Source organism: Lissotriton helveticus, chromosome 6 (assembly GCF_964261635.1).
Source record: "Lissotriton helveticus chromosome 6, aLisHel1.1, whole genome shotgun sequence".
Classification (NCBI taxonomy): domain Eukaryota; kingdom Metazoa; phylum Chordata; class Amphibia; order Caudata; family Salamandridae; genus Lissotriton; species Lissotriton helveticus.
The window spans coordinates 1,488,170,969-1,488,243,057 of record NC_136067.1 but is presented as its reverse complement, the minus strand read 5'-3'; positions in this window follow the sequence as shown (position 1 = coordinate 1,488,243,057).

The following is a 72,089-nucleotide window of genomic DNA, read 5'->3' as shown; positions in this document are numbered from 1 at the left end:
CTGCATATCTCAATTAAGGTGCACTATTTGCTTCTTCCCAGATTGTTGCTACACCCCTCGTAGATTTTCCCTCATTACAACCTAGGATTTATGGATGCATAACAGTATAAGGCAGTGTTTCCCAAACTGTAGTTCATGACCCGCTGGTGAGTTGTGCGCCATTTTTGGCGTGTTGCAAAAGTCCAAGCAATAAATAAAGATGCACTTAAATTCTGCACTTATCTTTACACATTTGCTGCGTTTCAAAGACAGAGGTCACATATCTGACTATGCCTTCAACTGCTTATGTTTTTTAACATGGGGACTCGTGTGACAAAACCCTCTCATTTTAAAGTCAGACTAATACAAATAAAGTGAATTATTAGACAGTCTTGCTGTGGTGCATGAAGTATGACGTATAAGGTTTTAGGCATCAGGATGTCATTTAGGGAAGGTAAAATATAGTAATTTTTTTGTAATTCGGGAGTGTCAAGAAAACAAAGATTTTAATAGCATCAGCACAAATAATAAATAATCACTGAAACCCGTTTTCAACACACTATCATTTGTGTGCAATATAGTTTTATCAGTAATAATGTATGCGTGTGCAAATTTAGTCACCATTTCAGTGGAAACTGTGATGTCCCTTAACCCAGTGCTTTAGTTACATAAAAAAAATCGCCTGCCTTCATGTCGATTAAAGAAAGGTGGTTCGCAAACGTTTGTCTTATTAAAGAGTAGGCCCTGGTCCTAAGAAGTTTAGAAAGCACTGAAAGGCTTTGAAATCATATTTCAGACCCGTCTACTGAGAGTCACCTTAGATGTTTTTACCTTTGTATGCTGGACCAGAAGAAACAAAATAGGGCATTTGATTTTCTTAAATCTTTCCCCCGTTAAAGTAAATGAGGAGCGCATTTTTTTTACATCCAATGACAATGGAACCCCATCATCAACTCCAGACTTAAACCCTGGGAGTTCTAGTTCATGTCCTGTATGGAATTGTGGAAGATCTTTGGATCTAAACCTACGGTCAATTTGAGAAGCACTCTATCAGGAAAAAACAAAAGTAAGGAAAAGAACCTGACAGGGCACCTTATTCTCCAAGTCTTTGGTCAATGTGATTTCCACAACGCAAACCACTTTCGCTGCCAACCACTGCAAATTTTCTGAGTCCAGCAGCTTCGAAGGTGGCTTCTTCAAACCTTTAATTTCTGTAGGTAAATGTCAAGGAGAGCCATAGATGGCTGGACAAGTCTTTTGAGCTTAAAACATTTAAATAATCTCTTTACAAGTGGGGAAACTTTAGAACAATATCTTAGTGAAACCTCTATTAGTTGCCCATTGCAGTGATAGGGTTGAGCGAGACAAACCTTTACCAAACCTACTTCCAAAAACTCTATCATGATGCAGCTACTAGATTTTTCAATAAACACACATTTTTCTCAATTATTCCGCTGCTTTGAGAAAGTCGCCAAAGTATGTGTCTTTCTGGACTCCTGAAGTGAGATACCCTCCTCTTTAGAGTGCCCTAAGATCTGCAACCACCCCTCAGCTTCCATTTCAATAGAGTTAACGCTTGTAACACCCTGTGATATAACAGGGGAAACCCGATTGGAGGAGGAGATTGAGGAAAATGAATAAACTGCAGATCTGTTAATTAGGCCAGAACTAAGCTGACAGAATCATCATCACCCTCTTCGCCCGATCCTTCCCCAGCACCCTGTGGAAAAAGAGGTTGTGAGGAAAGCCATACAGCAGACCCTGTCCCCATTTGAAGGACATGAAATGCATTGTCCATGCCTGACTCTCCTTCGACTCCTTGCAATAATGCTGGAGAAGAGAATTTGACAGGGACACAAAAAAGTCCATCCATAGGAGACCAAATGTCATCACAAATTTCTTGTATGCTATCTTTCCCGGTTGTAAATTCACCTATGACCAAATATTTCTGCTCAGACCATTCCCTGATAGTTGTCCTGACCTGGCACATACATTGCTGAGAGACATGGTGACTCTCTGCCCATAAGCATTGCTTGCTCAAGCTCTACCAATGTCTTTATTCTAGTTCCAACCCCTCGATTTATATGACTTGGGGGGCCTGATTGTCAGTTCTGACTACCACAACCTTTTCCCTGTATTAGAAGAGCTGCAAAATGCAGTACTTTACTTATTGCTGTCAATTCCACCCCACAGGAGGAGTTATCGACTTCTGAGGGTGACCACCTGCCTTTCACTTCCCTTCCTTCCAAAGTCACATTCCACCCCCAATGACTTGCATTGGTTGTTACCACCAGTGGGACACCTTCCTGCACGTAAAATCTTTCCCTCAATGCAGGCACCCTGCAAGAGTGCCTGCGTTGGTGCTAGGCAGCTGTATTTAGGGCCAGCACAGGGAGAAACACAGGGGTTCGCCGTAGTATTGTAAATACGGCTCATCCCTGCATTTCCAAAGTGACGGGGCGTGGTGTTAGCAAATTTGTAGCTAACTCATGCTCCTCCCCTTTTTAATACATATGTCCCTTAAAGTCCAAAACTATAAATAAGACCAGAAGATCTCTATGCCTTCACAGCAGCCCCCCCCACCCAGCACTTGAGTGGCTCCTTCGAAGGCATTGGAAGTTTATAAGTAATCGCCATGTGTCAGGTAGCCTCTCAACAAACCTTTTTGTTTTTCCAAAACAAGTTCCCAAAGCAGAGTTTGTTTTTGAAAAAACTAAAATTAATGACACTGCTACCCTTAAAGTTTCGTCCCAGACTGTGCGGTAATATATATATTTTTTCGTCCAGGACTGCCATGTTTTCCCTGGTTTTGCTGAGAAAAAAATAAAGTACATTAGACCATCAGCCCTAAATACAGTGGATGGTCTGGTATGCTTACAGAGATGTCCTCAAGTTCATCAGTCATTGATTTTCCACCAGTCAAGGCAGCAGGGGCAATACCAGCAGAAACATGATAATCCATCCCACTCTAAATAGAGTAGGCAGATTTTTAGTTTGTCAGACAGGATACTTTGCCACATTTGTGGCAGAGTGGTTAAGTATTCTGCCCTTCAAACTGGATTCAAGCTAGCATGGCTGATGAGGGGTAGAAAAGGGGGTGGTAATGGACGGAGCATCTGAACCAATCAAACACTCACACCCAGTCAACAGATCTGGGTTTAATCCATCACCGTTCTTTAGCCCACTCTGCCACCCCAGTTCAGACATGGCCATATGCAAAACAGTCTGACCCTGTGCCTCAATGGAACAGTCCAGCCCGAACTGCCACGCCATGCCTTCCCTGGACCGGAAACAAACTTCCTAGGACCGGTTTCTGGCATTTCAGCCGTCTTCAACCAGGCTTGCTTGAATCCAGTGGCAAAGTGAGCAAGGGACTCACGTCTGAGCATTGCCAAAATCACTTTGGGGAACAGCAGTCAAACAAGTGGAGCTTGGAGGCTTCTACTTTCGCAGAGATTTATGACATCTTTCTACAGCAGCTACTTAGATTTAATTTTTTTAAACAAAATGTATTGACATTTTTTAACAAAAAATAGCATATACAATGCATTTATGGCCACACAGTTCGTTCCAAGCCAACAAAATTGTACAAAATGTAGTATATACATCCTTTAAGAACAGTCGAGTAATATATAACAATATGAATATAATCAAATAGGATATGAGCTCCATGTAGGCAATCAGGAGAAACAATATGACAATTAAAACAAAGGCAAACTTAACATAGAACTTCCACCCCCTCCCTAACCTCAGCCTACCATCAGCTGTGAACATCCCTTGAAGACAATAATGGAAAAAGGGGGATTGGCGTGGACTACAGTAGGAGTTAGAAAATAAATGACTTGATACAATGTGTAATAACATCTGTGTTGAAAGTCAGATGACATAGGAAATATAGTGGAAGATATATTATACCCCTAGTGCTTATTGGTCAACATCCTCTTGGGACTTAACGGTTTCCAGTAGGTCATCCCACACTAAGGTAATAGGCTGTTTCCAGGGACCATGATATTCTTCTCGGCGTAGGGCATAACCTTCTGCTGTACCCCAATGTATAACCTCATCTCACCATCTGGAAGTGAGATGGGTAAGAGCAGACTTCCAGGGTCTGGCAATCTAACACTTGGCTAAAAGACGTTCCAAGTCCGCAAATCGCACCATGGTCTTAGAATTTTGGGGACGTGAATACAAACCCAGGAGATAGTGTTCTACAGCATTCTATTGGGTAAACCCCAGAAAGTGCAGAAGGAGCATTATATACATCTGCCCAATAAGACATTAAAGAACGGCATGTCCATAACATATGTAACAAATCTGCAGAGTCTGTTTGACACCTTGGTCAATTTGGAGAAGCTGCAAGAAAAAGTTTGAAAAGTTTTGTTGGCATAAAATAAACCCTGTGCAAAATTAAAAATGTAATACATTTCAACCGCAAATTGCAGGGAATCATGCTGGGGTATTCTAGGAGAAAGCACCATTTCTCATCGTGTAGTGCATGACAAAAGCCTTTTCCCAACAGGCTTGTAAAGGTGCCAAGGAGGCATGTAAGTGTGTATGTAAGCCTTTGTATGAACACTTAAGCAGATATCTGCCAATGCCCATCTCATATACAGCCTGAACAAAGGAGTGTATCTCTGGTTCTGACCCCGTCTGTGTCCAATGTGTACAGACATAGAGGGAAATATTGGCATGTGTCAAGAAAACAGAGTTTGGCGAACAATGAGTCTGAGTAAAATCTTGATTCAACATTAAGACGCTCTCTGCGAACATGTCCCCCATCAATGTGATCCCTGCAGCGTCCCAGGGCTCCAATCTGAGTGACATTAGACCTACAGGTGTGGGTAGACCCCTTAATGGTATATGTTGGTGATGTAATGGGGGACATGGGTGTATTTAAGAGCGTATTTCCAGCATGTGAGTGCATTACTGAGCAATAACGGTAGGTAAGGAGGACGTGCAACTCCCGGCAACAGTAGGTTATGCAGTGTACCAAGTCGCAGAATTTGTGGTGTATAGCCAATTTCAGTTAAGTGAAGGCCCACCAACCAACAGGATAGGAATTGCAATTTCCCTACAAAACAGTAAGCTTTGAAGTCTAGGTCACTCAGCCTTAAATATCCAGGTGACAACTGCAGTTTCAAAACATCCACTCTATGCAGTCCTGTGCCCCATATTAGATCTATCAGTAACGAATTGAGCATTCTAAAGAAAGCAGAGGGAACCATGTTGGAAGCTGGCTCTGTGTGTACTACACCAACGTAAGGTATAGTCTGCACAGAGTCCAGTGGAACCCCAAAGGTATGCAGAGGTAAAAGTAGATAGTACCTTCCTCTCTATTTGCGGTTGTGTGGACGAGCAGTAAGGCCTTATCAGAGGGTAGTGCTAAGCATTTATTGTATCACATAGGCAAGAAATGATTTCACACATTTACAGACTGAACTCTGACCAATTAGTCTGTATAAAAAGTATTGTTTAGTTATATATATATATTTTAGAACGAAGCCAGGCCTGGGACAGGTAAGTATAGAAATACTTTGCAAGCAAATGCAATTTAAATACAGTTTGAATGTAGTGAATTAATTACAGTAAAATTGCTTTGTATTTACATATAGTCAGAATTACTATGCAATTGCTGTTCTTAAGGGTGCAGGGACCAAACATTAGCCAACGGGCTAAGCATAGTCATGGGTTCAGGGACTGCGGGCAAACAGGCATCAGGTTAGGAAATAAAAGGCTTAAGAGGTTACACTGTGCACTGCCCTCTGCGTCCTCCGCTTGATCATGCAAGATGAGTAGTTGGTCATGAAGATCATCCAGAACAGCTGAGTGGGTCATTTGTTGTGGAACCAGGGTAGATATAGCCATTTTGGTGGACTTAACCCTGTTGGACAGCTTATGGTTATCATCTCTAAGAAGACCCAAGTCCACCGCCAGTGTACCAATGCAGTCTACTGACTAATTGATCCGGTGCGGGGCCCAGAGCTGTTGCCAAAATGTAATCTTCTCCTGTTCGAGTTGACGAACCATAAGACTGTCCATGTTGAGAGTGAGAGTCCCTCTGTCCTGATGATGGCATCAGTCTTGTAGTCTTGGTGCGGTCCATAGTGAAAAGGAAGTACCATGGCAAGTAATGCAAGAGTGCTGGATTGGACTAGCAGTCTAGGAGGGACGCGGAGTAGCAGGTAACACCGTTCCGTAGATATTTAGGATCTGGGTCTTCTTCCAACAACCAGCCAAGACTTAGGCCGGGTGACCTGAGTACAAACGGTTTGCGATGAGTGTAAATGATTAGTACAGATGGGCAGACAATGGAGACAGTTCAGAGCAGGAGAAGGAGGCCTCCACAAAGCATGAACCATCCCAGGAGTCTAAAACAATGAAATCTCATGAGAATGCCCAAGTGCCGGATATCTAGCAGACGGAACATCGAAAGCCAAGTGAAGTGGAAAACATACACAGGGGTGGCTCAGCTGGAGCATAAACAGCTTAAATACTGTACTGAGGTGAAGAGGGGCCCAATGTCAAGTCTTGTATCCCCCTAGGGGCTTGTTCCGCAAAGCTTACCCACGACAGCCAGCTGCACATGACAGGAAGACATACAATCCTTGCAGTCACATGAGACAGCTGGAAAGTGGTAGTTGGCTGGTAATAAACTCCCTGTGCTGTGTTGGTGTCACAGCAGGTGCACTCACAGTCGCGACATAGGTTATAACAAAACCCTCAGGGCCAGCTCTCACCCAGTTGGCTTGTTGCAATAAAGGAAAGGGAGCACTGTTGGACAATGCTGCTGTGAAATGTTAGAGATAGCACTCTAATGGTAATGTGAGATCATGATCAGACTAAGAAGCCCAGGTGGGGGGATGGAGGATGTAGAGACAGAGCAGGTCCTTTGTCATGCAGTAATGGATCATGGCAGTCTGTGCGGCCTGTAGATGCCGGAGAGGACCAGTGGCAAGCCCAACTCTCTAACTGAAGCTGACGGCCACCAGTAATGCTGAGTCCAAAAGGCTGGCAGTTGAATTCAGGTGGTCACACAGCACCAGGCGCTCAACGCCGTTCAGAGGAATCTAAAACATGAAGTGGGGTTGAAGGAGGTCTTCTCCGGCATCGTAACATCAGTAATCACTCTGCAAATGGGCAACATGGTGGCTAGAGAGATAAGTAAAGGGAAGGCCATCCAGGTCTCCCTGGACAAGGCTGGGGCTTTCACCATGCAGCCCTCCATGTCTAAGAGGAGTTTTCAGTGTCAACAGCAGCTTAATGTGGACAGAAATGTTGTTGGGAGGTGCGGGAAGGTATTGCCCTCACCAGCGTAGCAGTATGACTTTGTGTAGGGTGCGGATGGTGTCGGATAATTGATGTGTTCAGAGTGCCCTGTGAGAGCACTAGAAAGGTGAATCCGCCATTTACAGTGGTTACCCACGGCACCCCCGCCCCCCCCCCAATGAAGGTACTTAGTTGATGAAATCTCAAGACATAGAACGGCAGTACTATACAGTCACTTTTAAAGGATATTATTCCATAGATGGGAAAAGTCTCCAAACAGTTTGAAGCTGGTTATATCAGCACCCAGGATACATTAATAGGTGCTGATAAACTGAGTTCCTTCCACTGCCAAAATCAAATGTAAGTATATCATTACTGAGTCAGTCACCAAAAACCTTGAAAAGAAAACAGCAAGCAGAAATAATTGAAGGCTACATATCACTAGCAAGCACTTACTTATGTAAAAGATGTGGATCCTCCTCTTCTCACAAGAAGAAAAAATTTAAGGTACAGCAAGCTGGGTTCATGCACTGGTGTATTCTAAATTCTAGCAACCAGGATCTTGTCCAGGAAACTCCTGCTTCCCACACTGATAGTCCAAAGTGGCAGTTGTAAGTGATGCTATTTTACACGGAATGTTGGGAATTGTAAGGCAGGTGTTTCCTATTTGTCAGCTGGCATTCAACCATATGCTGATGAACAACAGTCTTCTCTCTTATACAGATATTAAGAACACAGAATGCACAAAGCCCCTCCCAGTTCCAGTGTTCAGCGTGGTTAAACCTGCTAGTGTTGCCACTACTGATAAAACTTGATAGACCCTGAATCATTGTACATTTGAAGTGCTCAAGAAATATGAGCTAGAGCCCCTACAGATCACAATAATACATAAAGAAAATACAACACCACAGCAACACTACAGCACATCACACTACCAACACAATGAAAATACAAACACTATAATAACACAAAACAACACACCACAAATACACAAATCAACATGGTGCAAAACAAATACACAATATAATTGCTTGTGTGTTTCTGTTGTTATTACTGTTGGTTTGTTACGAGGTTATTATGATGTATTCTGTGTAGCCATGTTTTAGTGTGTTGTGTGGATATTGTGGTTGTGTGTGTGTTTTGCCTTATACTCTGTTTTATTAAATTTTGTGTTATTGTTTTTGATTTTTGGTTGTTACTATTTGTGCTGTTTTGTTCTTTTCTGTTTCTGCTATTGCGATGTGCTGTTGTTGATGTGTCACTGTATTGAAACAAAGTTTTGTTGTTTTTGTGTGAAGTGTTGCACCATCATAGTGTTTGTTATGGAGTGTTGTGTGGGGGCTTCTACAGTGTTGAGGATTGTAATACACTATTGTTGTGTTTATGTTGCTGCAGTCTGTCTACAGTGTGGGGTTGTTGTAAAGCATATGAGTTATATGTAGAAATAGTAATGGTAGAACAGTGGTAGAGGTAAGCTGTGTAATGCATGATAATGCTGTGGTAATAGGATGTGGTTCAGTGGTTGTGGGGTTAGTTGTTAGAGGGTGTGTATTATGTGGTCATGTTATGTGATAGTGCCCTAGGTTTAGTAACAAAGTGACAGAATGTGTTAGCATGGTGGTGGGGTTTGGGTTCGTAGTTATGGCTGTTTTCTCTATGGGTGTGGTGGTATTGCAGTGGTGATGTCACAGTGCAGTAGTAGTTCAGTGGTATGAGATGGTATTACAGCGCTGTGACGGTAGAATGGTGTTTAGTGGTGTGAAAAGGATGGAGAAGACTGGTCCAGGAGCAGTAGTGTTGAGACAGTAATATGATGTGATTGGTTGGTAGTGGTTTGTGAAGGATGTATAGCGGTGGCATTAGATGGTCGTGCAATTCTAGGTTATGTGCCATGGTGGGGGTTCTATTCCTTGTGATATTCCATGATAGTACTGTGAATTGAATGTGCAAAAATTGTGATGGTTCATTTATGCGATATAAACTAGTCTATGACTTTGTCTCCAATATTGTAGTGGAAGCACTCAAGGCAAGTTGACACACCAAATAGCCACTGGTTTGTTGTGAGCAAGAACTACTTCCCCGGAAATGCTTTTTAGAAAAAGAAACAGTTGCTGGAGAAGCCTAAAACTAAAAGTGGTTCATCTACTCTTAGAGCTCAAATACCTCCAAAACCTTATTGAGAATAGGTACATCTTGGTTTCAGTGGCACAGTGAGCACTGGATCCACATCTGGGGATACCAGTCACACCTAGGGTGTTGCACTGAAGTATACAAAAAATGCAATGGGTAAAATGCTTGAATCAATCTCAACCATGCGTAATTACTTAGGTCACATCACAATCCATTGTTATTTTGCACTTCATGTCACCTCAGCCTGGACCCAGCCATATACAAATCAGTCTTGACCCTGCTCCAATAGAAAAGAGTGCATCCCAACTTGTCAGGCCAGGTCTTCCCTGAACCGTAACACAAGTAATCCAAGACTGGTTTCAACCTGATTGGGACTCTTCAGTCGAGTATAGCTTGGATCCAGTGCCACGGTGAGCATGGGTCCATGCCTGGGCATGCCAGTCTAACTTAAGGCATCACACTGAAATGTACAAAAAAGTAATGAGTGGACAGCTTGAATCTATCTTATCCATTGGTAATTACTTGGGCCGCATCCCAGCCACCTCAGAATGCAACCAGCCATATAAAAACCAGTCTTGACTCTACTCCAATAGGGACAGCCAAGTCCAAACTATTGGCAGACAGGTCCCCCGCAAAAAGAACACAAACTATCCAAGATCAGCTTCGCCCCAATTGGGTTCTTTAATCGGGTGAAACTTGTTTCCAGATGCACAGTGAACAGGGGGCCTATATCCGGGTATACCCCGTTGCTCTGAAGTATACAGAAAAATAATGGGTGCAATGCTTGAGTTAAGCTCAGTCACTGGTAAATACTTAGGACAGACTTTCTGTTCACAGTTCCAGGTGGGAACCAACGAATCACAGCAAGTCGGTTCCCCTGTGATAAGGATTGTAAGCATGACTCACCTGCGCTGCTGTGAATAAAGTAACTGTGACCACAGTTGATTCTGTGCTGCTGTGACCCAAACATCTATTGTGGCTGTCCATCTAATATGAAGATTAAGGAATGCCCATGAGTCACTGGGCCCAAAGAGACTCAGGGCTGGCACAAGCCACTTTAGCAGAAGAGTCTAGTACCCCCAGGCAGGGCTTGCATGAAGCCTAGCTCGCTGAAGCTAGTTGAATTGTGGCCATGATGAGATCCCTCTACCTTAGACCACTGTAACTTCAAGTTATCTGTTTTGCCAGTACTCCAACTTCTACTCCCATGGCCCCTCTTCACCCGTTATTGTGCTTCAAACTGAGGAGGCCAGATTGAAACCGTGGCATACACACCCACCCAGAAGTGGAAAATGCTCAACCAAACTACTTCAGGATTTACTGTGGTGAGATAAAGACTACATTAATTGTGAAAGATTGAGCACAATTACCAATTCACCTGACCCTACATTCAGGCAATTACTACTATTCCTGAAAGAAAGCGAACCTCCTCGACTCATTATCTCATTTGGTTGCTCTTCAGCCAGGATTGAGCTCCAAACCGAGGAAACTGGATTGGAACCCTGGCATGTGCGTACTCCCAGAAGTGGAAAGAGCCCAAACTAAACACCTTCAGGTCTGTGGTAAAAGAAAGATTGAATGAACTGTGAAATACTGAGCACACTAACCAAATCACCTGAAACTGAATTCAGGCAATTGCTCCTCTTTCTGCATAGAGGGGAACCTACTAAACCAGATGGGAGTGGAATAGGATAGCTGATTGAGGTTCAGCTGGCCTCAGCACCTATTCACTGAATTGTACCTGACCATTATTGCATGTGTAATATTTAGTTTTAGTGTGTATAAACGTACTTTGATTTAAAAAAGTAAAACACTGGGCTGGACAGACAAGTATTGTGCTGCTGTGTGACTATTTGGTGCTGAGCATGACCACTCCCATACTACCTCCCTGAAAAGCCTGTGACTGGTTGCCATCACTCCCACTGAGATTCATGTGCTGAAGGGATTGTACTTGGACAAATGGAAGCTCAATCTCCAAAAGGCTAAGCCCGAGCAAGAGCAGATGGCCAGGATGTTTAGGAGGGTGGATCTATGATTAGGAAAGGAGGGAGGAGAGACAGGAAGAATGTGTCAGAAAAAAGGCAAGATTGAGAAAAGAAGAGAGAAATGAAGAGTCACCTGTCCATTAACATCATTGAAAAGTTGCCTGTGATTGAATTGTGAGCAAAGGAAGGAAGCTCTGAACAAACGGGTTGGCAGGTAGCCAACTTAGTACTTTTAAAGATAGCAAGAGAGGATATGGTGTTCCATTTGCGTCCTGGATTCAATGGCCATATTTATCAACAGTTTGTGCTGGTGGAAAAAAAGCTCACAAACATTAGCGTAAAGTGTTATTAACTTTCCAGGGCAAACCCTGTTCTATGCTTGAATATTGCCTAAAAATAACATAAAGTAGCGATGTGCACGGCTTTCCGTTAATTTGAATCAAGAGGGCATCCCTTTTAAAAAATGTTTGGGGATTGAGCAGAGACAGATTTACACGGTGGTGTATTACACAAAATCAATTTTACGAATGAACACCATGCCTTAAACATTTAAAGTGACTTCAACAGAAATTATGATAGTCTCAATAGATTCCTTTTCTAAAGTGCAACGTGCAAATTACCATCTTCTATTTACAATAGTAAACATTAATCGAGCAACTTCAAGTAGACTTTAGTAAAGTGCTGTGCATCCAAGTCCCGAAAAGTATGTTTTTTTTTGGTTTTTCTCCCTACCTAAACCTTAAATAAAGTGCATCAACTTGTATTCCACCCTGGGGTAAGGACAATTCCTACAACAAAAGTGCAAATATACTAAAATAGGTTAAAATTTCTGTTTTTTTTATTTATTTTGTTTCCCGACACAGTGATAAAAGACCATCAGATACAATTTGATAAAGTGCAGCGCATTCAAGTCCCCTAAGGTGCATTTTTTTTTTACCTAAAACCAAATGCAATTAAGTTTGAGATAAGCCCTACACTTGCCCCCTACACTTTCCAGCTTTCCACCTGTTCCATATATCTCCATACAATGGTGTATCTATTAGTAGCAACAACCCTTTTAGCATAGGCCTCTTCGAATTTCCTTGTTCAACATTTTATTGTGCCATTCTACATAGTCTGGTACCATGGTAGTCCTCCAGTTCTGGAGAATCAGAGAGCATGCCACTAAATAGGCAATCTGAAAGAAACACGTTAGTGTTTGATTCCTTACCTTAGAATATCTCCAGACTGGATCCGGAAAGTTTTCGTCAGCAGTACCCCTGCACATCGCTAGTCGTCGTCTGTGGCTCCGCGTCCGTCGGCGGCGTCGTGATCGCCGGGATGACGTCATCAGAATACTTAGACGCCGCCCTCGTGCGCTGACGTCAGTTCTTTTTTTTCCGCGCCAGCAAACGCAGATCCGGGAAGAGCAGTACTCTTAGTCATTTTTTGACTACCTTTTTTGATCATTTTTGATCACTTCTCTAGTCAACCTTCGACTCGTGGTGCTGGTAGGGATGCCTGGGTTTAAACCTTGCGATGACTGTCACCGCTTGATGTCAGTGACCGACCCCCACCGTTGGTGCCTTTACTGTCTCGGGGCCGACCACGATGTCAAGTTGTGCCCCAACTGCCGGGCCTTGACCTCGAAGGCTAGATGGGAGCCATCCCGTAAGTAATGGTGGGCGTAGTTCCCGAAGTAGTGCTACGCGAAGCTACGCGAAGTGCACTTCGCACTACGCGAACTTCACGTAGCACTACGCGAGCTGCGTAGTAGCATGTTCGCACTGTGCAAGATGCGTTTTCAATGATTGTACAGTGCGAACAAGCATCCGGCACTGTGCAATCATTGAAAACGGCATCTTGCACAGTGCGAGTTGTAGTTTTCTGCTGCTCGAGTAGATTTTTACTCGAGCGGCAGGTTTCTCAACGCGAACTGGTAGTTTCTCATTGCGAGCAGTCGCGAGCATGTGCAACCACTCGCAATGAGAAACCTGACCTCCCTGCGTTGAGAATCTCGCCGGGATGTCATTTTGCTTGCTCGCGGTCGCGAACATGACGTTGAGGACCGCGAACAAGCAAAAAATGACTGCTGCACTATGCTACGCTGCACTACGCGTGTTCGCACTGTGCTACGTGCAGCTCGCGTAGTGCGAAGTTGCGCAAACTTCGCAAACTACGCAAGCGTAGCATAGTGCTTCACCCAGGGTTACTCGTAAGCGAGTTGAGCTCCGGCAGTCAGCTTCATGCCGCTCGAGGTCCCGGCCTAGGAGTAAGTCAAGAGACCGGTCGTGGAGCCACAGTCATTGCCCCTCGACGAGTCACCACCAATAGTCGGGCTCCAAGTCCTCAGGCACTCAAAAAAGAAGTTGAAGAGGTGTCATCGCTCTTCCGACTCCCCCTGACGCTCGCATGACGTGGCCGGGGGTTCAGACGACACCGCCCATGCGGCTCTGCCGGAGCCGCAATCGCCGCGTCCAGCTCCACACCCGCCGGTCCCTGGGCTGCACACGACGTTGGAGGAGATACGTGACTTCCTCATGGCCATGAGGATTCACATCCCTCCGTCGGACCCTGTCGAGGCGCCTTCAGGTCCCGCGGGTCCGTCTGGGAGCCCGAGCGGGCCGGCGGCTCCGGCGCCATCGGGTGCTTTGGCCCCGGTGCCGTCGTCGACTCCTGTCCTGACGCCGCAGGGCCCTGTAGAATCCAGGTCTGGATCCGGGTCGTCGCCAGTCGACCTTACGACTCCTCCACTCTCGCCGACCCGGACGATATCGCCCACAACGCTGACCCCGGACAACGTCGTCCCCAATCCCAGCCCAGTCCGGGTCCGGCGTCGGACCGGCGCCGCCCGGCGCCGTCTCTGGCGCCTTTGGTTGAACACTTCACCTACGACCCGGCTCCATAATTTTTCCCTGAATACCAGGAGATGGATATCGAGGAGGACTGGGAGGGGTCTGAGGACCCTCTGGCACTGCAGTGCCAGTTAAGCCAGGACTGGGCAGACGAGCTAGGGGAGGCCAGTGGTCTGGACACTTCGCCCGACACTGGATTTGTCTCTCCTTCCTCCGTGGCTACAGAGGAGGGGGCTGCTTACAGCATAGTGTTGAACAGGACCGCCAAGGCCTTGGCTCTTGAGCTCCCTGTTGCGGCCTTGAGGACTAATATCCTCACTGAGGTGCTCAAACAGCAGGCAAGCTCCTCGGAGCCTCTACTGCCGTTCAACGAAGCCCTCACCGATGTTCTGTTGGGCACCTGGTCTGAGCCCTCCACTGGCCTCCCTGTGGAACGGAATATGGCCCGACGCCACTGCTCGGCTCCGGGCGACCCTAGCTTCCTGTCCGTTCACCCCACCCCCGAGAGCCTGGTGATCCAGGCCTCTACATCCAAGACAGCATTCCAGACCGCTCCTCCGGATCGGGAATCCAAAAGGTAAGATCAGTTTGGGAAGAAACTGTTCTCCTCCTTGAGTTTGGGGCTGCGGTCTGTCAACACCGCCTGCCTTTTGGGCCATTACACCCACTCTCTATGGGATACGGTTGCGGAGGGGCTGCCACACTGCCCGGAGGAGGCCCGGGCAAAGCTCGCCCAAGCCCTGGTGGAAGGGCGGGATGCAGCACGCTACTCAAAACAGTGTGGACTCGACACAACGGACTCACTGGGTAGGGTGATTGCAACAATGGTGACGGTTTGCCGCCACGCGTGGCTGAAGTCCGCCAACTTTTTGGGGGATGTCCAGGCCACCCTCATGGACATGCTCTTTGATGGCCTTTGCCACTTTGGCGACAAGGCGGATAGTGCGCTGGAGTGTTTCAAGGACTCCAGGGCTACGGCCAAGTCCTTGGGCCTAGGCCAACACAGCAAACTTCTGCTTTTCGCTCCTATCGTGGCCAAGGAAGGAGAACCCACACTTCCAGCCAGCCACAGACCGCAGACCCACGCTCGACTTGGTCACGGACGTGGTTACCGCTGTGGCGGTACCAGGGGACACCGGCAGGGTCAGTCCACACCGCCCCTGCAGCATCTGCCTCTAAGCCTTCCTAGCCCGGCATTTCAGGCCCATTCGTCGCCAGTGGGGGGCAGGGTCTGCCATCACCTCCCCCACTGGCGTACCATCACGGCGGACAGGTGGGTGCTGCAAAACGTCCGAAGGGGCTACTCCCTCCACTTCGAGGCGACCCCTCCAGCCATGCCACCGCAGTACCACTGCATGTCGGGGATCACTTGCAACTTCTGCAGGAGAAAGTTATGGCCCTCTTGGCCAAGGGGGCCATCGAATGCGTTCCTGGGCCAAAAGTAGGACGTGGTTGCTATTCCCACTACTTTATGGTACCCAAGAAGGGCAAAGGAGGCCTATGCCCTATCTTGGACCTACTGAGCGTCAACGGCTTCCTCCGGAAGGAGAAGTTCAAGATGCTGACTTTGGCTCAGGTCCTAGCTGCCCTGGACCCAGAAGACTGGATGGTAGCGTTGGATTTGCAGGATGCGTATTTCCACATCCCCGTCCTGCTGGCCCACCGGCATTACCTGCGGTTCATGGTAGGCCACAAGCACAGTTTACCGTGCTCCCCTTCGGCCTTACCAGCGCCCCACGGGTGTTCACGAAAGTGATGGCGGTGGTCATAGCTCATCTGCGCAGATTATGGGTTTCTGTATTCCCCTGTCTCGACTATTGGTTGTTGAAGCCGGGCCCCCACCAGACAGTCGTCTCCCACCTCTAGACTACGGCCGACCTCCTGCACTCACTGGGGTTCTCCATCAACGTGCCAAAGTCACACCTGTGCCCCTCTCAGAAGCTCCTTTTCATCGGAGCGATTCTGGACTCAGCGCAGTTTCGTGTTTATCCCCCTGAACAGCGGGTTTGGGATATTCATGCTCTGATTCCGATCTTTCAGCCTTTTTCCCGAGACTCGGTCAGGTTGACGCTGCGGCTCCTGGGGCTGATGGCCTCTTGCATCCTTCTGGTGCATCACGCCAGGTGGCGGGTGCGGGCTCTGCAATGGGACCTGACGTTTCAGTGGGCACAGCTTCAGGGCAACCTGTCCGACCACGTCCTGATCTCGGAGGGCACTGCGAGCCAGTTGCAGTGATTCCTCATGAACCGTGATTGGGTCAGCGGCAGATCTCTCTCCCTTCCCCAACCGGAGCACGTAGTGGTGACAGATGCGTCCCTCCTGGGATGGGGGGCCAGATGGGAGAGGGGGAGATCAGAGGCCTCTGGTCTCCGGCGGAGTCCCGGCTCAATATCAACCTTCTGGAGCTGCGGGCGATCCGTCTTGCACTGAAGGCATTCCTTCCCTCTGTCCGGGGAAGTGTAGTGCAGGTGTTCACGGACAACACCACCACCATGTGGTACTGCAACAAACAGGGCGGGGTGGGGTTGTGGACCCTCTTTCTGATGGATACATCTGCCAGTGGATTCCTCACCTTGTGAATATCCCCCTGCGTCAGCAACATTCGGAAATTATTTTGTAGCTCTTCACGCTGACGTGGACGATGTCACAGAATGCACGGCTTTGCGCGCGCGGCTCCGCTGACGTCACTGACTCCATAATAGGACTCCGTCGGCGTGATGACTTCAGTTCACTTTTTTACGCGTGGTTGGCGCTAGCGATTTTCGAGGGATCCTCTGTAGCTTTTGAGTAACTCTGTTACTGTCTGTTGCTTTCAGTGTTTTCTTGTTTCTTTGTCTCCTGTCGAGATGTCCTCGAAGCAGACCGTATTCAAGCCATGCGGAGAATGCGGGAAAATTATGTCAATCACGGACCCGCATGAAGATTGCGTATGGTGCCTGTCCTCAGACCATGACGTCCAAGGGTGTCCATGCTGCAAGAAGATGAATCCTAAGGCCCTTCGTGAAAGAGAGGCGAAGCTCCTGGTTGCCAAGATGAAGGGTAAAAAGGACAGGAAGAGCTCGAAGTCGCGATCAAGGCCGTCGAGGTCCCGTTCAAGGTCGCCTTCGAGGTCGTCATCGGGGCATGCTTCCAGGTCGACAAAAAAGAAGCATACGAAGAGGAAGCACGGATCTTGACACCATTCTGGGAAGGATTCGGATTCAAGGCATCGTAAGGATGATGTATCTCCTTCTCCAAATGCTCTGGATCCGGAAGGTGAGGCTTCGCCCATGGATTCGCCGGAGCATTCACCGGCTCCAGTGTTGAATCCCTCTTCGGCGCGTTCTCGAACTCCATCTCCAGAGGAGGAAGAGGCTCCCTTGCCTGAGGGTTCAACGACTCTGGCTCACCAACCCGAGGAACAAGTCGACACAAATCCGGTGCCTCCTCGAGAGTAGCCTGTGGGTTCATACCCTCCATTTCCTGGCCCAGGACAAGACCCTCCACAGTATTTAAATGCTATGTATGGTGTCTTCATGAGAGCCATGTACCCCTCTGGAGCAACGGATGGTCCCATGGGTCCAATGGCCTTTAATCTGGGAGTCCCCCAGAGGTATGCTCCGGTGCCGTTCATGCCATTTATGCCGGCTCCGACACTGCCTTGGCATCTCTCGGCACCGCCGAGGTCTTCAACGCCAATTCCTTCATCACCGGCGCCGGTTCCAGTTCGACCTCAAGTACAGCTGCCTGTTCCTTCGGCTCCGAGCTCGACCCCGGCTCCGGCTCCATCGGAGTCGATTGTGGATCTGCCGTTCCTGAAGGAAAGGTCGAGACATGAGGCTCAGCGACTTCTAGAGGAACAGAGGTACAGAGAAGTGGAGATGGAAGGTGAGCTGCAGGAATCTGAAGATGTCTTTGATGACCTAAGGGAGGCTAGTGGATTGGAACTGTCTCCGGATTGGGAGTTATCCTCTGTCCCAGATGCCCCTTCAAAAGATGTGGCACCATATCATGTGGTCATCAAGAAGGCAGCAGAACTGTTGAATTTAAATCTGCCTACTGCAGGGTACAAGTCAAATATATTAACAGAAGTCCCCCACTCTCCATATTTAGTGGTAGAGCCTATGCTTCCTTTTAATGAAGCTTTGACAGAGCCAATCTTGGAGGTTTGGAGTAGGCCTCTTATGGCTCCAGCAGTTTCGAAAGCTGTCGCAAGAAGATATAGGGTAGCTCCTGTAGACCCAGACTTTTTATCTTCTCATCCTCTGCCAGAGAGCTTGGTGGTACAGGTAGCCTGCTCCAAAAAATCTGGAGGTGCGTTTCCTCAGGTACCTGGAGACAAAGAATCTAAAAAATAAGACCAATCAGCAAAGAAAGTTTTTTCTTCAGTGAGCATGGCTCTTAAATCAACGAACGCCACATGCCTCATGGGGCGTTACATCCATGCTCTGATGGATTCTGTGAAACAGTTGGCCCCTAAAATTCCAGAGGAGGACAGGCAGAATTTTAATGAGGTGCTTGTTGATACTCAAGCTGCTGCTCGGCAAGTCATCCAAAGTGGCGAGAGTCATGGGGTCTTCTATTGCCACCAGAAGAGCAGCTTGGCTGAAGTCTGCCGAATTCTCGGCTGATGTCCAGGCTGCCTTAATGGATCTGCCTTTTGATGGCTCGGGCCTTTTTGGGAAAAAGGCTGATGCTGCATTGGAGAGATTCAAAGATAGCAGAGCAACAGCCAGGTCTTTGGGTCTACAGTCCAGAGGAACTGTGGGTAAAAGGTATAGGGGATTTGGAAGTTCCTCCTTTCGAACCTACAAGCAGCTGCAACAGCAGCAGCAACAGCAAAATCCGCTGTACAAATCGTACAGGGGCAGACAAAGAGCTCGTCCTCGAGGTCGTTAAGCTTCCTCTTCCTCCTCCTCCTCTTCCTCACCCCCTCCAATCTCAGCAAAGCAGCTTTAGATCTGCCATTCCGGATCATGCCGGTGTTGTGGGGGGTCGGCTTACCTATTTTCTACGAGATTGGGAATCGGTCACATCAGACCTTTGGGTTCTCAATCTCGTGGACAATGGGTATGCTCTTCCCTTTCGGGAATTCCCTCTGAATTACCCTCCTTGCCAAGGGTTTTGCTCAGAAGACCACCTGCTACTTCTGTAGGAGGAAGTCCTGGCGTTATTAAGAAAAGGTGCGATAGAGGTGGTTCCGGAGCAGGAAAGGGGTCAGGGATGGTATTTCCTGATCCCCAAGAAGGATGGCAGACTTCGTCCAATCCTGGATCTCGGGATCTTGAACCTCTTTCTGAATCAGGAGAAGTTCAAGATGCTCACCCGTGCGCAGGTTCTTCAAGCGCTGATGGAAGAAGACTGGATGGTGTCGATCGACTTGCAGGATGCTTATTTTCATATACCCATTCTGGAGTCGCACAGGAAGTATCTCCGCTTCACGGTGGGATCGCAGCACTACCAATTTGCGGTTCAACCATTTGGTCTTACTACTGCGCCTCGAGTCTTCACCAAGGTGATGGCTGCACATCTCAGAAGGTCAGGGATTCCAGTATTCCCTTATCTGGACGATTGGCTGATCAAAGCACAATCTCCGGAGGTAGTATTCCATCATTTGCAAGAGACAACTCAGTTGTTGCACAGGTTGGGTTTTTCGATAAATGTACCCAAATCTCACCTTGTGCCCTCCCAGCGCAACCTGTTCATAGGTGCAGTACTGGACACAACTGTGTGTCGTGCATTCACTCCACCTCAAAGGATTCACGACATACAGGAAATGATTCCTTTATTTTACAATGGAGCGGTTGTTCCAGTCCTGAAGGTCCTTCGCGTGCTCGTTCTGATGGCTTCCTGCATTCTGTTGGTCAACAATGCACTCTGGCATATGAGGGCACTGCCTCCGCAGGCAGTGGTATCAACACAACTGGGATCTCAGGGAGTCTGTGAGGATCTCCAGAGAAACTGCAGTGGATCTGACTTGGTGGGGAGTGGAAGGCAACCTGTCTCAAGGGAAGCCCTTTTAACTGCCTCTAGCTGTGGCCACAGTGATATAGGATGCATCCACTCTAGGGTGGGGTGCTCATCTGGGGGATCTGGAGGTCAAGGGTCTTTGGTCTCCAGAGGAAAGGTTGCTTCATATCAACCTTCTGGAAATGTGGGCGATACGTCTGGCGCTCAAGGCCTTCCTCCCTTCCCTTCGCGGGTGGTTGGTTCAGGTCCTGACGGACAACACCACTGCAAAGTGGTATGTCAACAAACAGGGAGGAGTAGGGTCACAGTGTCTCTGCAGAGAGGTTCTGCGCCTCTGGTCCTGGGTTCTGACGGCAAATCATCTGGCCGGAGTTCTGAACATGCGTGCAGACAGTCTCAGTCGGCAGTTCTCCGCCGACCATGAGTGGAGGCTTCATCCAGAGGTAGTTCGTCACGTTTTTCAGATGTGGGGAACTCCTCGGGTGGACCTGTTTGTCACTCACGAGAATGCTCACTGCCCGTCATTCTGCAGTCTCCAGTTTCCGATGCAGGGAGCCTTGGGGGACGCGTTTCAGTTGAGTTGGGGCTCACAACTCCTTTACGCGTTTCCTCCCATACCCTTGATTCCTCGGGTTCTGAGGAAGATTCGCCAAGACCGGGCCCAAGTTATATTGATCGCCCCAGATTGGCCAAGAAGGGTGTGGTACACAGATCTTCTCCACCTCTCCTCATGCCCTCCGCTCCGTCTCCCTCTCAGGGCAGACCTCCTCTCTCAGATGGAGGGGCAGGTTCTACACCCCCTCCTCCAGACCTTACACCTTCATGCCTGGAGATTGAACGGGGCAACCTGAATTCCTTTTCGCTCCCACCTGATGTCGTGGATGTCATTTTATCGGCTAGGTGTGACTCCACCAAGTCCATCTATTCATATAGGTTGTCTAAATTTGTATCCTGGTGTGGAGAGAATTCTGTTGATCCTTTGAGAGCTCGGTTGTCAGAAATACTTCAATTTGCACTTTCATTGGCACAGCAGGGTTTTGCTGTACCTACGGTAAAAGGTTATTTATCAGCTTTATCAGCTTTTATCTGTTTACCGGATCAACCATCTTTGTTTAAATCTCCCGTTGTACTGAGATTTTTAAAGGGTTTAACTAATAAGTTTCCACCTACTCCCTTTATTGTGCCTCAATGGGACTTGAACCTAGTTCTTACATATTTAATGGGTTCTCCTTTTGAACCTTTACACAGGTGTCCTTTGAGACTTTTGTCTTTTAAGACTGTTTTTCTTGTCGCAATTAGCTCGGCAAGGAGGGTAAGTGAGCTTCAAGCTCTTAGTTCAAAGCCCCCATTCTTGACCATTCATGCTGAACGAATGGTTCTTAGGACCAGGGCTGCTTTTCTGCCTAAGGTGGTTACTCCTTTCCATTTAGGACAGTCCATTACCCTACCTACCTTCTATCCTCCCCCTCACCCTTCTCAGGAGGAGGAGCGTCTTCACCGTCTGGACCCTAAGAGGGCGGTGAGCTTTTACCTTGATAGAACTAAAGACTATTGAGTGGATGACCAGCTCTTTATGGGATTTGCTGGCTGGAAGAAAGGACGAGCTGTGCACAAGCGCACACTCTCAAGATGGATCATACTATGCATCAAGATCTGCTATGCCCTGGCTGGTAAGGAACCTCCAGAGGGTATAAGGGCTCAATCTACTAGAGCAAAGTCATCATCATCTGCTTTGTCTAGAGGTGTTCCTGTAGAGGACATTTGTAGAGCAGGGCCTCCCTCCACACTTTTGCAAAGCATTACTGCTTGGATAGCGAGATGAGGAGGGACGGCCATTTTGCACGCTCTGTCCTTCAAGATTTTCTGGTATAAGGGAGTGGACACCCTCCTCCGGGAGTGGGGACTGCTGTGGGACTCTATTCACAAGGTGAGGAATCCACTGGCAGATGTATCTATCAGAAGAACAAGTTACTTACTTTAGGTAACGCTTTTTCTGGTAGATACAGTATCTGCCTGTGGATTCCACACATGCCAACCCGCCTCCCCGTTGTCCACTCTTCTATACCTTAGATAATGGCAATGTTTTGATGTATATATGTTATTCTTCTTGAATTACTGCATTGTCCTTACACTGTGCGTGTTATCTCGAGCTCAAAATGGACCGCCAGATCAACTCTGTCTCATCTTCCTGCTTCCACACCCTCCGCCTCCTTCGTAAGACCTTCAAATGGATCCCCCTCGAACACCGAAAGACAGTCACTCACGCCCTGGTCACCAGCAGACTCGACTACGGCAACGCACTCTACGCCGGAATAAACAAAAACCTCATCCGCAAGCTACAGAACATCCAGAACGCCGCCGCAAGACTGGTCCTCAACCTGCCAAAACACTGCCACATCTCCCAGCACCTGCGCACACTCCACTGGCTCCCCGTCGAGGCCAGAATCACCTTTAAGATGCTCACCCACGCACACAAGGCCCTCCACGGCACCGGACCAGCATACCTGAACAGCCGACTCAAATTCCACGCACCCCAAAGGACCCTACGATCAGCCCAGCTTTCCTACGCTGTGGTCCCCCGCACCAGAAAGACCAGATCGGGAGGCCGCTCCTTCTCCTTCCTCGCGGCCAAAACATGGAACTCCCTTCCGCTCCACCTCAGGCAGACAACATCGCTCCCCATCTTCGCAAGAAACCTCAAAACCTGGCTCTTCGACAGACCCCCTCCTTGATGGAATGGAACCTGCACCCCCCCAAACCCCCCCACCCCTAGCGCCTTGAGACCCTTACGGGTGAGTAGTCGCGCTTTAACAAACTCCTGATTGATTGATCCTGATTGATTGATCTTGACTATTGTATACTGTGTATATATCTACTGTTGTCGGTCCATCCGTGTGCCTCGAAGGCATGGATAAAAGGGCAGAACTGACGTCATCATGCCGGCGTGGGCCTATTATGGTGTCGGTGATGTCATCGGAGTCGCGCGCGATGCCGTGCCTCTGTGACGTCGTCCACGTCAGCGGGAAGCTACATAAAGAATTTCCGAATGTTGCTGACGCAAGGGGATATTCACAAGGTGAGGAATCCACAGGCAGATACTGTATCTACCAGAAAAAGCGTTACCGAAGGTAAGTAACTTGTTCATCTTGATCATTTGACTGTGCCTTAGTGTCTCCAGCTATTGATTCAAATATCGGTTGTCGACTTAAGCTTGTTTCTCTTTCTGCACCTATAGAGTTGGTGCAGTATGCTTCATTATTTGCAATTTTATCGAGCTCAAGTTGAATTTTAAGTTTAAGAGATACATTTTATTTAGTAAATATCTAAGTTCAATAGATTAAATACAAGGGATAATCATTAAGCATATAATCATAATATTAGGTATGAGATATGAAAGTAAGAAAAAGAAAGAAGGAGAGAAAAAAAACAATCATGCACCATCAAGAATCAAATAACAACTGTATGACAACATTAATAAAATCAGAGTGTAAATAGTAACAAATATTTACAATTAGTAAGAGTAATATTGGAAATTCACAAAGGTTTATGCACTTCTTCAATTCGAGGGTTATGTGAACACGTCCTGTTTGCAGAGAGATTTAAAAAAATTTTATGGGTTATCAAAGAAGATCTATTTCAAGAGCAAGAGCAACAGGATAAACATATGCTCTGTCCAGTCTATCATTGTATTAGACTCCATAGCACCAAGCCCGAAAAGATACAGTAGAAGCATCCTTCCATGCCTTGGTAATCTGTTGGAATGCAACTGCGAGGAGTAAGTCAATTATGTGAAAAGCATTAGATCGAGATGACCACTTGCAGGATGCATATTTCCACATCCCCATCCTGAAGTCTCACAGGAAGTATCTCCGTTTCACTGTGGGTTCGCAACATTACCAGTTTGCGGTCCTTTCATTTGGTCTTACTACTGCGCCTCGAGTCTTCACCAAGGTGATAGCTGTGGTGGCACCACATCTCAGAAGGTCAGGGATACCAGACGATTGGCTGATCAAAGCAGAATCTCCAGAGAAAGTGCTCCATCATCTGCAAGTCACAACTCAGTTGTTGTACAGTTTGGGTTTTTCGATAAATGTACCCAAATCTCACCTGGTGCCCTCCCAGTGCAACCTGTTCATAGGTGCTGTCCTGGATACAACTGTGTGTCGGGCATTCCCTCCATCTCAAAGGATTTGCGACATACAGGACATTATTCCTTTATTTTACAATGGAGCGGTCGTTCCAGACCTGAAGGTCCTTCGTCTGCTTGGTCTGATGGGTTCCTGCATTTTGCTGGTCAACCATGCACGCTGGCACATGAGGGCACTCCAGTGGTGCCTCCGCAGGCAGTGGTATCAACACAACGGAGATGTCAGGGAGTCTGTGAGAATCTCAAGAGAAGCTGCAGCGGATCTGTCCTGGTGGGGCGTGGAAGGCGATCTGTCTCAAGGGAAGCCTTTTTAACTGCCTCCATCGGTGGCCACAGTGATAACGGATGCATCCACCCTAGGGTTGGGTGCTCATCTGGAGTATCTGAAGATCAAGGGTCTTTGGGCTCCAGAGGAAACGTTGCTCCACATCAACCTTCTGGAATTGCGGGCGATTCATTTGGCGCTCAAGGGCTTCCTCCCTTCCCTTCGTGGTCAGTCGGTTCAGGTCCTGACGGACAACACGACCGCAATGTGGTATGTCAACAAGCAGGGAGGAGTGGGATCGCAGTGTCTCTGCAGAGAGGCTCTGCATCTTTGGTCCTGGGTTCAGGACCATCAGATTTGTCTGATGGCAAATCATCTGGCCGGAGTTCTGAACTTGCGTGCAGACAGTCTCAGTCGGCAGTTCTCTGACGATCACGAGTGGAGGCTTCATCGAGAAGTAGTTTGTCACGTCTTTCGGACGTGGTGAATTCCTCAGGTGGACCTGTTTGCCACTCATGAGAATGCTCACTGCCCGTCATTCTGCAGTCTCCAGTATCCGAATGCAGGGAGCTTTTGGGGATGCATTTCAGTTGAGTTGGGACTCAAGACTCCTTTACGCTTTTCCTCCCATACCCTTGATTCCTCGGGTTCTGAGGAAGGTTCGCCAAGACCGGGCTCAAGTCATATTGATCGCCCCGGATTGGCCAAGAAGGGTGTGGTACACAGATCTTCCCCACCTCTCCTCATGCCCGCCGCTCCGTCTCCCTCTCAGGGCAGATCTCCTCTCTCAGATGGAGGGGCAGGTTCTACTCCCCCACCTCCAGAGCTTACACCTTCATGCCTGGAGATTAAACGGGGCAACCTGAATTCTTTTTCTCTCCGACATGACGTGGTGGATGTCATTTTATCGGCCGGGCGCGATTCCACCAAGTCTATCTACTCTTATAGATGGTCTAAATTTGTCTCTTGGTGTGGGGAGAAGTCCATTGATCCTTTGAAGGCTCAATTGTCTGACATACTTCAGTTTGCTCTTTCTTTGGCTCAGGAAGGGTTTGCTGTAGCTACTGTCAAAGGTTATCTTTCGGCCTTGTCAGCATTTCTCTGTCTGCCGGATCAGCCGTCCTTATTTAAATCTCCTATTGTTTTAAGGTTTCTAAAGGGCCTTACAAATAAATTTCCTCCTACTCCCTTTATTGTGCCTTAATGGGACTTGAATCTTGTGCTCACTTTCTTGATGGGTTCACCTTTTAAACCTTTGCACAAGTGTCCCTTGAGACTGTTATCTTTTAAAACGGTCTTCCTGATTGCAATTACCTCGGCAAGGAAGGTAAGTGAGCTTCAATCTCTTAGTTCAAAGCCCCCATTCTTGACCATTCATGCTGAACGGATGGTACTCAGGACCAGGGCTGCTTTTCTGTCTAAAGTGGTAACTCCCTTCCATCTAGGGCAGTCCGTTACCCTTCCTACCTTCGATCCTCTCCCTCACCCTTCCAAGGAGGAGGAGAGACTTCACCTCTTGGACCCTAAGAGGGCAGTGAGCTTCTACCTGGACAGAACCAGAGAGTTCAGAGTGGATGACCAGCTCAGTGGGTTTTTTATTGGAGCCGAAAGAGGCAAGGCGGTGCACAAGCGCACGCTGTCAAGATTGATTGTCTTGTCTTGTGTATCAAGATATGCTATTCCCTGGTGGGTAAGGAACCTCCTGAAGGTTTAGGAGCTCATTCTACTAGAGCAAGGTCTGCTACATCTACTTTGTCTAGGGGTGTACCTGCAGAGGACTTTTGTAGAGCAGTGACTTGGGCTTCCCTCCACACTTTTGCAAGGCATTACTGCTTGAATTCCGAAGTGAGGAGGGGCGGCCACTTTGCGCGTTCTGTCCTCCAGGATTTTCTGGTGTAGGAGAGTGGACACCCTCCTCCAGGAGTGGGGACTGCTGTGGGACTCTATTCACAAGGTGAGGAATCCACTGGCAGATGTATCCATCAGAAGAACAAGTTACTTACCTTCGGTAACGCTTTTTCTGGTGGATACAGTATCTGCCTGTGGATTCCTCACTGGCCCACCCACCTCCCCGTTGTCCACTCTTGTATACCTGTTTTTGTGTCATTGATTTAATGTAAATATCTTATTGTCAAAGGAAATGTGTTATTATAATTGCTTTTCTGCATTGACTACACACCGTGAGTGTTGTTTTGATTATTTGGTACTGTGTACATTGTCTGTATATCTGCTGTTGTCGGTCCGTCCGTGTGCCTCAAAGGCACGAAAAAAGGGCAGAACTGATGTCATCATGCCAACAGAGTCCTATTATGGAGTCAGTGACATCAGCGGAGCCGTGCGCACGAAGCCGTGTGTTCTGTGACGTTGTCCACGTCGGCGTAAAGAGCTACAAAAGAATTTACGAATGTTGCTGACGCAGGGGGATTTTCACAAGGTGAGGAATCCACAGGCAGATACTGTATCCACCAGAAAAAGCATTACCGAAGGTACGTAACTTGTTCGTCAGGAGGCTCTGTGCCTCTGGACATGGCTGGAACACCAGGGCGTCACCCTGGTGGTTCAACACCTGGCAGGTTCCCTGAACGCCAGGGTGGACGAACTCAGCCGCAGGTGCATGATGGATCACGAATGGCGTCTGAACTCAGACGTGGCGCAACGTCTCTTTCAGCAGTGGGGAGAGCCTTGGTTAGATTTATTCGCCACTAAAGAGAATGCGCAATGTCATCAGTTCTGCGCGTTGGTATTTCCAAGATGGCACTCGCTCAGAGACGCTTTTCGTCGCGAGTGGAGCTGAGGTCTGTTGTACGCCTTTCCGCCTATACCACTTCTGCCCAGAGTGCTGAAGAAGATCAGGCGAGAACTGGCCCAAGTCAACCTTGTGGCTCCTGACTGGGCACGAAGATACTGGTATCCTGAGCTACTCAGCATGTCAGTCGATCCCCTGATTCGTCTGCCTATTCAGGAGGACCTTCTGTCGCAGCAGCAGGGGATGGTCCTCCACCCGAACCTGTCCAGTCTCCACATCCATGCGTGGAGATTGAGCAGCGACAGTTGAGGCCATTCGATTGGCCTCTTGAAGTCTGTGATGTAATTCTGGCAGCCAGGCGTCCCTCCTTAAATTTGGTATACGCCTGCAGGTGGAACACATTTGTGGCATGGTGCACAGCAAAGGCTGTGGATCCACTATCTGGCCCCCTTTCAGAGGTTCTCCTCTTCCTTCTGTCTCTTGCCCAGCAGGGCTCTGCTCTGGGCACTCTCAAGGGCTACCTCTCGGCCATTTCATCCTTCTTAAGGCTTCCTAATCAGCCTTCTCTTTTCAAGTCCCCTGTTGTAAATAGATTCTTGAAAGGCATCACACACATGTTTCCTCCTGTTCCCTTCGTGATGCCTCAGTGGGACTTGAATCTTGTTCTGACTTATCTGATGTGCGCTCCCTTTGAGTCACTTCATAACTGTCCTCTTCGTCTTCTGACTCTTAAAACTGCATTCCTGGTGGCCATCACCTCTGCCAGGAGAGTGTGTGAGCTCCAGGCTCTATCTTCAAAACCTCCTTTCCTCTCTGTCCATCTGTACAAAGTTGTTCTGAGGACTCGTCCTTCTTTCCTGCCCAAGGTAGTCACAGCCTTTCACATCGGGCAGTCCATCACCTTGCCTACCTTCTTTCCCCCTCCGTATCCTTCGAAGGCGGAAGAGAGGCTCTACTCTCTGGACCCAAAACATGCGCTCTCCTATCTAGATCGCACACGCCAGTTCCGGGTGGACGACCAGCTCTTTGTTGGTTACATGGGCGCTAAGAAGGGACGGGTGGTGCGCTAGCGGACCATCTCTTGGTGGGTCATCTTGTGCATCAAGGTTTGCTACTCCTTGGTGAAAAAGGAGCCTCCTTTTAGGCTCCGCGCCCATTTCACTCGGGCCACGGCGGCTACTACTGCCCTGGGTTGGGGAGACCCCTTCCAGGACATCTGTCAGGCAGCATCGTGGGCCTCACTGCACACGTTTGCTAGGCACTACTGCTTGGACAGCCAAGTCTGGAGAGATGGCTTTTTCGGCCGTTCTGTTCTCCAGGACTTTCTGGTAGGATCTTGGTTCGCAGACCCACCACCGGGGTTGGTATTGCTGGGGTATCTATTCTAAGGTAAGGAATCTAACACTAACGCGTTTTTTTCAGATGCACAAGTTACTTACCTTCGGTAACAATATATTTGTAAGAAACATTAGTTAGTGTTAGATTCGTTACCGCCCCACCCATCTTCCCCTTTCTGCGAACTGATATCTTGGGTTAAGGACATCCCTTTCAGGGCCCTAGTTTCATGGCACCAGTGTCGGTTTCTATCATGGCTCTGCGTTACTGGCGCGGAAAGCTATGTGCAGAACTGACGTCAGCGAGCAAGGGCTGGGTCTAAGTACTCCGACTGCGTCATCCCGGCGATCACAACGCCGACGACAGACGCGGAGCTGCAGGCGACGCCCAGCGACGCGCAGGGTACTGCTGACGAAATCTTTCTGGATCCAGTCTGACGCCTGGGGATATTCTAAGGTAAGGAATCTAACACTAACTGATGTTTCTTACAGATATATCGTTACCGAAGGTAAGTAACTTGTGCATCACAATGAATGTCTCTTCCCCTCTAGACATTGATAGATTTTGTCTCTGGCTGATGAAGCTAAAAAGTGCTATTGCTGCCTCAGGATCCAATCTTTTCTGTAATCCAAGGCTAAGAGCGCAACAATTCCCTCTCAGAACTGTGCTAGAATCGTGCATGTAAAAAAAGTATGAAGCCAGCCTCCCTCCCTCACCCACTAACTGACAGCAAAAACATCTATTCTCCATTTCTGTATGCATCTTATGGAGTGCTTTGGGGGTATAGTATGCCATCCAACATGACAAAAAAGACATTATTTTCAAATTGGCCACTCTTAAAGCCTTGCTACCAAGTTGTGAGATGGCTTGCCACTCCAGGTCTGAGAAAGTACATTGCGTTTCCTGAGTAACCTTTTCTAGAAATGTATTAACCACCAGGGACTTTCCTTGGGTCTGTGGAAGGCGATACCAATTTCCCACCCCCTTAACTTTGTTTTAAAAAGAGCAGCCGTAACCGGTATGGGACCTGTACTAGATGGAAAACCGTACTTATTTAACAGATATGTAATCTGGGGGTACCCAAAAAAGAAAAGCTTGTTCCATTCTCCACACCTTGGACCTCTTGCCAATTAATACATCTCCCGCCAACTATAAAATGACCCAGCTCTTTAAACCCATTGGCTTCCCAAAACCTTCGATGGCTGTTCTGGATTCGGAGGTCCAAGTCTTACATTCTGTAAGCTGCAAGTACTGATAACCTTCGGAATGAGCCTTCATGGAGTAGAATGCCTGGAGTCTTATATGATACCAATGCAATGTATTTTTTTTAGAAATGTTGCTGTTTTTATAAAGATGGGGATCTGGGATCCGGCTTCCTGAACCACTTTGTCATGAAAGAAATTATCGACCTATCCCCTGCCGTCAATTAAAGGCACTATTATAGCTAGAAAGGCTGCTTCATATTATGTACGAACTCGGGGAAGCCCTCCCTGATTGATATCAAGTTGAAGCAAGGGAAGTTTTACCCTTGAGGCCTTCTTATTCTAAATATACTGTCGAAAAGTTGTTTCCAGATCTTTAAAATATGCCACATTCATTTTAATTGGAACATTTGTGAAAAGAAAACCCAATATTGGTAAAATCGACATTTTTATAAGGGCAACACGATCGATCAATGTAAGAGGAAGAAGTGACCATTTATCAAGTAAATGTTTAATTTTTTCAGCATGGCTTTGTAATTCAATATATATATTTCTGCATACTGGTTGGTGACGTATATATCACTAAATATCGGATCAGGTCAGGAGAGAGGGCTTGCAGTTTAAGATTATCTGGGAGAACATGAATAGAAGTATTGATTATTAAAATTTCAGTCTTGTTATGATTGATTTTAGAACCTCCAATGAATTCAAACTGAGCAATTTCTTCTAATGTTGTTTCGATATTCTGCCTTTCCGGTCTAAGGTAAACAATAATATAGTACGCAAATAATTTCAGTTTGGACATTCCTGATACTGGTGTTTTTATCTCTAAATTATTTCGCATCCTGATAGCCAGGGGTTGGCCAAACAGGTAAACAGTACCAGTCACTGCCGCTGCAGGTAAGAGCATTTGGGCCAGGTGAGGGAGATTTCGAGAGACCACCACGAGGGAAAATTAAATAAATAATTAATTTTCCGTCATGGTAGTCTCTCAAAATCCCCCCTCACTTAGCTCAACCACCTCACTACTCTTACCTGCAGCGGCTGAACAGTACGGGGGGGGACAAAGGACATCCTTGGCTAGTTCCCCGACTAATATTGACTGTCCCGGCCAGGTTCGAAATAATAAAAACCTGAGCCTTCTCCCCTTGATAAATATTCTGTAACATGTTGATAACCCGAGGAGGAATCCCAACCCCTCCAAGACAGTAGAAAAGAGCATCCCAGTTCACCAAGTAGAATGCTTTCTCTGAGTTGACCATCATTCTAAATGCTGGTGTTGGGTTAGTATTAAAATAACATAAAGCGCTTGTACTAAAAACCAAGTTAGATGACATTAACCTCTCTGCCACAAACCCTTTCTGGTCCTTATGGATCACATTTTGTGCAACTGGGGTAAAGCAATTCACCCAGACTTTCATTAAAGTTTTATAGTCAGGCTTTAATAAACGAATCAGCCTCTATGAGTTACTGTCCCTGGGGTTCTTGCCCTACTTTACAAAGTTTACAATAGTAGATGTTTGGAAAATTCATGGAACCGCACCGCCTGCTTTTTCATAATTAAAAAGCTCAACCAAAAAAGATGCTAACTCCCCAGCAAACACTTTATAAAATTCTGTTGGAAGCCCATCGTTGCCACAGGCCTTTCTACCAGGCATTAGGACAAGGGCTTGCTGAATTTCGGCTGCTGAAATGTCTGCTTGCATCTGTTCTGCCTGTGCATTTGTTAACTGTGGGAGGTTTATATCATACACATATTGCTGTATTGGTTCTTGGGAACCTATATATTTAGTTGCATATAACTCGTTAAAATGGTCTAGAGAGATTTTAATGATCTTTTCCTTTTCTATTACCAAGGCCCTTGTCCCTGGCTCCTGCAGCTCAGTGATTAATGCCGCTTCCTGCTTTACCTTAGTTGACCAAGCTAAAAATGTGCCTACCATTTGACCCTCATCATAGACCCACTGCTGAAATACCAGTGAACTATTTATTTCTTCTATGACAAAAATCTCACTAAGCTCCTGTTTTGCTTTATTGAGCTGGCTCTCCGCTAAATATTTCCTCCCTGATGAGGCATTCTTCCTCAACAAAGCAGAATACACTGCCAGCTGAAATTCAACTTTGTGTGTCCTTTGATTGTGCAGCCATAAAAGCCACCATCTGCCCTCGGACTGAGGGCCTTGAAGGTCCCCCAGACTGATAAAAGTGTTGCTGTGCCCTTGTTGTCCTGAAAAAACTCGTTGATCCATTATATTGTGGTGGTTACCCATTGCAGGTTTGAAAGAAGGAGTCGATCCATTTGCCACCTGGACTTTATCTTCTTACTAGCATCTATTTCAAATTTGACCAGCAAGTGGTCTGAGAATGAATTAGTCCAAATTTCCAAACTGGAGCAGTTCAAAGAGCGAGAAGTAAGAAAAAAATCTATACGGGATGCGGACTGATATCAACAGGAATATCAGGTATACTATGAGAATTCCCGATGGCTCTACACCATGGATCGGTTAACTGATAATCTTGCTTTTTACATCTATTACTTTTTCAGTCTTAGGCTTGAGCTATTTTTTTTTTATTTGAAGTATCTTTTGCCTAATCCTGGATGAATTCAAAATCCCCCCCCCCCAGATGATAGGGTCCTTAGACCCTCTAAGTAAATCCTTGATCTTCATAATAGCTGTGGGATCATCTATAATTGATGCATAATGATTAACAAAATTAAAGATGTTGCCGTTTATCCTGGCTATGACCCATATCCATCTACCTTGAGGGTCTCTCTGGACTTCGGTAATCTCCCAATCTATCCCTTGACTGAAATAGATAGCGACCCCTGGTATTGCAAAACCAACAGAGGCATAATACACCTTGGAAAACATTTTTGGGATGAAGAGCTTTGGAATATTTGTTTTTAGGTGGGTTTCCTGAAGAAGAGAACTTGCGGGGAAAAAGAAGTTAGGCATCTTATTGGTATGTTACCTTTACAACGCAACTTTTACAACGCACAACAATTACAACAAAACTTTTACAACGCAAATGTTTTTTCAACGCATGTTATTACAACGCAAGTACTTTTACAACGAAAGTACCTTTACAACGCAAGTATTATTTTTATATATATTTTAATTTAAAAAAAATGTTAATTTAAATCATATTGGAGTATTTATAAATATATTATTTTGTGTTCTATGAAATAATACTGTAGTATTAAAAACAATATATAGATACTAATAAAATAAATATTTACATTTATTTATAAATATTATTTTATATTCATTATTTAAAAAATATAATAATCTAATAATGTTTGAAAATTATTTTTTTAAAATACTGTACTAATATAAGAATTTAGTTTATTAATTTGTTATTAAATTATTATTTTTAAAATTATAAATATATTAGTTTGTGTATTAACAAAAAATACTGTAGTATTAATAATAATACATATTTAATATAGTAAATGTTTATTAATTTATTTATTATGATTTTTATAATTTAAAGAAAATTTAAAAAAAAATTAGGATAAACAGTTATTTAAAAAAAATTAATACTCTAGTACTATTTTGAGAATCTAGTAATTTTTAGTATGATTATTATTAGTTAATGTAAATGTTAATAATAAATTAATGAAATATTTAATATAAACAAAAATTAATACTCTAGTAATTTAAGAAAATGATATTGTTATAATACTTTATATTTATGATAAAATTATCAAATATATTGTTAAAAAAGTATTAATTGATTTTGATAAATTTAGCAATATTAATAAATATTATTTTAAATTTATTTATTAAAACATAAATAAATACTCTAGTAATGTATGAAAAATATTTTGTAAAAATATTGAATTATTATTAGAAAAATATTTATTATTTTGATATTTAATTATTATTTTTTTAATTTATAAATTTATAAAATTGAGTATCAAGAAATAATACTGTAGTATTAATAATAATAATGTGATACATTAAAAAAAAAAATTAAATGACACCCCTACACTATCCCACACTTACCCTACTGATGCACCTACCTGGAGTGAGATTAGTAAATAACACCCCTACACCATCCCACACTGACCCTACTGTTGCACCTACCTGGAGTTAGATTAGTAATTGATACCCCTACACCATCCCACATTTACCCTACTGTTGTAGTTACATTGACTTACGCCCTACACCAAATATGTCATATTTATTAATGACTACATTTCTATAAAATCAATAATTTGTACAAATAAAGATTTACCTTCTTTTTTAAGTGGTCGATTAAATTTTCAAAGTAGAGAAGAGTTTTTATTTTTTTCAAAACGATTTTCTCTGTAAAAATAAAATAAAATATATATGGTTTTAAACATGTATTTTGTTTAATTTTTGGATATTAAATGGTTTTGTAAAAAATCCAAAAGTAACTTTAAATTAATTTTCAAGTAGAGTGTGGCTTTTTTGACAAAACCCAAATGTTTTTGCTGTTGTCGTTTTCGTAGTAGATTATAGTGCCTCGACTAATATTAAAAATGTCACATTTAGTGATGTTACTGAATAATATAGGTATATATTTTATTGTAATGATAAATAATTAATATATACATTTAACTCTGCTTTTTATATGGATAGTTTTTTATTTATGGATATATGTATTCATAAATACAATAAAATATGGAAGTTATATTATTATATTTAAAAACGAAAAATCATTTTATTAGAGGAAGCATTTTAATCGTTTGTTGAAAATATTCTAGATATTCTAGATATTATTTAATAACTTACTTGTCTTATGAGAAATATTCCTTCTAATATATAATCGGGTATTATCTTTGCTATCAGGTCAGAGGGTCAGCTGTTGGCGTCTGGTCTCTCTGGGAGTTGAGAATCAACTGTTTTAAAAATGGTCTCTGGCTCGTATTTATATGTTTTTCAGTGTGTCATTGTTTTTTTAAAGAAATACAGCGTTGGCAATCTTTTTTTAGGGACGTTATATTTTTGAGGTAACTTATAATTTAAAATGTAGTTAAAAGAGTAAATGATTTCGATATTTCGTTCCGTTTTGGCATCCATTTTAGAAGTACTGTTGTGGTATTAATTTAATGGAAAGAGTTGTAGGACTTATGTTGGAAGAATACATGTTAAAATGGTGGACTGATCTATGTATTATGTTTTTGTTTACCTATCATTTGTAATAATAATATGATTCGATTTTATTTTAGTGTTTTTTTCGTACAGTTTTGAAAATATTAAATAGTGACGAATATATAAGTATTAATTTTTAATACTCTGGTATTAATTTTAATACTCGAGCATTAATTTTAAAAAATGTAGTATTTATAAAAAATTACGTTCCGTTTTTCTCTATATTTTAAAACACTTCCCCACCCAAAACCCCTAGTTTCCCTGCATCCCGTCCCAGGGGTTATTTTACAAAAAAATATATATATATATTTTATATTTTTGCGTTGTAATGGTTTGCGTTGTAAATAAATTCGATGTTATTGCATATTACTATGAATAACATTATTTCGCGTTGTACTAGTAATCGTTGTAAAAACATGCGTTGTAATAGTATTTACGTTGTAAAAAATGCGTTGTAAAAACATGCGTTGTAATAGTATGCGTTGTCACGTCATATATCCATCTTATTAACCCGCCATACTTTTGCTTTTTCGATATACCACTTACATTGACTGTGATTATGCCCAGCCTAAAACCCATCCCTGCGACGGTTTCCATTTACGTTGATGCGTCACCATCAGTACTCTACTCTCCAAAGCCTTTCCCTCTATGATTCTGCTCATATTTTTTGCTACCCACACCCACCTACCCTTGTGCCCTTCCAACCCCCCCACCGCCCCCGGGAGATGTGGACTAGCCCGCAGTACCCCTCTCCTCCCTCCCCTGATTAGTGCCATGGTGCTCCGTCGTAAGTGATCAGTCCCCCCCATCCTCATCTTATTTCGACATTGTGTTTAATGGAATCTGATCAGTCTGACAGTTTTTTGCTTCAGGAACAGCCTTCCAGCTTGACCACAAAATCACGCCGGTGACCTGTCTTCAATTGCTGTTTGCTTCCTGTACCGACCCCTGTCTTCGGCGCCGCCACCCCTCTCCGAGCAGGCTGACGTGGCTAGTTGCTTCAAGGATGAGACTCCTAACTCCAGTGATGCCACCCCATTAGAGCAGGCACCTCGGACATTGGAGCCGGCTGAACAGGTCAACGGGAGGCGGTATTGAGTCAGTACTTCACATCAGGGCCCCCCACTGCTTATCAATTTGTCAATAGTTTTTTTTTTGCGATATACTAACCTACGCAGCCCCTGCTACTCAGTTGACTATCAAAACTGCCTTAGTCATTGCTTGTGCAAAAGAAACAATTGATGAGCGGAATGCTGGACAATACAGACATTCACCCAAGTCACAAGGATCAGGGTTTAATCCATCATTCTTTTGCTCACCACACCACCCCAGTTTGGACCCAGCCATATGCAAATCAGTCTTGACCCTGTTCCTATGGGAACAGTCCAGCCCGAACTGCCAAGCCAGGTCCTCCCTGGACCAGAAACAAGCATCCTGGGACCAGTTTCAGGGCATCACCCTTCATCAGCCAGGCTATCTTGAATCCAGTGGTGTAGTGAGCATGGGGCCCCTGTCTGGGTATACCCTTACCACTTAGGGCACAGCTTTCCAAACTGTGTGTCGCGACACGGTACTATGTCGCCTCTTATGTGTGGGTGTGGCGCGACGCAACGCGATGACGTCTGTGGGCCGGGCTGATATTAGGAGATTGCGAACTACCGTCCTAAGCTTGAGTAAGGACAAGAACGAGGTAGGCCTTGCGACTTGCCTGCAAGGCGGAGGAGCGGAGCCTTGGCGGAACGGCATGGTTCGCAGCTCTATTTCGCAATACCGAGGCTCAGTGGGGCATTGTCCAAGGCTCAGCGGCAGACTGAAGCAGGCCTGGATTTAACTAGCAAGAGGCCAGTGAGAGTATTGACCCCCCCACTCGCCACACCACCCAAGTTTGGACCCAGGCATTTGCAAATCAGTCTTGACTCTGTTCCTAATGGGAACAGTCCAGCCCGAACTGCCACTCCAGGTCCTCCCTGGACTGGAAACAAGCATCCTGGGACCGGTTTCAGGGATTCACCCTTCATCAGCCAGGCTAGCTTGAATCCAGTGGTGTAATGAGGGGTGAAACCCCGAAACTGTTCCTCGGATGCTTGTTTTGAGACCAGGGGGACCTGGCCTTGCAGCTCGGGCTGGACTGTTCCCATTGGGCACAGGGTCAAAACTCATTTGCATATGGCTGGGCTCAAACTGGAATGGCATGGTGAGCAAAAAAAATATGGATTTAGGCCCAAATCTCTGTACTGGGGTGAATGTATGACATTGTTCTGCATTCTTTCCATCTGTAATTTTGCATTAGTCATTGCTTGTGGCAGGATTTTGTCCCAGAAAACTCAAGGGCCAAGCAGGGGATACATTAAGAGACAAGGAGCAACAACCAGGTTTTACAAGGGCCCCAAGGACATTTCATTTAGCTTTTTTTTACATTGCAGAGTGCTGGATGCTAATTGGATCCCTACATTGCCTACATAGCCCCCCACATCGTGCTGAGGGCTTCTACTCTTCTGCATTATGCAACGTCCGCATGCTCCAAAGGGACTGTTGTACTTGACTGGAGTTTCCTCTGGGGAGAGGGGAACAACTACTACTTGCTGTACGTACCCAGGGCTGAATTAAGGGTCACCTATGACTGATAGCTACAACTTTACCTACAACAAGGCTGGGGTTCAGGCTCTCGACTGTGGAGGTTGGCTCCGGTCAGAGGCTTTCCCGGGGGTGCGCTGATTAAGACCAAGAGACTCACTGAAGCCCCTGAGTACATATGTTTAATGCCAGTGCAGCACTGAGATATAACAAGAGGCACAGGCTTGCAGGTAGTCATTTGTTCTTCTCTTCTGTGGCCGGTCCCCTTCTTCTGGACCACCCTGTCAATGGATGGAGTCTTCTCTTTTAGTAGATGCCCTCAAAACTGAAAAAGGTGCTGTTGAAGCACAGAGGTACCCCCAGGCTTCATGCCAGTTGTAAAAACTACCCGAAGGAGCTAATACTTCTGAGAAGGGTCCTGACAAGGGGTCGCTGGTTTTTGGTCCTCCCTCCCCAATCTAGAAAAGCAATCTGGACTCTAAACAATGGGGAAGCAATTTATATTATCAAATGTAATGGCCAATGACCAACAAAAACACGATCTGCTCATATAAAGGCTGCATCAGCCATGGCAGGAGTAGAGCGTATCCAAAAATCATGGAGTGGGTCTACAACAATTTTAAGTCCTCTGAGCTCGGCAGAAGATGTAATGGAGTCTAGAAGAGAGCCCGGAACAGGGGGTCCAGTCATGGAGAGTGTACCACAAGACTGGATGGACATTGAACCAAGGCCAGAGGAAGAGCGCGGCACACAATCTGAAGCACCAGAAATTCTCAACTCAGATGTCCAAGCCCCAGAGGGCAGAGAGGGCAAAGAAGAGGGGCAACTTATAGCGGCAGTTCAAAGGGGGGAAGAAGCGTGCCCTCCACAAGAGCATACAAAGGAGACTATAGTCATTCAGACTTATGGGAAAACAAAAGAGTACCCACTATTCTCCAAAGTCAAAGTATCACTAGCTGCACCATTTACATTGCAAGAGTCTCCTGTTAAAATACAAAATGATCTTTTGCTGAGCGATGACCCCTCCGCTGCACATCTGGCTAATTGGGAGAACAAGGATAGACACAGTTTGCTTCAAAAGGAGAGTAGTGTCTCTACGGATTTTTAACTGCAGCAGCAGCCACCGCTACAGCTGCCACCACAACTTCAGTCTTTAAATAGAGAAGAAGTAACTCCAATAGGGCAACAAGTACAGATACAGAAAGATACTGGTGGGCTCTCTGGCAACCAGGCCGAGCAGCTCCAAGGGGAGAAACTCTCCTGCAAAGTGACATAAAAATCATGCTAAATCTTGGAATGTCGTAGGCTGATGAAATCATGGTCTTCACTTCCACAAGCCTTATTAGGCACATCCAATCTAGTTCATTCATTAAATCTTTATTTCGGCACTGATGCCATAAAAGAGCAATGCATATATTATATTACATTTCATTATGATAAAACATTACAGTAAATAAAAACATTAGTTTAAAAAGGAAAAAAAAATAAAAAATACGAACAACTTGGGAGCTAATTGGAGCGGAAACATTACATTCAAAATAAGCAACATCTTAACAATTCCAAGCAGATCAATTACATTACAGACGATGCCCCAATTTTTTCCTTATGTAGAATATGGAAAGTAGGAATCTACTAACACTAAATATTATTTGTTGGGATGTGTTAGTTGTTAGGATTCTCAGAGCCTGTGAACTTGACCTCAAGCCTAGAAGAAGGCAAATGGGTTTAATCCATCTCTTTCTTGCCTGAGTATAACAAGGACAGAAAAGGAGGATATGTTGCTCGTTTTCAATCTGGTTAAGGGTACACATAGAGCAATTTACGTCCATTGTCGAGGTTCCTACAGCACAGTTCCTAGCCCAACGAGCCAAGGTAGTTTTTATTTGTAAGTTTCCATATCTAAACTTTAAAAATAAAGTTTTGGCAAGCGGGGGCTCTATTTCGTCCATAAAAGTCTCATACAAAGGTTCGTCCTTAAAATTTAGGAACCTTGAAACCAGGGTCCCACTACTTCTATTGCTTATGGTCCTATTTAATATGAAGGTCCAAAAGGCCCTTTTTAATATTGGTTTGGGGTTGGCGGGTAATTGTTCAGGGTTCTCCCAAAAGTGTTTCAGCCCTATATTACTTAACCAAATCTTGATATGCCTTAACCATGGGATGTCAACCTGACTATCAAGTATCATAACTTCTTTTAGCCCGTCTCTATAATCTTGTAGTTCAGGGACATGCCATAGTCTGACCCACAGCATCAAGGGTCGAATCAAAACTTGGTGATCGGTTCTTTTGAAGTTTAGGTCAAGTTCCAGGGGCATTAATGGTGTGCCTCTCGGAACCCTTGCCAAGCTTCGCATGAAGTTGTTATCTAAGAGACTGAAAGTTTCCTTTGAGCCGGGACCCCATATTTCTGCCCCATAAAGGACCGCTGATTGGACCTTGGCCTTGAATAGTTCCATCACAGGGGAAGCTGCTTTACTTGTACTTAGACTTTGCTCCCTAAGAATAGGTTTGGCATTCTGGGCAAAAATTAGTTTGCTTTTATCCATTTGGGCTTTCCAGGTAAAGTTTGAATCCAGAGTCACCCCCAGGTATGAAAAATGAGGGACGGATTCCAGCTTTTCACCGTTTAATGTTAGACAACCTCTATCTGGTTTTATGGGATTTAGGGCCATGTATTTTGTCTTCTTCACGTTGATTTCCAACCCCTTCTGGCTGCAGTATTCATTAAAAGTATTTATTATTGTCTGCAAGCCGTTTTTCGTTTGAGAAATCAAAATGGTATCATCAGCAAATAGTAGCGATGTCACCTTCTCACCATTCAGTTTTGGAGAGTCATTTTTGCATCTCTCCAAAAATTGGGGAATATCGTTTACAAAAAGAGAGAAAAGCGTGGGGGCCAGGACGCAGCCCTGGCGGACTCCACGCTCAATGGGTATCTTCTGGGTTAATTCACCATTTGGACCCCATCTAATTCTCGCGAAATTCCCTGCATGTAACTCCTTAATCTGAGTGACAAGGTTATTTGGCATACCTGCTGCACTCAAGGTTTTCCATAGGAGATTGCGAGGCACCAAGTCGAATGCTGCCCTTAGATCGACAAAGGCAACATATAAATGGCACCTTTTAATCACCACGTACTTCCAATAGAGGCAGCAGAATCTAAAAATCTGATCTATTGTGCTGATTTTAGATCTAAATCCTGCTTGGAATTTGGTCAGTATTGCATTTTCATCTAGCCAATTGTTCACGCGTAATAAAATGTGGCGTGAGTAAATTTTTTGTAAAATATCCATTAAGCTTATTGGCCGATAGTTGCAAGGGTCCATCCTATCTCCCTTTTTGAAAATTAAAACAATTTCCGCTCCCTTCCAGCTCTCAGGAAATTCTAGAGTGCCAGAAAATACATTGCACAGAAAATTAATATAGGGTACCCATACTGCTAAATCATGCTTGTATAGGTCCCCAGGAATTTTGTCCAAGCCTGGAGCTTTTCCTGATTTAATCTGGGTTATTGCCAGCTCTGTTTCGCCTAGAGTAAAGGACAGCTGGTCTACCGGGGATTCACAGTTTGTTACATGCATATCCAAATTTGGGTCATCATATTTTTTATATAGATTCGTAAAGTGGGTGACCCAAGTTTGTTCGTCTAGAAAAACATCCTTGACCACCCTGCCCACCTTGTTCCCATTTGCCACCAGCCTCCAGAAAGCGACATTGTCGCGCGCCCTAGCTGCTAGCAGCAAATTGGTCCATTTATCTTCCTCCCATGCCATCTTTGCGGCCCTTTGAACAGATTTATACTTGTTCCTCGCTTGTTTTACATCTAAAGGAGATTTGGCCTTAATTGCAATTAGTAGTTCCCTCTTTGACTCTCTACAGGATCTGTCATACCAAGGTTTACTATGGGACAGATTCTGAGTCTTCTGTTGGGATTTTTTGGGCATCTTGGTGACTAATAGTTTTATTTCATTAAAAATTTTTAGGTGTGTTGGCAGAAATGCAGTTCTTATTGCATCTTCGCCCGTTGTCGCCAAATAGGGCCCAAACGTCCCGGCCAGAAGTGAATATATTTCACTAAAGATGTCACTATGGTCCAGTATGAGTGGCCATTTCAGAGATCTTCTGTTGTTACTAATATGTATCTCAAGATTAGTATCCGCCCTTTCCTCAATTATACTTTGTTCGACCATATTATTAAAAAGTGAGACATCTAATATCAGAGTTAAGGGAAAATGATCGCTTTCAAACCGATCCAGTACTTCAAAGTCCAGGAGATTTGGCCAGAGAGGGATAGAAGCGATGACAAAATCTAGATTACTTTTATAGATGTTTCTGGAGAATGTTGGTTTCTTAGAGCTGTCAGATGGTAACCTTCCGTTGCAAGCCCTACGAGAGTGTTCTGTACATAGACTCATCAATTGGAGACCCAAAGTTGAGCATTTAACTGATTTAACATTCTCTAGAGTAGGGATATTGTTTACTTGGTCTTCTTCATCAAAAATTTTGCTAAGACCCTGAACTGGCTCAAAATTACAGTTTAAATCTCCGGCCAGAATAACAAGATCGTGCCTGGGATCCAGATTACTCAAAAAGCAATCTAATTTTGCAATAGTTGGCGATTCTCCGGAGGAGGGTAAGGGCCTATTGTAAATATTTACAAGGAATAGATTTTTCCCGTTGGATACTGTAGCTTTTAACGCCAATATATCTACAGAATTAGTGGGTATCACCTCAATCTTTACCTTTAAATTTATTTTCACCCATATCAAAAGTCCCCCCGATGCCCTTCCACTTCTAGAGGGAGTCGCACCAATTCCATATGTCTTGTAGCCCACCCTATGAGGCGCCTCAACTGCCCAGGTTTCCTGGAGGAAGCAAAAATCGAAGGACTCTATAAAGTTTGTCCACTCAGGATCCCTCAGATTATTTACAACTCCAGCTATATTCCAGCAAACCATTTTTATCGACTTAACGAGATTTGGTGGCCTCTCATCAGCAGCCCCAAACATCTCATCAAGATTGGGGAAGGACACAGGTGGGGGTACCAAAGGCGCTACTTCAACAGTTAAAGTACTCCCCAAGATGGTCATGGCTAATACCTGTTCTTCCATAGCATTTACATCTTCAGATACATTCATATCATGGAATACAGTTTTACCCAAACAGGGAAGCACAGTATTGTCAGGTACATCAAGCTTGACTGTAATGCCCACATCACCCACAAGCATTTTATCTGTTCCCTCATCCCCCCTGGTCGAATGGCATCAGTCACAATCGTCTAGACCGCTAAAGATGTCGAACCTATTGAAGGTTTCTAAGGGGGTGAAGGGTTTTAGGTGATCCATCCTTCCATTCTGGGGATTGTATGTTTTGGGCATTACATAATTCCATGCCCTAGGATCTGGGATTTCCACAGGGTACGGTGCTTGATACATGTTGTTTACATTCTGGAATGAAGAGGGGTGCAGAACATGTTGGTTACTCACAGCGTCCTGGACACTAAAGTGATTGCTTAGCTGTAATTGCTGTGTACGCTGTGGAGGGCAGTACTGGGGCGGGTGGTGTTGAAATGGAAACACCAGTGACCTAGGATAGAAATAGGTTAGTGGTTTAGGGATTATTGAATTATTAGAGTTTCCCATCTGCCAGTTCAAAATGAATTGTACAGCATTGGGATCTCGAAAATTCACGACCACTATATCACCTTCGATGTCTTTAGGTTTGCCCCCTAACCATTGGAGACGACGGACGTGGGTGATTTCCCCATTAATATGATTTGCAATTGGCCTGTAAATACTCAGCCAATGCATAATTTTATTTTTTAATTGGGCAAAACCCTCCCGTTTATTGTCACCAAGCACAGGAACCCCTGTTAAAATTACCACATAGGGTACAGCCTCTGGGGGAAGTTCGGGCAAGGGAGTCCTTCTAGGCTTTCCCCAGGTGTGTCTATTTTCTCCCACCTCCCTCGCTGGTTTTCTCAAGAGTGTATTAGAATTATTAGTGTCAATAGTTTTATTATTGTCAGTAGTTTTATTTGTGGCACTTATGATAGGTTGGTCAACAATTTTTATTTGAAGGGGCTTGGGAGGAGGATGATGATGGACCAACGCTGTTACCGTATTCCCCATAGATTTTACAGTAGGTGCAATTGTGGGAGGAATTGTGATATGGTTTGGAATGTGTTTAGGCACATGCACAGGGGTCGATGTGTTTTTTGATGTAGTATTCTGTTTTTTTTTGCCTACATTGTTTCGACCAGGGTCAGTTGCAACATCCTTACTACCTAATGCATGTTCGATCTTACACAGCCTACTTTCCACTTCCATCAGCCTCTCTATAATACTCGCAGAGTATGATTTGATCAAACTCTCTATATCTAATAGCGTCACAGAGCCCTTGGTCTCTATTGATACGTTCACAACCCCACTGGTGTCCATACTGTCCTCATTATCTATCACTGAATTAAGCTGGGGTGGTAATGAAGGCAATGTAGAGATTCCCTCGGATTCCACTTGAGGAGTATGAGGTACCTTCGTGACAGTGATCGCCTTTTTACCAAAGTCTCGACAACTTAACTTGGGTTGTAGCGGATCCCTCCTTTTCCGCTGTTTCTTAATAGGCGGTGGACCATAGCTTTTCTCGGGGGGTATTTGTTTTGTAACCCTGTTACGGGATGTTGTTACCAATGGCAAAGCGTCATCCTTTAGCATACATACGCTATTTGCTTTGGGAGTAGAGGTTGGCCTGATCACATCTATCTTAGTTGACATGTTAGGTGTGAGCACAACCACGTTTAGATCCAAGTGGTGATTATCTAACAAATTAATCGGCTCGCTAGGTGTCGTTTCGGTAACAATGTCAATCAGTCCTATAGCGGGAGATAATGGCAAAAGAATTGACTTGTTCTTCATACTTTCCACAGAGCGGCGACGATCCGCTCGCTTCTCCGCCAAGATGTTTTCCCTTGCAATGTCAGGGGAGGACTTGGAGAAATACTTATCCAAAGTACCGCTCAATAACACACCCACTTTGTCGGACAAAGGCTGCTCTATTGTCACAGTAGACATTTACAGACAGATGGCAGTGCAAGAGTTAGGAGTGGGCAATAATAAAACAACCAGTACCTGTAAGGCAAGGGGGTGTGCCCGGGCCGGGCTCCTCGGTTCTCGGAGGGTCTCAGAGGGTCCGCCCTTAGTCCGGGCTTTGTCCCGGGATAGGTCCCGCACACGCGTCCCGCTAACGCGTGATCTGCCCGAGTTAAATGCGAAACCAGGTATAGGGGGCGGAGTCACGGGAAGAGGCAACAGGTGTGCTCGCTGGAACACGCACAGCCTGATGGGCCTCGCAGTCCCGTCCTCCGGCGCCTGCAAACTCCCACGCAGATTCAATCTCCTACGGGGCTCCTAGCTGGCAAGACGAGGCAGAATTTTCCCAGTCTTCAAAGCGCACAGGTTCTCCTCGGCGAGCGGCACCCGCGGAGCGGGGGCCACGAGGAGTATAAAGGCACAGGCAGGGGGGGCGGAGTCACGGGAAGAGGCAACAGGTGTGCTCGCTGGAACACGCACAGCCTGATGGGCCTCACAGTCCCGTCCTCCGGCGCCTGCAAACTCCCACGCAGATTCAATCTCCTACGGGGCTCCTAGCTGGCAAGACGAGGCAGAATTTTCCCAGTCTTCAAAGCGCACAGGTTCTCCTCGGCGAGCGGCACCCGCGGAGCGGGGGCCGCGAGGAGTATAAAGGCACAGGCAGGGGGGGGGCGGATTCACGGGAAGAGGCAACAGGTGTGCTCGCTGGAACACGCACAGCCTGATGGGCCTCGCAGTCCCGTCCTCTGGCGCCTGCAAACTCCCACGCAGATTCAATCTCCTACGGGGCTCCTAGCTGGCAAGACGAGGCAGAATTTTCCCAGTCTTCAAAGCGCACAGGTTCTCCTCGGCGAGCGGCACCCCCTCCTCGGCGAGCGGCACCCCAATCTAGTTAAAATGACGATCTTACCGAAGGTAACATTCTTATTTAACACCATCCCCCTTTTTTTTTAACCTACAATGATAGCCAAACTCTAAAGAGATATATGTTCTTTTATTTGGAATAATCGTAACCCTAGAATTGCCTGGAAGAAGATCAGACGCCGTAGAGAGAAGGGAGGTTTAGCGGCGCCCGACCTACAGCTCTATGGGTGGGCCTTTCAGATGTCCCATGCCAGGATGTTGTTAAAATCGCAGATAAACTCGGGATGTGGGCATATGTTTGCTGCATTACTCAGAGGGGAAAAGGTTGCATATCACAACTTTTTGTTTAAGTTTGGGGATCCCAAGTTTAAAAAAAAAGTAAAACTAAAGGTGCTGAGAGATTCATGTAGAACATGGGCTAAACTTAGGCGCACTATTAAAATAGACTATTATTCCTGTAAGGCTCCATTATGGAATTCACCTGGGTCCCCGAGCTGGCTTTTGGATAGCCTTGCAGTACCACTACGAGAGGCAGGATTAGTATAGTATGGGGGGATCTCTTTGTTGATGGTAGCCTACTTCCGTGGGAGATATTGAGTTTAAAAATTGGGAATCGGTTCTCCAGGTTCAAATACCTACAAATACAAAGCTGGGCACACTCACAGATTTCTGTTAAATGTAGATTTCAACTAGGGGGTGATAGTACATTAGTGTCCCTCTTAACAGATAAGCTCCTATCCAAGAAAGAGGTTTCACTCTGGTACAATCTCCTATTGGATGGAATCGAGGGTGAGTTCCAGTTGCCTGATCTACTGTGCGATACAAAAGGGGATGATGGACGGAGCGTATGTAAAAATCAAACACTCACCCCCAGTCAACTGATCTGGGTTTAATCCATCACCATTCTTTAGTTCACTCAGCCACCCCAGTTCAGACATGGCTATATGCAAATCAGTCTGACCCTGTTCCTTTTGGGAACAGTCCAGCCCGAACTGCCAAGCCATGTCTTCCCTGGACCGGAAACAAGCATCCTGGGAAGCTGTGGACCGCACATATTATAAATACCAGTGCTGAGAACCTGTGGTTTGAATCCTTTAAGATTATATGGAACATTGTGAAACCATCTTGGCTATGCCAAAACCACTTGTTCACACTACATAGGGCCTACTATTCGCCCCAACGTTTATCGAAGTTTTCGGATAATTCACCTGTTTCATGCCCTAAATGCGGCTTGGTAGAAGCTTCAGATTTACACATGTTCCTAGATTGACCACTTTTATCACCCTTTTGGAACTCAGTTTGCCTATCACTCTCCACCTCCCTGGGATCCCAAGTCACATTATGCCTTGCTCTTGTAATTTTTGGTGTTTCTCCAGAGTTTCATGGGCCAGCAAAAAGTTTACTTTTCTTTGGCATTTTGCTGGCCAGGAGGGAAATATGTAGGAAATGGAAGGATCGCTACCTCCTACCTTGCTTGATTGGCGCACCTCTGTGCTACAAACATCGAAGTTAGACCTTTTAAGATCAGGAAATTCACCCAAGAGAAACTTCTGGAGATTATTAAATTGGTAATGGTCTTTTAATCGATCTTGTTTTTTTTTTCCCAAGGTCCAATGATTACGCTGCTTGGCACTTTTTCTCACGTTTGACTATACCTAATAAAGTTGATATCGGTATAAGAATGGGTATATGAACTCAGCATGTGTCCCTGACGGTCGTTCCAAGGTAGTTTAGTTAAAGTTTGGCACCACTTACTGAGGGGCAATTTGGGTGGCCCTTCTGAGAGCCCCTACCAGTCTATCTGTGACAGTAAGTTCATCTCCACATGCTACCAGTTGGTCACCAAGGGCGAAATATGAGAAAAATAAAAATAAAATAAATAAATCATGTTAAATCTTATCTTAGATGAAATAAGGAAGCTCAAGACGAAACAAGCAAACAAGATAGCATCCCTTCATCATCGACTGTCAAAAACCGAGGAGGCATTGTGGAGCTTCCCTGTAAAAATCCAAGATGCAGAGTCCAGGATCTCCCAGCTTGCGGACCAGATGAATACTATGCAGCAACAGGTGAACTTAGCCAGGAAGGAGAAATTCTCACTAGAAAGCAAACTTGAGGAGCTCGAAAATCAATCTTGCAGGTGTAACCTGCATCTAGTTGCGGTCGCAGGATGTGAAGGGAGTCAAACTCTTCAATGGGTCAAAGACTTTTATTAAAAGAAGTGTTTTGCCAGAATTTGCAGGAGATCTTACTATCTATCACAGGAGCACATAGGGTGCCGGCACAGCCATTCCCCAATTAAAAAATTCCACAAACAATTATCAAGAGTGCATCCGATGGGTGATACATGGGCATTATAATGCAACATGCCATGGATTTTAATGCAAAGCTCTATCTTTGTTGTAGTTAATTATGCCTCCAGATAAACAGAGGCACCTCTGAGGTGCATGACTGCAAAGGTGATAGCAAGGGCTCTTCTAGGGATCTTTTTATGGTAGGATTTCCAGAGACTGTGATTTCCAACCAGGAAACAAACTGTATCCCCGCATAGAGAGAGAGATGAAAGCCAGTTGGAGTGGCACATTACTTTTCTTCTGCGTACAATTTACAAACTAAAGGTTAGTGAGGGGTTTATACCATTAAGAGCATGATGGGAACTCTACCATATCTGGATCTTCTTCTGTCTCTGCCTTATTCACTTACAGAGAGCTTTCACCGATGGACGTGGGCTTCAGTCCCTTTGAAATGTTGTGTGGGTATCCAGTGCAAATTGCATATTTATCGGAATTTTGCATTTTCCTTGTTCTGCAAAATTCCTAATATTATGCCATTAAGCCACTTCACGTAAATACATGTGATTGGTGGTATAAATCCAGAATGAACAAACCATTTGGGGTCAAAATTTACCACAAATGCACTGGAACAACAGAATCCGAGCAGCTGTGTTCTTTTGTTTAAATGCATCCTCACGCCAAAATTTGATGCAAGGACCCATTTTGTGCTAAAATGTAGTGTGAAATAATGGTTTTACAGTTTTCATAATTAGCCATAATTTTGCTAAATGTTTGTGTAATTATGCAAAAACAGTTTTTCCAAACTGCACACAGCATTGTGTGGATTATTCACCTTGATTAGAAAAGAGTGAGAAAAGACTTTTTAGCATCTTCATAAGGATGCTGTGGATTATGTGAATGACTTTAGGAAGATGATGGTGCATATGTCAAATAAAAGGAAAACCAATCAGACTACCCTTGAACTGATGAATGAATGATATGTTCAGAAAGCGATGTTGAGTGGGTACAAGAAGGGTGAGGAGGTTAGTGTTGGTGCTGAAGCCCATTTATCCCAGACCTTTGGAGGATAAATGGTGTGGGCCATACAAGGTAGTTCAGAAGACTGATGTGAACTATAGAAGTGCCACAAGGAAACCTGAGAAGTTGTTACATGTGAACCAATGTAAGCCTTACCCCCCCTGAGATAACACAGTGAAAATGATGGCTATGTCAGGGGAAGTTGAAGAAGAGAGTGAGCTTTTTTCTAACTTGCTAAATAGTGACAACATTTGTGGATCTGTGCAAGGAGTGCAGCTTGTCACTGAGTTGATTTCTAAGTAGCAAAAAGGGTGTAGAAAGCTTTGCTGAGACAGACTATCGAGTTGGAAAGGTCGACTTACACAAATACTGAGTTGGAGGTATCGTGATTCAGAAATATCGACAGCAAGAATATGGTGGTCGAGAATATCGAATTTAAGGTAAGAAATATTGTTTTTAAAAATATAGAAGTAAATAATATTGTTTGCAAAAATACAGTTGTTTAAAATATCGATTTTCTAATTAGTGTTATGTATTTTAGTTTATATTTTAAACGTATGTCATGTATGTTTTTCTGTATAAGAATTGTTTTTGTTTTTTAATGTATTTGTTAAATTTTTAGTAGTTATGAATTTTATTTTAATTAAATTTAGCATTTTTTTTAAATTCTGTAGTTGTTTGTGGGTTTATAGGGGAAGAGGGTGGGAAGTAATTTAATTCTCCAGTATTAGGGGTGTCTTTCATAGATTCACATGCTTGAATATTCCCCGTCGTCGAAGTGGGAGTCCCACGGTACATAAATAGCAGTAATATATGCATGTATACATGAGAAATACAATAAATAAAATATACATACATATAATGCAATAGAAAAGTAAACTTGAAAAAGTACCATAGAACAGAATAGGCCCATTGAAAAGCCCAAGGGAGAAGTCACTTTAGTAACATATTAGAGTCATTATGTGTTGGTCCACATTCCAGCCAATCAGGCTGTAGCCTCCTCTAGAACCTTCTCCTCAGAAGCCCAAGTCCTTAGATTTTCTACCGCACGTCGTGTGAAGGGAGTCTCCCTGAGCTCTGCTCAGTTTTCACAGTTCTAGCTGTTTTTTCTTTTTTCAAAAATGTCATCTACAAAGAAAACCTTGTTCAAGGCCTGTCCATCCTGTGGTAAATTGCGTCTTTTTCATGAGGACCCACACAGTAAGTGCATTTACTGTCTTTACCCGGATCATAATGCCTCTACCTGCAAGTTCTGTCGCACTTTTCCCCCTAAGACTTTGAGGGATAGAGAGGCCCGTCTCCTTCTATGGTTGCAGAGGTTGAAAACTTCAGAAAATGTGGTTTCTGATGCTGAGAGTATGTCATCTGGATTTTCAAAATCCTCACAGAAGCGTGGGTCTGAGACCGAAGTACCCTCTCCTTTTCTAAAGAAAAGTAAAATGTTGGGGTCTTTTAAGGATGTCTCCCCACAGGATTTGCTTCAGGGCGCGCCTATGGGACCTGGCTCTCTGGCGAAACCCAAAATTATGCCCTCCTCTTCAAAAACGGGCACCGGCTCGTCGACGCGTCCGTAGACGTCCTCAGCAACCACTAAATCAGTCACGGTTGTTTCTACGTCGACGACCACTTGTTCTCTGTCAACCAGCTCCGTGACGACGACGACCATCTCGTCGACGAGCAGCCACGAGGTGAGGCCCATCTCTTCAATTATAAAGATCTCGTCGACGATCAAACCGTCGACGAAGAAGTCCTCGTCGACGCGCCTTCCATCGATGGGTCCTCCGTCGACGAAGAATAAGCCATCGTCGTCGACGACAACTCCGACGACGGGATCTTCCTCGTCGACGAGTGCTTCGTCGACGCCTGCCTCGTCGACGCCTGCCTCGTCGACGGCAACAACATCGTCGACGGTGACCGCTCCGTCGACGGCTGGTCCGTCGACGGCAACTTTATCGTCAACGAAAGCATCTTCGTCGACGGCGAAAACTGCAACTTCGTCGACGACGTCGTCGACGACCAAAAAATCAACGTCGACCAAGAAATCCCTGCCAATTCATACGCCTGTTTCTGCGGCAACGGCACATGATCGTCAGAGTGGTGCTAAGACTGTGGAGAACTCGTCGACGGGCTCGTTTACGTCGCATCAACCTTTACAGACTACTACCACTTTTAGAGTAGTTACGGCCTCGTCTCTCAAGTCTGTTCCACTCATTCAGTTAAGTCCGATAAGGAGTGGATCTCAGCCTCCGGACAAATTACTCCAGTCTGGAGAAGAGGAATCAGGAAATGACTCTGAAATAGATCAAATTTATGAACCAGCATCCAGTCCTTCTGAATTAAACATTAAATGTCAGGAATACACTGACGAGGATGAGGATGAACATACTAACGTTTTTCCACTTGATGTGGTAGAACCAACTACTTACGAACAGGTTACACAAATTCCTTTGTCTTTGGTACAAAACCTGCAACATATGCTGGACGACTACAATCGTAGGTTTCCACCATCATTACCTACTTCTCCAGCGCCACAAGTGCCCCGGCAGTCTCCGACGCCTCGGCCAAAGTCTCCGACACCTCGACCTCAGTCTCCAGCACCCCGACCTTTGTCTCCAGCGCCTCGACCTCAAGCTCCGGCGCCGGTTGCATCTACGTCTCCATCGGGTGTTGGTTCGGATCATGGGAACCAGACTCCTCATGACACTGGAGATAATGACACCGATGATGACATGCATGATTGGGACAATTATAGGGCACAGACGCCTTCTACTCCACCGGCATCGCCAAGAGCTTCTCCACCAGTAGATATCGCAAGTTTTCATAACCTTATGGTTCGTGCTGCAAAAAGGTTTCACTTAACAATCGAGGCACAACAAACAGATTGTTTTCTTTACGATTTTAAGGACTTACCTCAGAAACAAACCCATACCATTCCTATCATAGACCACATATGGGAAGAAGGTCTAAAGTTAATGGAACGTCCAAACTCAATACCAGCTGTTCTGCCCAGATTGGACAAAAAATATAAAGCGCCTCCTTCTTCTCCGGCCTGTTTAGTTTCCCAACCTAAAGCGGATTCAGTGATCACTCAGGCTGCACAAAAGAGGTCTCGAAATCCGGCCATACCTCTGACATCTCCGCCTGATCAGGATGGCCGAAAATTAGACTCCATTGGTAAAAAATTTACCACTATGGCAGCGACAACCGTGAGAGCATCCAACGCCTTGGCTATTCTAGGTCGCTACGACCGACAAATGTGGTCTGAGATTGCTGGTCTGATCCCTCAGATGCCCGATTCCATCCGGGATGAAGCGCAGGCCATCATTCTCGAAGGAGAAAAAATTTCGGCAGAAATAATCGACTGTGCCGTCGATATATCCTCCACTGGTTTCCGCCAGCTAGCGGGTGCAGCAGTCTTGCGCCGTCGAGGCTGGCTAAAATCAACCACCTTCCGTCCAGAGGTTCAATCCAGGGTTTTGGATTTACCCTACGACGGCGAATCTTTATTCGGAAAACACGTTGATGATGCTTTGGAATTGATAAAGAAGGACACGGACACAGCAAAGTCCTTAACAACTTTACAATATCGGAAAAAGCCTTTTCGTGGGGCACGCGGTAGAGGAGGAGGAACCTCTACTTTTCGTGGAACGGGTCAATATCGATCATTCCACTACAATGATAACAGACAGAGGGGCTCCTATCAGTCCCAGGGTCGTTCATCCAACTCCAGACCATACCAGCGTAAGTCCAATTACAGAGGTGGTGCAAACACCAACAAAAAACAGTGACAATCCAAAATTTGACCCTCTTCCGATTGTACATCTTGGAGGTCAGATCTCAAAGTTCTTCTTCAATTGGTCCAACATAACCACCGACCGATGGATCTTGGACATTGTTTCAAAAGGACATACTCTGGAATTCACGAAATTCCCCCCCACTCGTCCACCTTCGGGTCCACCTTCTCCCCATTTCAAGGAACTGATGGCTCAGGTGAAGCTATTGATCCAGAAAGGAGCCATAGAAGTGGTACCGCAAGGTCAACACGGCAGGGGATTTTATTCCCGCTTTTTTCTTGTAAAGAAAAAATCAGGAGAGTGGCGTCCCATCTTAGACTTGAGGGCTCTGAACAAGTTCATCGCCTCAAAGACTTTTCAGATGCTAACCCTGCTTCAAATCTTGAATTTCCTCATTCCAGGAGAGTTCTTTTCAACAATAGACCTTCAAGATGCATATTTCCATGTGCCTATTCACCCCAGTCACAGGAAATATCTCAGTTTTACAGTCGGCCAATTTCATTATCAATTCAAGGTCCTACCATTCGGCCTTCGATCAGCACCGAGGGTTTTTAACAAATTTCTCGCCCCGGTCGCTGCCTATCTGCGTCTACAGGGCATCCAGTTCTATCCGTATCTGGACGACTGCCTGATAAAGGCCAAGACTTTTCAGTTAACGGAACAGCACACACAAGTATGCATTTCCCTATTCGAAACATTGGGATTGTCCATCAATTACCAAAAGTCCCATTTTCAACCATCTCAACAGCGAGACTTTCTAGGAGCCTCGCTCGATTCTCGGCTGGGGCAGGTCTTCGTTTCTCAAGAGAGACAAGTTCGAATGCTAAAGAAAGTACAGTTCCTACAGTCAAGACAGTACGTTTCTGTCCGGATGTACAAATCATTCCTCGGCATGGCCTCTTCGTGCATTCAGTTGATTCCCAACTGCAGACTGCACATGAGGGCTCTACAGGAGGAACTGGACAAGCAGTGGAAGCAGATATCGGGTTCGTTCGAAGACAAGATCCCCCTAACGCCCCGCATTCAACACGCTTTGGAGTGGTGGGCTCATCCTCCGAACATGGCGACAGGTCGTTCATTCAGAGACGAACCACCAACACTTACGCTGACGACAGACGCTTCCCTAGAAGGTTGGGGGGCGCATCTCGACGGGATGTCCGTGAAGGGGAAATGGACGGCGTCCCAGCGCGCTTGGCACATAAATCGCTTGGAACTACTAGCGATTTTCTTGGCCCTGAAGTCTTTTCTGAGATTAGTGCAGGGACAAACATTGCTGGTGAGAACGGACAACACCACCAGCATGCACTACATCAACAAACAGGGCGGCACAAGGTCCCTCGTGCTGTCTCAACTGGCACAGGAAATATGGGATTGGGCTATCCAGCGACAAATACATCTCACAGCTGTCCATGTACCAGGTGTGGCCAATGTTCTGGCGGACTCGCTCAGCAGAGCCTTGTCGGACAACCACGAATGGGAAATCAATCGACCAACGTTGGATTTCATCTTCCGTCAGTGGGGCCGACCGCAGTTGGATCTCTTTGCAACTGCTCTCAACCGGAAGTGTCCACGTTTTGCGAGCCGGCATCCACACAAGGAGTCGAGCGGGAATGCCTTTTCAATAGACTGGTCGAACGACTTCATCTATGCATTTCCTCCACTTCCGCTCATCCCTCGCCTGTTGCACAGGATGAGGTTCCAACAGTGTCGAATGATCCTGATCGCACCCAAATGGCCGAGACGTCCTTGGTTTTCGGATCTTCTTCTGTTCTCTCTGACAAATTCGATACAATTGCACCCTCTGCCACATCTTCTCACGATGCAGCAAGGTCAGATATGCCATCCGGATCCAGCATACCTCCAACTTCATGCTTGGAACCTGAGTACAATGAATTTGCACACATGAATATCGACAAGGATTGTAGGACGGTGCTAGCTAGTGCTCGCGCTCCGTCTACCATCAAAACTTATCAGCTAAAGTGGAGGCGATTCTGTACTTGGTGTTCCACTAAAAATCTGGATCCCATGTGTGCTCAGCCTGCACAGATCTTGCCTTTCTTCCTGTCTTTAGCAAGATCTGGACTATCACACTCCACTCTGAAGGTGTTTCTGGCTGCAATTTCTCGCTTTCGCCATGATGGCGTAACCTCCTTGTACTCCTCCAGAATCATTAGACAATTCTTCAAGGGCCTCTTTCGGATGTTCCCACCAATCCGTCGGCCTCCACTATCTTGGCGTCTGAATCTGGTTTTGTCTCAACTACTTTTGCCTCCTTTCGAGCCCATCCATTCTTCCAGTCTCAAATTCCTCACCTGGAAAGTGGCTCTTTTGCTGGCTCTGACTTCATCCAGACGCGTCAGCGACATCCAGGCTTTCACTATACAACCACCGTTTTTACAGTTCTCCAACGAGGCTGTTACTTTGAGAACAGATCCCAGTTTTATTCCAAAGGTTCCCAGTGACTTCCACCTTAATGAACCAATTATTCTTAAGACTTTCTTTCCTGCACCACAATCTGCAGCGGAACGCTCTTTGCACACTCTGGATGTGAAACGTTGCCTCAAGTTTTACATTCAACGCACAGCAGCATTTCGAAAGACAAATCAACTATTTGTAGCATATAGCCCAGTGTGCAAAGGTCAATCTGTGACCAAACAGACTATCACCAGATGGATTTCGTCTGCCATATCCTACTGTCATCAACGGGCCGGCAAGCCCCTTCCTGCTCCAGCTCGAGCTCATTCCACGAGAGCTGTCTCGACTTCTGCTGCCCTCTTTGCGGGGGTACCTCTGAGACACATCTGCAGAGCTGCTACTTGGTCGAGCAGCCATACTTTTACGAAGCACTACTGCCTGCAATCAACAGATGCCGCGGATGCGGCAGTAGGTCAAGCGGTGCTGCGGAATCTTTTCCAATAAAGGTGAGTCTCTGTTGCTTCCCGCCTCCAGTCATAAAGTTTTTTTCATGTTTTGTTATTTATGGCTTATTAAGTGCTATGTTTTGCCATGATTTTAATCGTATATTGCCTTTATGACTAATGTATGGTTTACTGCTTTCTACTCTTATTCAAGCATGTGAATCTATGAAAGACACCCCTAATACTGGAGAAGAACATAAGTTACTTACCTGTAAACTGTGGTTCTCCAGTATTGGTGTCTTTCATAGATTCACATGCGACCCTCCCGTCCTCCCCTCAGAGGCTCTCTTCTCCTCAAGCATTTATACTTACTTGTGCTACGAAAATCTGAGGACTTGGGCTTCTGAGGAGAAGGTTCTAGAGGAGGCTACAGCCTGATTGGCTGGAATGTGGACCAACACATAATGACTCTAATATGTTACTAAAGTGACTTCTCCCTTGGGCTTTTCAATGGGCCTATTCTGTTCTATGGTACTTTTTCAAGTTTACTTTTCTATTGCATTATATGTATGTATATTTTATTTATTGTATTTCTCATGTATACATCCATATATTACTGCTATTTATGTACCGTGGGACTCCCACTTCGACGACGGGGAATATTCAAGCATGTGAATCTATGAAAGACACCAATACTGGAGAACCACAGTTTACAGGTAAGTAACTTATGTTCTTATAGTAAATTAATGATAATTTTGTATTTATTTAATTTAGATTTTATAGTGTTAATTGTGGGAAGTGATTTATTTAATTAAAATTAGTTGTTAACTAATAATAATTAATTCATTGAAAATGTATTATGGTAATTGTGTAATTAATTTTAGGTGCAAGTTGTGGGGTTTATAGGGGTAAAGGGTGGGAAGTAATTTATGTTTAATCAATTAATAATTAGTTGTTAATTTATACTAACTAATGAATTGACATTTAATTAGAATATTTGTTTATATTGGTCTCGCATGTCATCTCACGAGCAGACACAGGCTACTTACGAGCTGGGCACCACAAGATGGTTCAAGAGCTTTGAGAGTGCACGTGACAATATTGCTCATTAGTTCACGTATTCCTCTGATAAGAAGAGGGCCTTTGGAACAACGAGCCACACAGTTCCAGTGGTAGCTGTATTATTTTCTTTCTTTTTTGCACTACATCACGTTTGCAGATTGACTGGCAATATAGGTCCCGACGAATGCCTGTTGGCAGAAACATGTTGACCTTACAAATAGGGTATATTTGTTGAATCCCTAATCCTAAAAATGGGAATCATACAACCGGTGGAGTGTTCTGAATGGGTGGCACCAGTTGTGATCGCAGCCAAGGCCAATGGTGAAGGCATCTGACTATGTGTAGATTTAAGGGACCTCAATGAGAGCATCTGGATTGAGGGACACCCACTGACTAATATTATTATTATTATTTAAAGATTTGTAGAGCGCCTGGTGACCCGAAGGCATCCCCGCGCTATAAACCTGTAAGGTTGGATGAGGGGAGAGGGGGGAGAAAAACCTTTTTATTTAGGGAAAAGCAGAGTTTTAAGCTGCTTGCGGAAGCGCAAGTAGCAAGGTTCCAAGCGCAGACTACGGGGGTGCAAGTTCCAGCGGGTGGCCGCCTTTACTGAGAAGCGACGACCTCCGGTACGTGTCCTCCTAAACTTGGGGATAATCGCCAGTCGTTCATTGTCCGAACGCAGAGATCTCGAGGCTTTGTACGGGGTAACCATGTCTCCCAGGATCGAGGGACCTTGTCCATTGAGGAGCTTGTGGGCGATGCACATAGCTTTGAACTCGATCCTCTCTCGCACTGGCAGCCAGTGGAGTGCCTTAAGTGCCGGTCTGGCGGAGGATCTAGAGGGAAAGCCCATCAGCATCCGAGCCGCTGCATTTTGGGTTCGTTGCAGCTTGCCCAGAGTAGCTTCTGGGGCTCCTAAATAAACAGCATTGCTGTAATCCAGGCGTGCAAGAACCAGTCCTTGAACCAGGAGTTTCCTGGAAAGAGGGGGGAGCAGAGGAAGGATCTTGCGGACTGACCGCATAAGTCCGAAACAGGTACCGGCTGTTTTGGTAGCCTGGGTTTTCATGGATAGGTCTGGTTTGAGCCAGACTCCCAGACTCTTAATTTCTTTCCTGGGGGCGGGCACCTCACCCATGGTATCGGGCCAAACAGATGGTGGAATAGTTGACCATTTCTTGCCCATCAACATGATTTCTGTTTTGGACCCGTTGAGTTTGAGTGAGGAATCACACATCCAGAGGTGGATTTTCTGGAGGCAGTGCAGGAGTTTATCTGGGCATTGGTCTAGATGTGAGAGCGAGACGACCAGTTGCGTGTCGTCCGCGTAGCTCACAATCTTAATGCCGAAGGGGGCAACTACATCCTCCAAAGGGGCCATCTAGGCATTAAAAAGGGTTGGACTCAGTGAGGAGCCCTGGGGAACCCCACTTGTCAGAGGAAGAGAGTCAGAACGGGAGCTGCCATCCCAGACCTGAAACGAGCGGCCGACAAAAATGACTCTAACCAGGCCAACGCTGTGCCCCCGAGTCCCGCCCTGGCCAGCCGGTGGAGCAGGACACGGTGGTTCACCGTGTCAAAGGCTGCACTAAGGTCCAGGAGGATCACTGCCACTGATCCCCCTGAATCCAAAATGCACCTTGCCTCCTCGATGACAGCGAGGAGGGCGGTGTCCGTGCCTTGGCCGGGGCGAAACCCTGTTTGGGACCGACGCAGCAGATTGTTCGATTCCAGGAACTGGGACAGCTGAGCGTTGACCAGTTTTTCAGCAATTTTGCTGATGCCCGGAAGGAGCGAGATCGGTCTGTAATTGGCCAGATCGGCAGGGTCCAGTTGTTTTTTTTTTAGAAGGGCTTTGACTACCGCTCCCTTCCAGCTAGGAGGAACGGTGCCTTGGGACAGAGAGGCATTAATCAACTCAAGAACTGGAGGAAAAATCGTGGGGGCGACTGCTTTAAGAAACCTCATGGGGGCAGGGTCAAGGGGGGAGCCACTTTTCATTTTGGCCAAAGTCTTTTCGACTTCATCCGATGTAACCGCCCTAAAGGCATTAAGCAGCGGGCGAGAGGCGCCTCCTGGACAGAGGTCGGGCGTTGCATTGTCCCAGCAAGGTAGCTGACTAGGCTGCGGGAGTGAATCTAGGATGTGGGAGATTTTAGAGTCGAAGAATTTTGCTAATTCTTTGCTCCTGTCTGGAAAGGCCCCGGGCAGTGGTGGGGGTTCAGGAACCTTTAGGAGCTCTTTGACGATGAGATAGGATTCTCTTGCAGAGTTAGTGGCATTTTTTATCCTATCGTCATAGTAGGAGGCTTTAGAAATTTTCAGAGCAGATTTATATGCTCTCACAGTCCTCCGGTATGCGTCTTTATTGGAGTGAAGCCAGTCCTTCCTCCACAGTCGTTCAGCTTTTTTACATTTCTTGCGGAGGGCTCTGAGTTCTAAGTTGAACCAGGGGGCTGAACCTGTCTTTCCGCTCTTGTCTTCGCGAGTTTTTATAGGTATGATGGAGTCAAGTGAGTCAGAAATCCACTTCCTGAAGTTGCTGTCAGGTGTAACGAGGTCCCCGGAGGGGGCGGGGGTCGTTGATTCTAGAGTATTGGCCCAGTCCTTGATAGAGAGTCTGGACCATGCCCTGTCTCGAGTATATGAGGTGGACTTGGGGGGCTTCCTGAAATCTCCTGGCCAAAAAAGGGGGACCAGAAAGTGGTCTGTCCAGGGGAGGGGGCAGGAGGGTCTAGCCTGGAGGGTACGGACATTTGTAAAGACTGGGTCTAGTAAGTGGCCCTTAACATGGGTGGCTCCGGTATTGGCCAGTTGGAGACCGTAGGCATCTAAGTCTGATATCAGATCAGCAGCCCCTGTGTCTAGGGGATCATCAAAGTGGATATTGAGGTCCCCTAGCACGGTGAAGTTGGATGTAGAGTGGGCCAGAGCTGATATGGAATCTAGTAGGGCGCTGGCAAAGGGGCCAAAATGGCCAGGGGGGCGGTACACCAGAAGACCTGTCAGCGAGGTTGTCGGGGTTAGATGGATGTTGAAATGGCAGCTCTCTGAGTCCTTGATGTGAGCATCACTAATTCTGCATGAGAAGTGGTCTCTGTGCAAGATGGCCAGTCCGCCCCCTCTACCACAAGGGCGAGCTTGGGACTGGATAAGGAAACCCAGGGCCAGAGCCAAGACCACATCTGAGTCTGAATGCGGTGTGAGCCACGTTTCTGTGAGAAACAGAATGTCTAGCTCATAGTCCACGAGCAGATGGTTGATAAGCAGGGCGTGCATGGGGAGCGACCTACAGTTCAGTCCTGCTAATTTCAGGCCAGAGTGTGCGAATGGTGCTTGAGTCAGTTGTCCTTTGACCAGGGGGCAGATGGCGCAGTTTGTGAAATGCCCACCTGAGTCGTGAACATAGTTACATTGTGTATTTTTTGAAGGTCTGAGACTTAGTAAGGCACGTCGTGAGTAACTCACCCTATCGGTGTGTCCGTCCGGCATAGGTTCTAGCCCTGTGCCCGGTCGTGCCGGGACGGGCGCAGACTGGCTTGCCTTAGGCGCGCCTACGGCGCGCAAACGGCGCTCCCGCTGCGCTCGTCCGCTGCGCGTTCGGAACTTGCACATAATATATGCTACTTCCGGTGTGGAGCAAGGGGGCGTGGCCTCGGAAGGAGACGTGGCCTCCGGTTTCTGCACGCTGGCGCCAAACAAGGTTCTGGGGCGGTCTAGCTGCAGCAATAGATCGGCTGCTTTGGACCACAGTGATTCCAGAAAACGTGAGTGAGTTTTAAAATTACACGAAGTTTAAAGTGACACAAATGGTTAAAAAACTAGCACACAGCCTCGCTCCCGGCTTCCGCCTCAGGAGCACAACAAACAAACAGTTACCTGGCTCCTAAACTCGGCGTCTTAAGTACGGTTTGTGGGAGGGGGCGTGGCCTCGGAAGGGGGCGTGGCCTCCGGTTTCTGCGCGCTGGCGCCAAACAAGGTTCTGGGGCGGTCTAGCTGCAGCAATAGATCGGCTGCTTTGGACCACAGTGGTTCCAGAAAACGTGAGTGAGTTTTAAAATTACACGAAGTTTAAAGTGACACAAATGGTTAAAAAACTAGCACACAGCCTCGCTCCCGGCTTCCGCCTCAGGAGCACAACAAACAAACGAGAAGCTCAGCACTATGTTCAAAGCTAAATATTTCAGCGTAATCAACCTATCAATGGCATATCATCAAGTGGACCTTCATCCAGAATCCAGGCCACTTACTACGTTCATAACCGCCCAGGGAGCATACCTGTTCAGGAGAATGCTGTTTGGACTTTTTCCGCGGCTGCTGTGTTCCAGAAGGCTATGCAGCAAATATTGGAAGGAGTTAACTGCACTATATGTTTCTAGGACAACATTTTAGTGTATGGTCGCAACATGGAGGACCATGACAATACACTGAGACTTGTGTTCAAAAGACTCATGGACGCAGGGTTGACAGAACAGAATACCAAGTGCAAGATTGGAGTGACAACGGTCGACTACCTGGGGCATACTATTTCCAAAGAAGGGTTTAGACCTAAAAGCAGCCTTCTTGGTGCAGTAAAAGATGCTCCGTATCCAAGGAACAGAGAGGAACTCAAGTCATTCTTGGGTTTGATGGAATATATGGCAAAGTATATCAAAAACTCTTCATCCAAGTGTGAACCAGTGCGAGAACTTTTAAGGAAAAACAAGGAGTTTCAATGGGAGGTGCGACATACATGTGTACTGGATGCACTCAAAGAAGAGCTATTGAGTTTGTCGGCTTTAGGGACATTTGAACCTCATGACTAAACTATCCTCACTACAGACGCATCCAACAAAGGGTTAGGGGGGGAGGAGCCTAGCTCGAGAGCGTAATGGCCGCCTTTAAGCTCGGCTCCGTCGGCCCTCCGGCCAACCTCGAATCTCCTGCAATATATCCTGTACTGCGACGATACTTCACTACAGATTTTGGAATTTAACGACCCACTCTTACTCACCGTCTGGTCCGGAGGCTCCTGCGTGCTGTGGGTCCGCAGCTGTGCCCTCGGTGGGATTGGGGCCTCCGGGCGCTCGAGACCGGGACCTTGCCTGTGGGACCCGACCGGCGGTGCTGAGATTGCCGGCCCCGGCCGCGAGAGTGAGCCACTGGTGGGAGCCGTTGTGTGTATGCCCCGGCGATCCTGAACCGGCCCCGATTTGTAGACCGTGCGGCTGGAGGGGGACGAGATGTGTCGGGGGCTGACTGTGTGAAGGGGTCCCTTCGCCTTTGTTCTGTCCGGCGGCCCTGGACCCCGTGCCTGGCACTCACTTGTGGGGCCCGCCACTGTTCGGAGGGGGCCCCCCCCCATTGAGCGCCTGCCCGTTCTGTGCCGGTAAGGCCATTGTTGGGAACCTCCGGAAGTCTGTAAAGTCCTACATTTGGGAACTGTTTGGGGGCCCACGGTGAGGTGCGGGGCGGCGAAACTCACAAAATGGCTACCAACAACGTGGGGGGTGATCCGCTCTGCACCGACCACCTTGCTGGCCGGATTGCGCGGAGGCCTGGGCGTGTGCTCGAGCGCCCACGCTCGGAGATGTCCTGGACGCCTTGATGTCCTTGTACGCTGTTTTGGCCCCCGGTGCTTCTCCCGACCCCATGCGGCCCGCCGCCATTTTGGGTCGTCGCTCTTTCATGCACCTCTGTCGTCCTGATGCCTCCATTGCTTTGCCCCCTTCGGCTGCGCCAGGAGTTGCTGTCGCTGTTCTTCGGCCGCTTGATGGGCCGGTGGCTTTTGAACCTCCGCTTTCTCACCGCCCGGACTTCGAGGACTTGCACACGACGCGGAGATCTGCTCCTTCCCGGACAATTGGGAACTACGGTGGACCGCTGTTTGCTCCCGCTTCGATGGATTCGAGCTTTTGTCCTGGTGGGGTACCTTTGCATTGTCGAACTGCTAAACTGGATTCCGGCTTGCTTTTGCTTGCCCTGTCGTTGCTGCTACAATTGACTTGCTTCATTGACTTTTTGTATTCCATTAGTATGGTGGCTCTCCCTACTCTACATCACTGCCGTAACCCTGGTCAACATTACGATTATTCTGTGCTGGGTGGTCCGTTTCATGTTATCCTTTATTGGGTTGGTTTCGTGATTAGGAAGGGCTGGGGGTAAGTTGCAAGACACTGATAGACTGCTGGTTTACCTGTCTGTTGCACTGATACTTGTACTCTCGACATTGTGAAACGTTAAAATTTCCCCCCCTCCCCCCCTGCGGGTTTTTGCTGTATGTGAAGGTGAAGCACTGATTTGATAATTATTCATTTGCTGGTCGGGGGAGGGTCGTAGCCGAGTGTGTTTGTTCATATCCTCTGGCTCCTCCCTCACATCTTATTTTTGTTTCATATTCCCTTTCCTCCTTTTTTTGTCTCCTTATTCTACTTTCTTTCTTTACTATATTTCGGGTTTCGGATTAGGGCGACAGGCACGCTGTTTGGAGGGTAGGCCGTAGCCTCCTGCAGGGGTGCGGGGTGGGACGGGTGGGCGGGGTCTTTCAGATGTTTCTTTTTCGGTTCTATGGCCCTTTTCTATCCCTTTATAACGGTGCCGCTTCTGTCCTCGCTTCCCTGGCATGAGTGGGTTGGGGTCTGTCGCTATGCCACTTTTATCTGTTTCGATGCTCCGTCGTGACTGCCATACCCTTCTTTTCGCCAGCTCTCTACTTTCTTCTGTATTATTAGCCGAGGGATGCCTGGCCCGGGGTGGCGCCCATCTTGCACGATTGTGTTTCTCCTTTTATATTTCTTTTTCTCTGTTTCTCCTTCTTCCCCTTTCCCTGTTCTTGCCCATATTGGTTTCCTCCCCTCTGTTTCCCCCCTATTTTTCCCCTTTCCCTCCCCCCTCCCCTTCCCTCTCCCCCCCCCCTTTTCCCCAGACTCGTATGGCGAGTAGGTTTCGATCGTGCAGTTTATCTGCTCCCCTTGCCTTCGTTAGCGTGTTATTGGGTGGGGGGTGTGAGATGCTGGTAGTACTTGTATGCTTATCTACTATATTTTGCGTTTGTTTTGTGCTACGACCGACTCGTGTCTTCACGTCCCCCCTCCCTTCCCCCTCCTCTTCCCATTTTGGCGAGGGTGTACTTTTGTTTATTGTTTTTTCCATATTTTATGAATCTGCCATGAGCCTTGTCCCCTATTATAAAATGGACCTCATTGATCCTGATATTGGGCCGTTAATGTCGCTTGTTCTTTCCATAGCATTGTTTTAAATATGTTTGCCTGCCTGCCAGCTGGCCTTGTGTTGCTTATTTTGACTTTTGATAATTTACTTGTGGCCGGCCGGATTGGTTGTGGGCCCACGCATGTCTATCGTGTTGATGCAAATAAAGGTTTTAAAAAAAAACAACAAAAAAAAAACAAAGGGTTAGGGGCCACCCTGTTGCAAAGAAATAGGAAGGAAGAGAGAATAATTGCTTTCGCCTCCCGCTGTTTTACTAACGCAGAGAAGAACTACTCTGTAATTGAAAAGGAGGCCCTGGCGTGCTTCTGGGCAGTGAAGAATTTAACATTTTTCCTGTAGGGGCTGAACTTCACCATTTGTACGGACCACAAGCCCCTCACTTCTATCTTCATGGTGAGGGGCATGAAGGATTGTACTTCACGCATGGGAAGGTGGATTCTGGGCTTAGAGAACTATAATTTTAAAATGGAGTACATTCCTGGAGAGGATAACAAGATTGACGATTTTCTACCCAGAACACCTTTAGGTGTGGAACAGCCTGAGGAAATGCTAGACAGCCTCATCATGGTGATAGACAACCCCGGGAAAAACCACTTTCAGAAGAGGGTCAAAGGGACTATATTTACCGACCATTCAAGTTAGTACCCCTACTGAACAATACTTAAACAACAAAAAACTTGAAGGTCTAGAAGAAGCTGAGTAATAAAGCCTACCACAGGGAAAATACAAAAAATCAACTACCACATTGTGGTGAGACACTATCCGGTACTTATATAAGTCCTATCAGCCCACCCATATGGCGGAGCCTCGTCATTTAGGACGTCTTGAACTAGGTCTGTGTGTCCAAGCCCTGATGTAGTGGCTTTCTTTCCCTAGGCCATAGTTCAGAGGATAGATGTGTCCTCACCACAAGAGGTGCCGATATAATGCAGTGCAAGAGAAATGAAAATGTGGTGGTGATTTAAGATGACGGTCAAGGTAAAAAAAGGGAGTTTAATGGTATTCACCTGGACGTCAGATTAAAAAACAGTGTGATGACAGTGTGAAAATATCACTGTACAGTATGCTTGGAAATTATTAAGGCCAACATGTGTCTGCCGTCAAGGTGGAAGTTCACCGGCATTCTTCAGGGCCAAGCTGACAAAATAGCTACTGCAAATTACACCATTCTAAGTGTTGACAATAAAGAGTGATGAAAATAAATAAATTAAACCAAATTCAGTCTAAGAATTATGGGTGTGGTCACATGGGACCACCCTACGGTGTCCTCGTTATTGATATGTGTGTCGAGGAGCCTTTCCCTGTAAAGATCAAAGAAAAAACTGTATCAAAACACGAATAACAACTTATGTTCCTGTGATAACATAAGCTGTACACTCACTGTGGTAGACAACAAAACTCAGCATGCCAGTCATACCTCTGACGGCAACAATGTTCTACATGCGCTCTAAAGGTCGCATACAGCTAATCTGTAAACAATGAATGAATGACTTCAAATGCACTTACCCAGCTCTGTGTGGGAAGATAGCCTCACCTCACCCGGCAACGGCTCGGATAATGAGGCCCCGCTCTAAACATATGAATAAAGACAATTTCAGGGAGGTAATAATTGTCATATTCATTGTCTATACAGTATATGTCTTTAAAACTCGGTTATCAGATTAGCCCTAATGGCGTCCAACGCAATGAGGACCACAGTAGTAGCCACACTCAGCGCCAAAGGATGGGGAACGGAAGCTTTGGCGGGGCCTCATTATCCGAGCCGTTGCCGGGTGAGGTGAGGCTATCTTTCCACACAGAGCTGGGTAAGTGCATTTGAAGTCATTCATTCATTGTTTACAGATTAGCTGTATGCGACCTTTAGAGCGCATGTAGAACATTGTTGCCGTCAGAGGTATGACTGGCATGCTGAGTTTTGTTGTCTACCACAGTGAGTGTACAGCTTATGTTATCACAGGAACATAAGTTGTTATTCGTGTTTTGATACAGTTTTTTCTTTGATCTTTACAGGGAAAGGCTCCTCGACACACATATCAATAACGAGGACACGGTAGGGTGGTCCCATGTGACCACACCCATAATTCTTAGACTGAATTTGGTTTAATTTATTTATTTTCATCACTCTTTATTGTCAACACTTAGAATGGTGTAATTTGCAGTAGCTATTTTGTCAGCTTGGCCCTGAAGAATGCCGGTGAACTTTCACCTTGACGGCAGAAACATGTTGGCCTTAATAATTTCCAAGCATACTGTACAGTGATATTTTCACACTGTCATCACACTGTTTTTTAATCTGACGTCCAGGTAAATACCATTAAACTCCCTTTTTTTACCTTGACCGTCATCTTAAATCACCACCACATTTTCATTTCTCTTGCACTGCATTATATCGGCACCTCTTGTGGTGAGGACACATCTATCCTCTGAACTATGGCCTAGTGAAAGAAAGCCACTACATCAGGGCTTGGACACACAGACCTAGTTCAAGACGTCCTAAATGACGAGGCTCCGCCATATGGGTGGGCTGATAGGACTTATATAAGTACCGGATAGTGTCTCACCACAATCTGGTAGTTGATTTTTTGTATTTTCCCTGTGGTAGGCGCTTTATTACTCAGCTTCTTCTAGACCTTCAAGTTTTTTGTTGTTTAAAGATAGACAACCCCGCCATCACAGAGGAGGAATAGAACAAATACATGGAGGAAGACAAGGAGACGGCCAAACTAAAGGGTGTACTGAGAGAAGGATGGCCTAGAAAATGCAACGATCTTTAACCAGAACTCAGAGACTACTGGGTGGTAAAGAATGTGTTGAGCATCAATAACGACAAAGTCTTTCGTCACAACAGAGCAATACCGCCAGGGGGCCTCAGAAGAAGAATAATGGAGCTGGCGCATGAAGGACATTTAGGACGGAGCGTAACCAAGAACAGAGTGCGTGCTAGCTTTTGGTTACCCAGGATGGACACCATGGTGGAACAGCTAGTGAAAGACAGCATCAGTTGTGCCAGAAGCGATCCATCAAAGTCCTTACGCAAGGCACCTTTGTACCCCTGTTGCTGTACCACTTAAACCATGGAAGAAACTGGCTGTGGACATAATTGTGCCAATGGACAATCTAGGTGTCCAGAAGAGGTTCATGTTGGTCTTAACTGACTACACTTCCCATTGGATTAACCAGAAATGTGTTCATCATGTAAACACTAACATGGTACTAGACTTCCTCAAATACGTCTTCTCAAAGGAAGGTATACCTTCAGTCTTGGTCACAGACAATGGGGTACAGTTTATGTCCCAAACAATGAAAGATTTTCTAAAACACGTGAGCATTAAACATGACTTGACGGCTCTATATTGTGCAAAATCCAACGGCCTAGTCGAGAGGTTCAACAGGATGATTAAGGAACACATCCAACTGGCCATTGCCAATGGTCACGAGCTAGAGACATCACTGCACGACTGTTTGTGGGCATATCACACCACGCCGAACCTGGTAACAGGAATCTCCCCTTTTGTCTCACTCAGAGGGAGGGAACCATGCACCAAACTTAACCCTAGTTGATTGGGTGGAGGTATGGCTGTGGACACTAACCATGAGGAGGTGGGGAGGAAGGTAGAACTGCACCAAGCTAGGTACAAGGAATGGTACAATGGAAAACATGGGGTCAGAGCTCCCACGTGGAAAGTAGGCGATGTGGTGTAGATCAAGAGGTGTGTGAAAGAACCCCACAGTCAAAGTAAATTCTACCCCCCTTGTTGCTTTGTAAAAGCATTTAACAATGTAGTGAAACTCGACAATGGCCAATGGTGGAGTTGGGACAAAGTTGTGAAGTCTCAAATGTTAAATGATCGGTGATCTTTTACGTATACTTAACGTTGTATAGGGAGGGAGGAGGTTTGTAATCTTACCTTGTTCATAATGGTACCGTCCGCACACCCCTTTCCTTTTCCCTTCCTTGGTTTCTCCCCCTGGGAGCGACGTTGGAATGTTGACACCTGAGTTCAGTTGTGGAGAGTGGATGGCCAATAAACAGGACCACCCTGGTTCCTGACATAATTACTTTTCATCACCAACGTTCCGAATAATCAATTGATTTTAACTACTTTTAATATGCAACCTTGCTTTAAATCAGTTTTAAATGCAAGACATAGGTTCCTCTTGAATCGCTTAAGACTGAAAATTTTTCACTGATTGGTCAGTTTTTCAAATATGAATAACTGGTCTATATCCTTATCTAATTGTCCCTGTGGTGATGCGATGGCACAGGACACCATGCATGTGGTGCTCTTTTGTACATTTTATAACCACCAGAGGAAGTGCTTTTATTTTACCAATCATAAGACCCCTCCAATTTACGCAATGTCGCCCTGCATAGCAATATATACAATCTTTGCCTTCCCTGGAGATTTGTTGTAGTGTGGCATCCTTTTTATGGACAGTTTTGTATGCCAGAAAAAATATCCCCATAACCCTCCCACAGTAAAGGGATACAGGTATCAGGTTCAACATGATCTTAGGATAAGGACCCTGTATATATGCAGTTATTGGCACCACTATGTCCCTATAACTGATAAAGATTAATTCATGTTTGCCAGAGGAGGTGGGGAACGCATGGCGGACCCAATCTGAGGTTTTTATCTTACCCCAGTACTCTGGCTCCACTTAACTGTAGTTAAGTATCTTATAGGGATTTTGCGCGCATGGTTTGCCCTTACTTGATGGACAACGAACATTGTGAAGGAACTTCATTGCATGATTATTCTTTTTAATTCCTTATTATTACACTCTGGTATACTGTTGTATTGCTTATTGATTACAGATGTTGTCTTACTCAGAGTTTTATTGTATGCAACCTTCTCTTTTCTGGAATATTCCTTTCATTGCCTTATATCTCCTGTATACTTTCACTGTTATTCAATCAATATATCTTTACTCAGAGGCCATTGGCCAAGCATAAAAGCAATATGTAAAAAACATTTTTAAAAAACAAATACAGTTCATAGCAGCAATTCCAAATATGTACATGAACATACAATAAAACGGTTGTATGACGATCCATCGTAAACAAAGATAGCGCGGGAGTTCTCATCGCGGCAAATACATCGCAACGGCAGTCACATCGGCAATTTTGTCATCGCACGTTGTTGCGACGCAAATGCGGGCATGTAATTGGTAAGCATGTCACATCGGCGACTTTACATCGCGCGACATGACAACGCTTTGCTGAATCTTGCAAACAGCCGTTTTTGTGTGCTTTAGTTTTGGTTTGCCTATAAAGTGCCAGACAAAGTTGTGGAAACTTCAGGACGCTGAGGGGAGGCAATCAAGAGTCTAGTCTATTAGAAGGCAGAGCAGAAGTTTAAGGCAGGTGTACGAAGTGCGTTTTAAACTACCTACTGAAGCAGCCACAGCTGTGCAGAAGAGTGGTTTTATATATGTATTGTGACTGTGGCAGTTTGCGAGCAGCTTGTCCGTCGGGTCTGCAATCTTGGTAAATATAACCTGCAATGACAGAGCGAACATTCACTCGGTCGCCGGCACAGATGCGGCAGGAAGAGAATAAAGTAAACGTTGCATTAAATGTGCTGCGAACTCCTGTTGCAGTGCATGCATCCTTCCGAGTTACACGTATTTCTCAAATTCCATAACTATGTTTGTGTTTTGGAAAAGCAAACTGCAAACTTCAAACGCCTTATGCAGATCTGTGCTTGAGGCAGGATGGACGCCCAAGGGCTCAATATGAATGACTTTCGCCCCAATTTGTGGTGTAAAAATAGGAGCATTTTCCGAAAATATTGGCACATCCAGAACTCTTAATATTCACCCCTATCGCTGCAGAAGGGATGGACGAGCAACTTCGGTGGTTGCAAATTTACATATCTCTGGTGACTTTGGAACATGCAAAGGTGAGTCCTGGCTTCGAGACAAGACATAAGCAGTGTAAATATGGGTAAATCCATTAATCTGCCTTTGTCTAAAAATGTATAATACATGCAATGCAATTGTATAGCATGAAACACCATTCGAGGTGCGTGATCTGGGATTTCCCTGTCGCCCCCCTTTGCTGCCCGCTAAGTGGGTGGTATTTGAACTTCTGTGCATACACAGCCACCAGATATATTATGCAGGATGTGCGCTCCTCCCTATTACCCCATAACGTTAGTTGTTGACTTGCGCGCATAAACATTGTTGTAGCAGGAGCACGTCGAGCATATTTGAACGGCTGTGCATACACAGGCACCAGATATATTATGGAGGGTGTGCGCTCCTCCCTAGTATCCCATAACGTTATTGGCTCATGGAATTATGCCACCTTTGTGAAGCAGCTTGCCATACATGTAAACTGTCAGCCCCGTGCCTGAGGTGCATCATCAGAGCTGTGTGAATAATAACAGCTGTGAGCCCGTGCCTGAGGCACCCACTTACCACACACACATATCATCATCCACCGATACACCCATCCATGCATCCATCTAGACACCCATCCATTCATTCATCCGCCATCCATGCATCCATCCATCCACCCATCCATCCACCCACCCATCATGCATCCATCCACCCACCCATCCATCCTGCATCCATCCATCCACCCAACCACCCATCTTGCATCCAACCGCCCACCCATCCATCCACCCACCCATCTATCATGCATGCATCCATCCATCCACCCACCCATCATGCATCCATCCACCCATCATGTACCCGCCCACCCATTCATCCACCCACCCATCCATCATGCATCCATCCACCCATCCATCATGCATCCATCCATCCATCCATCCACCCATCATGCATCCATGTGTCTGAATGCGCACACAACGCGCACACAACAGCGTTGCTTTTCTGCAACGCTGTCCTGACAACATTGTGAGCATCCAGGCATTATGGGGTACAATCCGAAGAAACTGCATAAAAAAGAAGCACTTGTAAGTGTCCATTTTTTTGTGGCTCAGGCGAGTCTCGATCCTTGTTTCCCTGCACCAAAGTCGGCAGCGCTTTCCGTGTTGCCACCTCCTCTCCCTCTGTGCGGGCCTGCATGTTGCATGCCTTTCACTTATTCCCCTGTTGTCTCTGTCTTTATCTACCAATCACCGGTGCAATGTTATCATGTTTTGGAATCACATAATGTTTTGGAGATGAAAACCGAGTGGAACATTCTTTGGTTTCTAGTTCCAGAGCAAAATAAGATGCACGCGTTGAAGGGCACAAGGTGCAATGTTATAATGTTTTGGAATAACAATGTTTTGGAGATGAAAACCGAGTGGAACATTCTTAAAATAAAGCAGGTGCACGCGTTGTTAAAAGCGTGTCAAGGTGGCTCATGGGATTATGCCACCCTTGTGAAGCAGATTGCCATAAATGTATTTCAGTTATTTTGATGGCATTATTTGAGCGCATTGGCGGTGACATGCCTTGCGATGTAACTGTAAACGCGCAGTAGTCGCATGCGTTGAGAAAGCATGCGATGTAACCGCGCCCACGATGTAAAGGTCGCGATGCGATGGCAGCGCGACGTAACACTGTCGGTGTAATGGGTGTTTCCCAAATGGTAAGCTTAAGAGATTATGTGATGGCTTGATATGCCATCAAAGGGGGAATAGGAGTAGTGTAATTTTGATCCCATCTTGAGGTGCTGTAGAAGTGCATTATAATCATGCATATTACTCAGAAAAGATGGGGTATTGGATATTTAAAGATTTAAAGTACTCCACATAAAACTAATGGGACTTATAAATTGCGTTCATAGAAATGTGACTAATAAAGTTCTTTGCAACATTTACATATTAACATTCTAGAAGAAATAATTAGATGTGTATCATTGTGAAGTTAATTAAATAAGATCTATGTGTAAACTAATTTTGAAGCATTTATATGTGTAACAAGAATGTATATTCATCTTGGTGTATTTGAAATTACAAAATGTTCATAATCTTTTGCAATTTATTTGTGCGTTAGGAAACTGCTTTAGCTATGTGTGTAAGAATGTGGACGTATTTGTAACCCAGTGCACCATTAAGTTGACATTATTTTTGGGCCTGAAGAACTGTTTCAGTACAAGCTCACGTTTAAAGTACAGCATGTAGTTCATATTTAACTTTCAGTGTAGAATGTGTTTGCTTGCATTTTATTTGTTTCTATTGCAGGTGCAAACAGTGCCTTATTAGTTAGAAGATAATGTTTTTTGTTTTAGTTAGATAGCAAGATATGAGAAGATGGATCTTCGCGAGGGGAAAGTGGTAACGAGCAAGGAGGCGGGTCCCAATGGAAAATGAGAAGAATGGCAATGGACGAATTAAGTAGCAACTTATTGATGTGGAAAAGGTGGTGCCAGTAAACAATTTGTTTTGGAATTGTGGAAAGTTAG